The sequence below is a fragment of the Lingula anatina genome, chromosome 4, assembly GCF_051362555.1.
Source record: "Lingula anatina isolate TDL-2025a chromosome 4, LinAna3.0, whole genome shotgun sequence".
NCBI classification, from domain to species: Eukaryota; Metazoa; Brachiopoda; class Lingulata; order Lingulida; family Lingulidae; genus Lingula; species Lingula anatina.
In genome coordinates, this window is record NC_141770.1 from 2217728 (window position 1) to 2289125 (window position 71398).

At 38.3% G+C, this 71398-nt stretch overlaps 8 protein-coding genes, 1 long non-coding RNA gene, 1 other non-coding gene and 1 pseudogene across 10 annotated transcripts; 8 read left to right on the plus strand and 3 right to left on the minus strand.

Moving 5' to 3' along the window:
* Positions 1–2724: 2724 nt before the first annotated feature.
* Positions 2725–6073, plus strand: LOC147762045 (toll-like receptor 1). The gene has a single exon (XM_087010584.1). It carries the CDS (start codon positions 2749–2751, stop codon positions 5401–5403), a length of 2655 nt encoding a protein of 884 aa, XP_086866710.1. The 5' UTR covers positions 2725–2748; the 3' UTR covers positions 5404–6073.
* Positions 6074–13395: 7322 nt separating this feature from the next.
* Positions 13396–13789, minus strand: LOC147762046 (actin, cytoskeletal 3 pseudogene; annotated as a pseudogene).
* A 1812-nt stretch (positions 13790–15601) lies between these two features.
* LOC147762047 (toll-like receptor 2 type-1) lies at positions 15602–18269 on the plus strand. Its single transcript, XM_087010585.1, has one exon. The coding sequence runs from the start codon at positions 15615–15617 to the stop codon at positions 18267–18269; it is 2655 nt and encodes an 884-aa protein (XP_086866711.1). The 5' UTR covers positions 15602–15614.
* Positions 18270–21121: 2852 nt separating this feature from the next.
* On the plus strand, positions 21122–21194 carry Trnam-cau (transfer RNA methionine (anticodon CAU)). Its single transcript has one exon. It is a non-coding gene; the product is annotated as a tRNA-Met (tRNA).
* A 2453-nt stretch (positions 21195–23647) lies between these two features.
* Positions 23648–24035, minus strand: LOC147762049 (actin, cytoskeletal 3-like). Its single transcript, XM_087011669.1, is given in 2 exon segments — positions 23648–23978; positions 23980–24035. Coding segments are annotated over 2 exon segments (387 nt in total).
* Positions 24036–26170: 2135 nt separating this feature from the next.
* LOC106167756 (toll-like receptor 4) lies at positions 26171–29359 on the plus strand. The gene has a single exon (XM_013546617.2). The coding sequence runs from the start codon at positions 26219–26221 to the stop codon at positions 28520–28522; it is 2304 nt and encodes a 767-aa protein (XP_013402071.2). The 5' UTR covers positions 26171–26218; the 3' UTR covers positions 28523–29359.
* A 2256-nt stretch (positions 29360–31615) lies between these two features.
* LOC147762050 (uncharacterized) lies at positions 31616–32786 on the plus strand. The gene is made up of 3 exons (XR_015334178.1): positions 31616–31637; positions 32015–32119; positions 32495–32786. It is a non-coding gene; the product is annotated as an uncharacterized LOC147762050 (long non-coding RNA).
* A 6417-nt stretch (positions 32787–39203) lies between these two features.
* LOC106169034 (cell surface hyaluronidase CEMIP2-like) lies at positions 39204–42954 on the plus strand. The gene is made up of 7 exons (XM_087010586.1): positions 39204–39326; positions 39708–39945; positions 40595–40761; positions 41296–41410; positions 41794–41937; positions 42384–42620; positions 42818–42954. Exons 1-7 carry the CDS (start codon positions 39204–39206, stop codon positions 42952–42954), a joined length of 1161 nt encoding a protein of 386 aa, XP_086866712.1.
* A 2265-nt stretch (positions 42955–45219) lies between these two features.
* Positions 45220–50313, plus strand: LOC106167982 (cell migration-inducing and hyaluronan-binding protein-like). Its single transcript, XM_087010588.1, has 9 exons — positions 45220–45233; positions 45433–45499; positions 46118–46249; positions 46746–46912; positions 47732–47767; positions 47924–48055; positions 48579–48765; positions 49713–49922; positions 50287–50313. Exons 1-9 carry the CDS (start codon positions 45220–45222, stop codon positions 50311–50313), a joined length of 972 nt encoding a protein of 323 aa, XP_086866714.1.
* LOC147762051 (uncharacterized) lies at positions 50280–52528 on the plus strand. The gene is made up of 5 exons (XM_087012137.1): positions 50280–50476; positions 50716–50877; positions 51258–51432; positions 51701–51763; positions 52094–52528. The coding sequence occupies exons 1-5, from the start codon at positions 50328–50330 to the stop codon at positions 52136–52138; spliced, it is 594 nt and encodes a 197-aa protein (XP_086868263.1). The 5' UTR covers positions 50280–50327; the 3' UTR covers positions 52139–52528.
* Positions 52529–54263: 1735 nt separating this feature from the next.
* Positions 54264–57863, minus strand: LOC106167755 (calmodulin-like). Its single transcript, XM_013546615.3, has 4 exons — positions 57341–57863; positions 56282–56457; positions 55423–55486; positions 54264–54981 (listed from the first exon to the last, which is right to left on the minus strand). Exons 1-4 carry the CDS (start codon positions 57432–57434, stop codon positions 54953–54955), a joined length of 363 nt encoding a protein of 120 aa, XP_013402069.2. The 5' UTR covers positions 57435–57863; the 3' UTR covers positions 54264–54952.
* Between the last annotated feature and the right edge of the window lie 13535 nt (positions 57864–71398).

Sequence of the window (71398 nt, forward strand, 5' to 3'; positions counted from 1 at the left end):
TTGTAGTATCTAAATTGGGACGCTGATCAGTGTGGCATTTGATGTATTAACCCAAGTGATTGCAGTAGCTGCACGTGATGTGTTTTGTATCTTCTCTGTCGCAATCAATGTTCCACGTGACTCTGCTGTTGTACAATGGTCTTGACTTCTAGTATTTTAGATTTAAAACTAGAAATAAAGTTTTGCTAATAAATGCACATTGGGTTTGTTTTTGAAGAAAATTTAAATTACATAGCAGAAATGTGAACATGTGTAGCTAGGTGTGTCGGTTTATGTCCACCTGCCTACCTTTTAAGAAGGGCTACATTTTGTAAAATTTAAAATATAAAAAAACAAAAACAGGTATATCATGACGTTCAATATTTCAGGAAATAAAGTTGCTGTCTTCAATACTAAAAAGGCTGACACCTATGTCAATCTTAAATCTAATTTGCAAAATCAACCTTTTTTTGCTCAGTGGTGCGTTTAATGAAAAAAAAAAATTTTTCAAACATATGAACTTGTAAACAATATACCATTTTATTGCCTTGCCTACAACAATGAACAACTTTTTCTTAAAGCCAAAGATGCTTTTTACAGGGAAAGAAATGTGTACACAAATTCAAAATATGAATAAATTTTCACCCTTTCACATCCTTCTTTTAAACAAACAAGACCAGCTCCTTCTCCCCAGAGACATCTGTTTCTTTCCAAATATAAACTGCTTTCTCATTCACTAAGTATGCACGATTCCTTTTAATTATTTTTATTTTCATCTCCAATATTGTTTAGCATCCCGTAGGTGACTCATTTTGATAACATGCCATATGCCAAGTCATGACACTGAATTCGCTGTAAACACTTTATATTTTTTTTTATTTTTCATCTTAAAAATGATCCATCTATGATGATATCATAGATACTATGAACTTATAATGTCGTTTTATAAATGTGATCCACGTCTAGTACTTTTTAAACACGTAAATGGGTGACGAGGGCTACTTTTATATTACCATATCAGCTCTATCTGACATGAATTTCAACTGAGTAGATTCTTGTTTACACACACACACACACACACACACACCTTGGGCCTACGTGTGAGAGACAGAGAGAGAATAGGGGGTGCGTGTGCGTGTGTTTGTATACGTGTGTGAGAGTGTGTATGTGTGTGTGTGTGTGTGTGTGTGTGTGTGAATATGTGTGTGTGTGTGTGTGTGTGTGTGTGCGTGTGTGAGAGAGAGAGAGAGAGAGAGAGAGAGAGTTAGAGTGAGAGTCACCCCCAAAGCTCGGGTTCCCCGGAGTGCTGTCGGAGGACAGTGTTTGCGTCAATGGCTGTCATTTCTGTGCCCATGCACCCTCTAAACCGCCGTCCCATCACCAAGCGACGAGCTGTACGCACATCACTCCACCAACACAGCAGTTTATTATGTATGCTCCTTGTTCATGTACAGTAGCTAAATGCCTTCCGTCTGTGTCATAATACCGCCATGCGGGGCCACTAACGGACAGAAGCTACATGCGACAACTGGTTTTATACATGTTAATTTAAAACAAAAGCAATACATCATTATCAAAGTTAAGGATATTGTCACCCTTCGCCCAAAACTCCTTATTAACTGACTTACATACATTCTTTGGGGTAATAAATAAATCTTCAGTGATCATTGACTCAATTAAGTAATATTTACACTCTCTCTCGTTGGTCCATTTATATATATATATATATATATATATATATATATATATATATATATATATATATATATATATATATATATATATATAATGGGCCAACGAGAGAGAGTATATATATATATATATTCTATTTCGAATGAAATTTTGAATTCCACAGAAAAGATGAAGTGATAACATTTAAAAGAAATCATTTAAATTTCAAACCGGTACTGCGGTGGAGTTGCCATGCAATCCAGGACATTTAACCTACATAACTTCATTAAATTTACACAAATAACTTAAATGTGTTGTCTACAATGTCAACAAACATTGTTTTAACAGTAGTTCTAAAACGGATTTAGTTTTCTTGATCGTTGCCGGTATCTCAGTCAGTAAATATCACTGCCGTAGACGTCGTTCGCTGGAAAATCCTTTAACGCAAAGTCATTGTTTATCTTACCGGAAGAGAACATTTGTAATGTGGGTGGAAATTCAGTTGAATCCGAAACGCAGCGAGTTCAGTTTCATATTATACCCGTGACTAGATTATAGTGCGGTGTGTGCCACATGATAAATGATGATAGGAAATAGAAGTTACTTTAAAAGCATTTGTAACGCTTACGGGAATGACATTTTTGCCTCCAACAAACCATTTTTGAGAGTTTGTTAGGAGATCGACTGGGGTACGCTTTATTAAAGTATTTTTGGCTCGGATATTTTATTTGGAATTACTGATCAAACCAGTTATTGAGCCATGTAATTTCGCAGCGACAGAAAGAAAGATTCGGTATTCTTCATATATCCTTAATAGAACGGTGAGTTTCTGTTGTTTTTTTCTCCTCTGTATGATTTTATTTGGCACACGTACCTTTGCCTTAGTGCATATAAATTCTATAAAAACATAATTTGAGGAATTGTTAATTAATTATTACATCTGGTACACTGCATCTAAAACTTAAAAGAAATGTGGAAAACGTAAGACGTTCACTTAGGCATGTTTGTTTCACTTTCAGCATAACAATGACTAGACTCAGTCTTCACACGAGATACTTACTCATACATACATGTATTTTGGTTTCCCTGAGGGCGGCCATGTCGGGGAAAACCACAGCAATTGCAACTCACAAGTGTGTTATCCACATGGATTATGGACCAAGAAACGATACACTTGTAAACTGCAGGCAACGACATCTACGAGCGATTCCAGCCGAATTCCCGATAACAACAACTACTGCTGATCTCTCATATAATGATTTCAGGCTCATACACGATAAACAGTTTCAGTTCCTGTCCAAACTGAGAAGCTTGCGTCTGAAATCGTGCAATATATCATACCTGAATAAGGACGCGTTTTACGGCCTTGACCTTCTAAAAGTCTTGGATTTAAGCGCCAACCGTCTACGACATCCACCTGAACAAATATTTAAACCGTTGAAATCTCTTAGGAGTATCAATCTGTCGTATAATAAAGATATTTTTGGATTGTCACTTACATCATCTCTTTTCAAAGGTTTGCACCGATTGCGTACCATTGATCTGAGGAAAATTGGATTGCAAAACATTTCAGATGGTGTTTTCGGCACAAGTATGGAGCTCAAAGTGATTCACCTATCATACAACAAATTTCAGCATCTTCCAGAAGCAATATTCACCAACTCTAAAATAAGAAATATCCTTCTAGATCATAACCAAATACACGATTGTCGCATTAATATTTCAACCAGCTTCTTTCGTGAAAGACTTTTCCTGAGTCTGTATTCCAATCGAATTTGGAAGTTATGTAGAGCAGATTTACAACCACTGTCAGTGTTTGGCCATCTCAGTCTGGATTTGGGGCGGAACAACATAACACAGATATGTGACAACACTTTTACAGACATAAAGAGCATCGGGGAACTATCAATTTCCTTTAATCCTCTTTGTAAAACTACACTGCGGCACTCTACTCATCCAGTCAGTGCAGTTAGCTGCAAAGCATTTCAGAATTTTACCTTCAGTTTAAGGAAGAGTAGACTTTCTACCTTAAATGCGCGACGTATAGGACTGTTCTTTGATAATCTAGATCCGATTACATTCTTTCACCTACAAAATGCATCTCTAAGAAAATTAGATATAGGACAGAATCATTTAGGGCGTATGCAACCATTAACTTTTCAATTCCTGACCAATCTTACCGATTTAAAATTAGACAATTGTGGAATCAAGCCCTTTTCACTAGTAGCTGCTTTAAAGCCCCTCACAAACACGGTTAAAAAGATAGATTTTAGTTACAACAATCTGGATACAAATATTCTTGTTGGTACACTTAACGCATGTCCACACTTAGCTGAACTCCGTTTTATAAACAAGTTGGATTCCTTTAAACCGCGTAAGCAAATGCATTATTACGCGGAGGATCACTCAAGTATAAAGAGCTTGGAGTTTAGGCCTAATAAACCAAATGGAATTGAATTTTTTGTCTTCAAAAACTTGTCGTCCTTGGAAAAGCTTACCGTCAATGAACTTAATGGGCTAGCGTATTCCTTCTTCAATTTGAAAAAACTAAAGCTTCAAGATTTACAACAATTACAGATCTTAGACCTGTCCAGAAACAATGCATACTTACATTGTGACATACAGAGCGCAGATTATTTCAAAGGAATGCCGAATCTCCGAGATTTACAAATGCATTATAACAGGCTGTATCTAACCAATGCCCCAACACTCCTCGTTATGTTCCAATCCCTTTACAATGTGACATATTTAGATTTAAGTAGTAACTTGTTATCGGAACTTCCAGTGGGAATGTTTGACTCTATGGTGCGCCTTAAAACTCTACATCTTTCAAGAAACAAACTGCGGACTATTCCCAAGGGACTTTTCAGAAACTTGAATCAACTCCACAGCTTGACGCTCTTCTCTAACTCCATATCCAGCATCCAAGATGGCGCCTTCGATGGCTTATTATCGTTACGTGTACTTAAAATGGGCAATAATAAGTTAATCTGTGACTGCAATATGCGGTGGTTTCAGCAATATTTTCAAAGACTAGACAATAAGGACTCAGAAGAGTTTTGCTTTGGTACTGCCTCAACACACAAAATTAAAATTTTTGATTTCAAACCTGATTGGTGGCAGTGTGATAATAACACGACGAAAGTGGCGGTGAGTGCCGTTGGGGTGGTATTATTCATATGTTTTATAGCTGGTATTATTTACTATGCAAGATGGGACATTAGATTCGCTTTCGTCGTCAGGTTCGGGTGGCGATGCTGTGCGAAGAAACCACAAGATGCTGACGTCAACCTTGTGAAAATATTCGACGCCTTTGTATCTTATAGTTTACTAGATACGGCCTGGGTTGCTGCCGAGCTAATCCCAAATCTGGAAAATGACGAACAATTCAATTTTCGTCTTTGTGTCCATGAGCGCAATTTCCTTCCCGGCAACTCTATTGTAGAAAGTGTTGAAGGCGCCATGGACGGCAGTTACTGTGTCATTTTCTGGATTACTCAAAACTTTCTGGAAAGTGAGGTTTGTGATTTTGAACTGAATTTGGCCAAGACTAAACTCTTTGGAGGGAGCATTCGCTCGGTTATTTTCATATTTGAAGAACGTTTTGATAAAATCCAACTACCGCAGCCAATGGGGATTATGATACGACATTGCCAATGTCTTTACTGGCCAGACCTGCGGCTGCGCAAAAGGGACATTTTCTGGAAAAGACTGAAGCTTGCCTTGTTGGAAAACAGACCAAAAGAAAACTGATTGGTTATTTTTGATGTCAGAACATGGTGCCTTTGCTTTATTTATCTTGTTTCTTTTTATTATAAAACTGTTTTTATACCAAACTGTTGATAACTGCTAGTTTGAAAAAGGTGGTCAGCTTTGTAATATAGAAAAGACATTTGATTTACTTACGTTGCTGACGCACTTTGTAAATTTAAAGTTCTTGTTATTTTAATGCCATGTAATAGATTTAAAGCTCACATCGTATACCTGTCTCTAAACGCTTGGGTTTACTCAATATCAGACAGAGATACCTTCGTTTTTATGGAAAAGAGGCTAAAAATAAGTGTTCAGACACTTTTCTACAACATAATCGGACAGAAATTAATTACTGTGCTCAATTCTGCAAAGGGGCAATCAATGAACATTATAATGTTTAAAACATTACACTGTGCACCGGTAGATGGAGCTACCGACTGCGATAGTAATTAACTGATAATGTATGTGGGACATGCATCGTAGATGAGGACATCTGTTGAGTATTTTAAACGATCACCACTTGGCCTCATATTTTAGCCGGGCAGTGACACTCTCAACAATCCGCAAGCTAGTATATGTACCAGTGCATTGCATTGTATATCCTTCAAAAAGAGCGCTATAACCTTCTGATATTTTCCTAGAAAAGGTGTGTCAAAATTAACGAATAAATAATTACAACGTCTGAATGACTTTATTTATAAATATTATGTGAACGGTTGTAATGCAAATTCTATATAGACCTATGAAATGAAAGTTTTCAGGTTCTTTCTTAAGTGTAATGTAACTATGCGTACATTTTATAGTGTATCAATCTGCAAAAGGGTGCTCATAGACAAGTTTCCCGAAATAAAAGAGCTGTCGCCAGAAAACTGGTCTCAATATTTAATCCAAAAATTTTGTTAATGTTGACTAACGATGAATTGGTATGGGATATTGTACCTGTTTTATAACGAGTGGATACATTAGTAGATATCGTATCGGGATGTTATCTTTATCTTTAAAAAATTTATTGCAAATGAAAGAGTTCCTGGCAGTCATTTATATTCAAATATGGTAATGGGAGAACATCACCAAACTACATGTATTAAGACACCGTGTGCACCCGTGTAACAGGAGTGGTATATAGTCCTAGGAATGGAAGTCCAGGCCTCCACTTTAGATGTATTGTTACATAGCCGTCGGCGTTGGCGTGCAGTTGGTTGAAATAGGCCTAATTATAAATAGACGCGACGCGACCTCAAGCGATCGAACGAAGCAAGTGTGGTGGTGACAGTGTGAAAGTACAGGGTTTGTTTTTATTACACCAGCATGACGTTTTCATGATTTTACTCGATATTATACGTATTTCACCCTAAAAGCTATTATAGCTATTACTTTTAACAAGTGAAGAGTTAATTTTTATTGCAAAAAAAGTCACTGTGGAGTTAGTACACAGTATCTAGGTCGATAGATAAATTGGAAGAGGCCTCTTATAATTCGATATCTATACTAGGACTTGGAACCCTCTGATTGTTGATGGGTTGAGGGGGCGACAGACAGTGTCTTTTGTTCCACTTCCTCATTGATCTTGGTGACATAGGCCGCATTCAGAACAGCGGACTAACTAGTCCACCGTTCAAATATAGCCCACCCACTTGAATACTTCCGTATTAGCGGATTAGACGGCAAGCTATTTTGCCCGCGGAGTAGTTAGCCCGATGTTATGAATGCAGCCATAGTCCCAAAAAGCTAACCTTGACAATCTTACAATACGACTGCCTTTTTTCAGGAAACCAGATAGACTCGTTGGAGGTTTTAAAGTTACATTGTATGCCCGATACCACTATAAGGACTGCTCAATGGCTACACCAAAAATCAGTTTTTAAAGCAGAAAGTTGCTTTTGTTGTGGCACTGACCTTCGACAGTAAGATATTCTTAGCTCAAAGTCCGCGGCAGCCACTTTGCTTCTTGTCTCGTCTGCACGAGATAACGTCAGCGCAAAGCGGGAAAGGCAGCGCCAGACGGCACAGAGCTGTGACGTACGAGACTTGTGACTTCCAAATATGGAGCTCCAGGCGGATACAGCTGTGACGTATGAGACCTGTGACTTCCAAATATGGAAGCGCCTCAGGCAGAATTTTGCCGAACAAGGCCTCCGCTTCACGCTAGTGGCTAGAGCCAGTTTTACTAATATGGGTTACATATGAAATCAAGATCGAGCTTGCAAAACTGAAATCTAGAGCCTAGGGTAAGTGAATATGGCTAAGTAGTTGTTCATCACCCCGCAACGACAAACCTCTAGATTAGTCACTGGTTGTGCCTGTGAATGCGTTAGAGAAGACATACAGACGACAGATTGCGTGTCCGTCTTCTCTGAACATATGCCAGTGTAACGAACCTAAGGGTCCATGAAACAGAGAATCCGTCTTCATTTAGTTATAATGGTAGAGGTAAGCCTGACCTAGGTCAGCCAAAACCATCTAGCTATGAACAACGTTTTTTAACGATTTCCTCCTCTTAGGGACTTGCGTTAAGTAAAACCGTGTCGGTGTGAACCGCATTTGATACCATTGTGCTCTTTAACATCATAGGTGAAGCAAACAATTTCCCACTTACTGATAGTAAAGGCTGGGTCACACTGCGCTTGCAACCTTTTGGCAACCTCTTTGCAACCTCAGTCGCAAGAAGGTTGCCATAGGTTTTAAAGTGGTCGCATTAGGTTGCAAACAGGTCGCCTGCGATCGTTGACACACGAAGGCCATTTTTTTTGCACCGACAACCAGTGCGACTGATAGTAAAAACGATTGGTAACTGAGAGGTTGCCTATAGGTATCCTCTTGGTTGCCAGTAGGTCGCTGTAACCAGACTAAAACCAGTCGCATACCACCTGTAACTGCACGGTCGATTGACGGTCTTTAGTCGCTTAGTTGCAAACAGGTTACTAACCGGTTGCAAGCGGTGGGCAGCAGGTCGCCAGCAGGTTGCAGTTGAAACTTCATGGTCGATTAACGGTCTTTAGTCGCTTGGTCTCTAACAGGTTTCTTACAGCTCGCATGCACTCGAAAACATGTCGCGAGAAGGTTGCAAGCAACCGTGATAAAATAAGCGTAGGATGGTGGCCAATAAATATATAAATATCTTTTTCATTTATATAATGCCATTAAGGCCTTCTAAATATCTTGACAAAAATCGTTATTTCTCAATTAAAACGTAGATTGTATTTGTTGTCATCTTTTTTAATTTATTTACAAGGTTTTCATAAGTACTTTTTTTTCAATAAAATAAATAAATGTATGAGTCCCTATTTAGCTACGGAAGTTGACAATCTATCTGAGCAACAGTGGGCGATATTTCAACAACAGAGCATGGACTTAATTCTAAAAGCACGCAACCAAAAGGCGAAACTCAGTTACAGGCCTACATTTTTGTTTACTCCTCATCACCCTCAAGTAAACACATCTTTTCCTTCTCCATTGAACACTTCGGCTTTAACCATTCTCTCTATCCCAACACCCACTTCTGCTCTTTCTACTCCCGCGTCCACTTCTCAGCATTTGACACCAGGGCACACATGGAGTTTTTATTGATGATTTATCATGTTACTAAATGCAGTCTCATAAAAACAGTGTAATTGATAAAGTCTAAGATAAGAATAGTTTTATAATTAAATATTATCTTATTAAGTGCAACGTTTTGTTTGTAGCATCAATTGGCTTCCAAGTATAAAATTTACTGAGTCAAAATAAATTGAAAGTTTGAAAAATAAAAGTAAAAGGCAATTTAGTTTGTTTAACGTGAAGTGATAGTTATTTTTCTATGCAGTTATCAGTGGAATACAAAAGCGTCAAAACAATTAGTATTATAATTAAATATTTTGTTACTTAGTGTAACATTTAGTTTGTAGCATCAATTGGCTTCCGAGTATAACATTTAATGAGTCGAAATAAATGGATAATTTTGTTTAATGTTTATTGATAATAATTTTTAAATACAGTTATCAGTGGAATACAAAAGTGCCAAAACAATCAATAATGATGATCACAATGTAAACGTAAACTGTTATCTTTTTATCCATTCCTATATCATGGCTAATTTCTGACAACTATTGTTGTCAAATTTACTGGAAACATTTTTTAATGACTAAAGCAGCCGGAAATATCTTACTTTTTTAATTTGCCAAGTCACAATGGAAGAAAAACTAAGGGCCCCTTTACACTGGACGGCGTCCTTTCTGCGTCCAGCAGTCCGGCCCCATTTGAGAGTTAAAATTTTTAAATATTTTACGTGCCGACAACTGGCTGACCATTGAGCATTCATTCTGATAAAAAATTAATGCTCGTGCCTCCTTATTAAGACCACAGCGATGCCAAATTTCATGGTCGCAGAAAGGACGCCGTCCAGTGTAAAGGGGGTATAAGCAAATAGGCGGGCGCAGAGAAAAAAAGTAAATAGCAAAGTTTGATTCATACTTTTTACGATAAATTTAATTTTCAGGCATTTTTATAACAATGAAACAGTGTCACCAATATAAAGAAGGTCAAATAAATACAAATTTTAACTTCCTCCCAGTACTTAGAATTCGTACCACAAGGACGGAAACAAATTGATGACGCGCAGGATCCTTCACTATTTAATGATGTTGTATTGTAAGTGCAACGCTTGGGGCTACAAAGACAAAGGGAAAACCACACAATCGGTCGCAAATCAGTTGCTAAGCAGTCGGCGACCTTTTAGCAACCGGTTGGATACCACAAATAGGCTTTTCGGTCGCCAGGAGGTTTTCGGTGCTGCACCGAAAACCGGCGCGACCGGATAGTAACCCAGCGTTCATTTGGAGACCACGTTGCGAGTTGTTGCAACTTGTCGCCCACCTTTCTGCAACCGGTGACAGTTGCAAGTCGCAAGGAGGTTTTTTGTTCAGTGTGACCGTAACTGCACAGGCCTTGCGACCTCGAAGAGCCCAAGTATTGAAAAAAGAAACTATGCATGCCTATTATTACATTAATTAGGCTGAAAAACATCCAAATATGTGTTTTATTACACCACTGGTTTGAATGCCAATATATAGTACAAAATGCCAATATATAGTACAAATATATTTCTTATTTATTATTGTAAGTTTGACAATACTGGTAGTACAGAAATCGACTGTGACGTTATAACAGAATCTCATAGCAGAATCATACTTTAATATTCAAAATATTAAATCATTTGAAGCTGCTACGGAACGAATCCAATCATTGTATAATAATATTTAAGATATTCCCTCTGTTGTCAGAGGGAAATTTACGAGAAGGTAGCTATCGTCACAACTTATAAAATATATATAGTCTGTGCAACCTTGCTGCTACCAGTTGGCAAGCGATCGCTACAGTCCTGCAACCGGTTTTCAGTCTCCAAGTGGTTGCTGACAGGTTGTTTATCGCTCGCCTAACGGTGTGCGACTGATAACCTCTGACTTGAAGATTGTCTGTACGAGGTTGCAGATACCATACTGTAACCTTGTTGCAACCGGTTAGCAACTGCTTGCCGATCAAAATATGCAAATTAGGTCGCAAAGTGATCGCAAGCGACCACCAGATTTTGTGGTTGCAAAGAGGTTGCCAAAAGGTTGCAAGCGCAGTGTGACCCAGCCTTAAAAGAAATCATCTATCTAGGAGGGTCTGTGCCAGCTTCTCAAACAAGGTCTAGTGGACATGATGGACTTGAAATTTTATGAGAAGACCATGTTCGGGGCCTGGCGTAGCTCGGTATGAAATGCGGGCCCCCGGCTATCAATTGTATTTGCATATATATATATAAGTGTATATCTAAATTGGCCCTCTCCTTGAAAAGGTAGAAAGTTTCCATTTGAACACGTGTGCACTTACCAAGTCTGTCTGGCACCGTAGTAACTCCGCCGTCTTGGACAGAGGCAGACACGTGTGTAACTGTTCGAGTTATAGTTTTTTTCTAATTTTCAGAAATAATTTTCAAAAATTGCATTTTATTACTGTAAGAGGAAACTCGTAGGTATGGTGGGTGGATGTTTCAATCACGGTGCAGTCGGTAGCTTGCACGGCTGCAAAAATAACTCCAAAGCCGTCAGCATCCATAGCAACGGAGAGTCACGAGCTCGAATCCCGAATGACGCACGTCTGTCCGCCACAACAACGACCTGGCCCTTGAATCGGGAAGTCACAGCAATGAATGCCGTCTCTCGTGGGTCCACGCAAATTACACTTTGCATGATAAATAAAAATTATCACAGTGATGCATCTATGAAGATATTTCTTCTTTTTAAGATTTATTTCTTAAAGATATATACTGTGATTTGATATGAACCTTTAAAATGAAAAACGGTATAGTTTACAAGAGGTGATCGATTTGACATTAACTTTTTGCTTGACATTATCATGAACTCTGCATCGTCAATAATACTTCCTTCCTCTTCACCTACAAGTGCTTAAATGATTCTGATGAGGGGAAGCTGACTAAACTCTTCCATTTCCCAGGAAAGCCACATATCAAACTTGAATTGAGTCAATAACTGGCCAGACATGGTGACATGCACGTCATACTGCCCTGTCATCGAAAAGTGCTATTTGTGATAATCAGCAATACTTTTTTTTCAAGAGGCACGTTGCCGCTATTGCTTTGCCCATACACGCATTCTTTTTATGTCCTTTCACTCTTGGACCCCTGCTTATCAAATCTGTTCATATGATCATACAGTACCCGGGGCAATTCCACAGTGGACAATTCAAATGGCAAAGATTACCCTTCTCAAAAGTAAAACCGTCAAGGTGTGAAACGCTTTGGATCTCAGCGTGCTCTATAACGCCACAGGTGAAGTCAAACGTACCCTTAATGTAAAACGAAATGAAAATAAAAGCATTAAAGAAGACAGACACATCTATCCTAAATAAGGCTTCCGGTTGAACAACATAACCGTTCAATAGTGTAGTGGCTATCACACTCGCCTCACACTCGAGAGGTCCTGGTTTAGAACCCCAATTGAACCAGTCTAACCATTACTTTTCACAAAAATCGTAATAAAATGCATTTCGCAGAGTTTACTAAATAGATACGCTGAGCAGTGTGGTATTTAATGTATTTTCGATCAGTTGATTGCAGTAGCTGCACCTTATGTCTGTTAGATATTCACTGTCCCAATCAACACTCCACGTGACTCTGTTGTTATGTAAGACCATGTCATGAAGAAGCGAATTGCAGTTCTGACGTCTAGTATCTTTTGAAAGATTTAAAAATGAAATGTAAGTCTTGGTCATAAATGCACATTGGGTTTGTGTCTGAAGCAAATTAAGATAACATAGTAGAAATGTGAACAGGTGTAGCTAGGTGTATTGGTTTATGTCCACCTGTCTACCTTGGAAGAAGGGCTACGTTTCTTAATTGTAACCACTTCTTTCGGCAGTTTTCTTTGGCAGGTTCGCAAATGAGTACAATAGAGCTTAATTACCAGGGCTCTCGAGGAAGGGAATTGAAAATTGAAAATATACTGACTTGACATTTAATATGAAATATTTCAGTTTCGAAGGTATACCTAGGTAAAAAATACGTTCTTTTTTCAAAAAACTCCGATCTCATATAAGATTTATGAATGTAATAGTGTGCAGTCAGGTGTGTCAATACCAATTAACTGACTTTCATGCCTGTTGCGCTGCTACATTATGTAAATTGCAGTGATTTAATTGGGTACTGCAGATTTATTCTATGGCCAATTTTTCTTGTGCAATCTTTGTGTATGTCTCAATGGAATATTTCAGCACTTATTTTTTTCTCCATTTTTAGAATAAATGGCATAAGAATGAATTGTTTTCGCATAAATATTTCAAACAAATATTTATGAACCTGCAAAGATTCTACGGACACAGAACGCACGAGCGCACGCTTCAACCTTGTGATGACCTTGCAAATGTCTCACGAGAATCCTACCTCCAAAACAATTTTGACCACTCTGTGTGGCAAGATAATCTTATACTCTGCCGAACAATGCCTGTACTTTCTTTCTACATCTGTTTGAAGATGGATGGAGAGGCCAAGATGGAGCCACCGATCAATGCAGAGAATTTACTTGCTGGAGGAGCGCTGATCTTGATCTTCATGGTCGGTGGGGCCAGGGCGCAGATCTCCTTCTGCATGCGGTCGGCAATGCCCGGGTACATATGCATGGTGCTGCTTCCAGACAGCACGGTGTTGGCGTACAAGTCTTTACGGATGTCCACGTCACATTTCATGATAGAGTTGTAGACGGTCTCATGCACGCCGGCCGACTCCATGCCGAGGAACGAAGGCTGGAACATGGCCTCCGGGCACCCAAACCTTTCGTTGCCGATGGTGTCCGTCAGGCAGCTCGTAGCTCTTCTCCGCGGAGCTGGAGGACGCGGCCGTCAGCATATCCTGCTCGAAGAATAAGCCAGTAAACTAACAAAAGCACGTATACCATGACGTTCAATATTTCAGGAATTAAAGTTGTTGTCTTCAACCTTACATCTCATTTACAAAATCAACTTTTTTGCTCGGTGGCACGTTTAATAGAAAACGATTTTTCAAACTTGTAAACAATATACCAATCTATTGCCTTGCGTACAGCAATAAAAAAACTGTTCTTAAAGCAAAAGAGGAATGAAATGTGTACACGCATTCAAAATATGGATGAATTTTCTGCCTTTTACATCCTTCTTTGAACAAACAAGACCAACTCCTTCTCATCAGAGACATCCTTTTTTCTAAATATATACTTTTCCTTTCGTTTTCTCTTTCGCTTAGTATGCACGATTCCTTTTAATTAGTTGTATTTTATTTCCTCTGTTGTTTGGCATCCCGTAAGTGACTCATTTTGATAAAATACCAAGTGCCAAGTCATGCCACTGAATTCGCTGTAAACACTTTAATTTTTTTTTTCGCTTTTCATCTTTAAAATGATCCATCTATAATGAGATCATAGATACAATGAACTTATAATGTTATTTAATTAATTAATTAACGTGATCGGCATTCAGCTCTATCTGAAATGGATTTCAACTTAGGCGACTTTTGTTTATATAAACAATATATACTATTTCGAATGAAATTTTGAATTCAACAGAAAAGATAGATTATAGGATTTAAAATGATTAATCTTAAGTTCAAACCAGTACTGCTGTTGAGTAGCTATGTAGTCCAAGACGTTTTACCTACTTAACTTTATTAAATTTACACAAATAACTAAAATGCGCTGACTACAATGTTAACAAACATTTCTTTAACATTAGTTTTTAAAACGGTTTTAGACATCTTGTTCATGGCTGATATCTCAGTCTGTGTATATCTCTGCGGCAGTCGTGATCTTCTGAAGAATCCTTTTACGTGAGAGCGAAATAATTATGTTATCGAGAGAGAACATGTGGAAACTGATATGTGGGCGGAAATTCAGTTGAATCGGAAACACATAGTATACCCGTGACTCGTGCAGTGCGGTCTATGACTGTGTTCCCATACCTAGATCGATCTAACAGGATCGATCCATCTTCAAGGGGCTTATTGTTAAATTGCTTTCAGCTTAAGCAGCTTAGATGTCTGGCACGCCTACTGAAACTGCTAAACGATAATTAATTACCCCCTAGCAGCTTCTGTGGGCATGCAAGACATCTAAGCCGATTGCAATTTAGCGAGAATCTCCTTCGAGATACATCGATTCACAGCTAGTACGATAGGGCCTGGAAATGGTTCTTATGTCACATGATAAAGGATGTAATGTCTAACTGAATAACATTTTAGCCCCAACAAAACCGTGTTTGACACTATGTGAGGAGATCTACTGCGGTAGGTCTTATTACGTATTTTTATCTGGAATATTTCACTTGAGATTACTGATCAAACCAGATCAAACCAGTTGTTGAGTAACGTAATATACAGTTGTAGCACCGACACAAAGAAAGGGACGCTATTCTTCATAAATCCTTCATAGAGCAGTGAGTAACTGTTGGTTCTCTCTCTTTTATGATTTTACTTGACACACGTACCTTCGCTCCATTGAGTTTAAATTACATAAAAACATTATTTGAAGAATATTTGATTAAAAATTACAACTGAGGTACTTTATATAGAAATATAAAGAAATGTAGGAAACGTATGACGTTCACTTGGGCAAATTTGTTCCACTTTCAGCATAACAATGACTAGAGTCGGTCTTCACACGGGATACTTACTCATACATGCATGCATCTTGGTTTCCACGTGGGCAGCCATGTCGGGGAAAACGTCAGTCATTGCAACCCACAATTGTGTCATCCAAGTGGACCACGGATCAAAAGACGACACAGTAGTGAACTGTGAACAAAAAAATCTACGCATGATTCCAGTTGATCTCCCGATTACTACAACTGTTGCTTATCTTTGGAACAATGACCTCAGGCGCATATATAAAAAGCAGATGCAATCCCTGTCGAAAATGAGAAAGTTGTATCTTGACTCGTGCAATATATCATATCTGGATAAGGACGCATTTTACGGCCTTGGCCTTCTAGAAGTCTTGGATTTGAGTAAAAACCACCTGCATCATCCTCATGACCAAATCTTTAAGTCGCTGAAGTCTCTAATGACTCTTGATCTGTCCTTTAATAGAGACATTTTTGGACCGTCACTTACATCATTTTTCTTCAGAAGTTTGCATCGTTTGCGCAAAATTAATTTGGGAAATGTTGGGTTGCATTACATCGCAGAGGGTGTATTTGACACAAATATTCATCTAAAAGAAGTTCATCTCTTCGCCAACAGATTCCAAAATATTCCAGAGGCTATTTTCTCCAACCCTAGAATCAGTTATATCGATCTATCTAATAATCAAATACACGCTATTTGCGTAAACATCTCAACCAGCTTCTTTCGCGAAAAACTTAACCTGAGGTTGTATAGTAATCGTATATCCAAGTTATGCAGAGCAGATTTACAACCACTGTCAGTGGTTGGCCAGCTCAGCCTGGATTTGGGACGGAACAACATAACACAGATATGTGACAACACTTTTACAGACATAAGGAATATCGGGGGACTTTCCATTTCCTTTAATCCTCTTTGTAAAACTACACTGCGGCACTCTACTCATCCAGTCAGGCCAGTTAGCTGCAAAGCATTTCAGAATTTTACCTACAGTTTAAGGAAGAGTAGACTTTCTACCTTAAATGCGCGACGTATAGGCTTGTTCTTTGATAATCTAGATCCGATTACATTCTTTCACCTACAAAATGCATCTCTAAGAAAATTAGATATAGGACAGAATCATTTAGGGCGTATGCAACCATTAACTTTTCAATTCCTGACCAATCTTACCGATTTAAAATTAGACAATTGTGGAATCAAGCCCTTTTCACTAGTAGCTGCTTTAAAGCCCCCCACAAACACGGTTAAAAAGATAGATTTTAGTTACAACAATCTGGATACAAATATTCTTGTTGGTACACTTAACGCATGTCCACACTTAACTGAACTCCGTTTTATAAACAAGTTGGATTCCTTTAAACCGCGTAAGCAAATGCATTATTACGCTGAGGATCACTCAAGTATAAAGAGCTTGGAGTTTAGGCCTAATAAACCAAATGGAATTGAATCTTTTGTCTTCAAAAACCTGTCGTCCTTGGAAGAGCTTACCGTCAATGAACTTAATGGGGTAGGATATTCCTTCTTCAATTTGAAAAAGCTAAAGCTTCCAGATTTACAACAATTACAGATCTTAGACCTGTCCAGAAACAATGCATACTTACATTGTGACATACAGAGCGCAGATTACTTCAAAGGAATGCCAAATCTTCGAGATTTACAGATGCATTATAACAGGCTGTATCTAACCAATGCCCCAACACTCCGTGTTATGTTCCAATCCCTTTACAATGTGACATATTTAGATTTAAGTAGTAACTTGTTATCGGAACTTCCAGTGGGAATGTTTGACTCTATGGTGCGCCTTAGAACTCTACGTCTTTCAAGAAACAAACTGCAGACTATTCCCAAGGGACTATTCAGAAACTTGAATCAACTTCAAACCTTGCAACTCTCCTCTAATTCCATATCAAACATCCAAGATGGTGCCTTCGATGGCTTAGTATCGTTACGTGTACTGAAAATGGGCAATAATAAGTTAATCTGTGACGGCAATATACGGTGGTTTCAGCAATATTTTCAGAGATTTGACCAGGAGGACTCAGAAAAGTTTTGCTTTGGAACTACTACATCAAAGAGTATTCCAATCACTGAGTTCAAACCTGACTGGTGGCAGTGTGATAACACCACGACGAAGGTTGTGGTCAGTATCCTTGGGGTGGTACTATGCATGTGTTTTATAGCTGGTATTGTTTACTATGCAAGATGGGACATTACATTCGCTTTGGTCGTCAGGTTCGGGTGGCGATGCTGTGCTAAGATTCCACAAGATGCTGACGTCAACCTTGTGAAGATATTCGACGCCTTTGTATCTTATAGTTTACTGGATACGACCTGGGTTGCCGCCGAGCTGATCCCAAATCTGGAAAATGACGAACAATTCAATTTTCGTCTTTGTGTCCATGAGCGCAATTTCCTTCCCGGCAACTCTATTGTAGAAAGTGTTGAAGGAGCCATGGACGGCAGTTACAGTGTCATTTTCTGGATTACTCAAAACTTTCTGGAAAGTGAGGTTTGTGATTTGGAACTGAATTTGGCCAAGACTAAGCTCTTTGAACGAAGGATTCGCTCGGTTATTTTCATATTTGAAGAACGTTTTGATAAAACCCAACTACCGCAGCCAATGGGGATTATGATACGACATTGCCAATGTCTTTACTGGCCAGACCAGCGGCTGCGCAAAAGGGACATTTTCTGGAAAAGACTGAAGCTTGCCTTGTTGGAAAACAGACCAAAAGAAAACTGATTGGTTATTTTCAATGTCAGAACATGTTGCCTTTGCTTTATTCACCTTATTTCTTTTTATTTGAAAACTGTTTTATATCAACCTGTTAATAACTGCTAGTTTGAGAAAGGTGGCCAGCTTTGTAGTATAGAAAAGAAATTTGATTTGCTTACGTTGTTGACGCACTTTGTAAATTTAAAGTGCTTGTTATTTTAATGCCATGTAATAAATTTTGAGCTCACTGTGCTCAACTCTGCAAACGAGCAATCTATGAACATTAATTCTTTTTAAACATTACATTGTGCACCGGTAGATTGAGCTACCGACTGCGATAGTAATTAACTGATAACAGTTTAAGAAAGCATTGGAATTGGGCATTGGAAGTCACAGGAAGAATGCTGTCTCCCGTGGGTCCGCGCAAATTACCTATTGCATGATAAATAGATAAATAAAAAGGATATCACGATGATGCATCTATGAAGATCTTACAACTTTTTTTAGAACATTTTTAAAAGATACATACTGTGCATTGATCTGAGCCAAATTGAACTTTAAATGAATTAACAGCAGTTTGGCAGAGAGATTATTTAAAGATGCATTTGAACTCAGTGTCAGTGGGGTATGAAGTCACAGTTATGCATATAAAACAATTCTACTATATGCAGTTTGTTATACGACTCAATTCAACATGCGAATTAAGGTAACAAGGAATTACGGTAAAAAGGCTCTTAGTGCACGACCAGCTAAAGCAAGCTTAAAAATGCACCTTTTTCAAATTGGTCGTAATACCGGTAGCGCCTACTTTTCTGATCTACTTATCTGCATTGAAACACAGCACAAAATCAAGTAAAAAAAATCGTTTTTAGGGTAATATGAAACAATGAAGTTATACTTTGGAACTCTACGGTGACATTTGGTCGGCTTTTAAGGAAGAAATTGACTTCAAACGCGTTTTTAATTGAACATTACTTACGAGATTACATCTGAGTGGTGCTGGTTTATAGGGGAACGAATTGAAAACGAATCAGCCATTTTCACTGAGTGTATACTACAAAACATTGTCTTCTTTACCTTAACGTTCTCACGAATATAATTTAAGAATAATAAAAAATGCTATACCAAAGATATCAGTGACCGTAGAAAAAGTATGAGGAAATGTGAGTAATATGTTATTGCATTGAAGTTCAAACATTGTACATCACACGACGTGATATATTTTATTTCTTACATATATCATAACCTTTCACAGTATATTGACAGTAAAACACTTTTCGAAACATGTTAGCTTATTGCTGTCGTTTTCTTATTTAGAAATATTTGTATTGAAAAAGTGTATTAAATAAAATTCTCCTACAATGTTTCCAAAATAATAATAATAAGAATAATAACGAGAACCAAACCTCCACCAAGGCAGCAATTATATATTATTAATGATAATTATTATTACTATTGATCCGGATCACCACCAAAAACTAATCACTTCTTAAACCATTTCTGACCTACCCTGAAAATTTCATCAAGATTGGTCCATAACTTTTTGAGTTATGTTGATGACAAACAAACAGACAGGCAGACAGACAAACAGGGGTTAAAACATAACCTCCTTGGCGGAGGTAATAATAATAATGATAATAATAATAATAATAATAATAATAATAATAATAATAATGATAAAGCATACTCTGCCTCGTTCTATGGAGCTCCCAGGAAATAAAAGTTAGTCCACACTTTTTAATTTTTATGGATGACATCCTGCGCGCGCACCGATTGCCTCACCGGTTGTCTCAAACGTCATTATTATATCGGCAATCCTCGGCTAATTCCGCAACTCCATACTGTCATCGTTGACTGCGGAGACATCCGAGTGGTTCCGAGTGCGGAAAATTAGCTTTCTGCGCTAGCGTATTATCACCTAGTGGAAATATGGCCACTTTGCCGTCAAATTCATCTCTAGCATTAATTTCAAAATACACGTCAATTAAAGTCATAAAGAGAACGGGGGCCTTCGTTTTGGATTGGTTTGCCATTGATATTGGACATGGAGATATCAACCTTTTACAATTATACGAAAGGCGGGCCGCGGCCAGCGATCATCGCCCGGAAAATTTCAGTGACATTCTGATGGTTCTGTCCAAAGCAGCACATACAATTTTTTTTTTTTTTTTTTTTGTTTTTTTTTTGTTTTTTTTTTTTTTTTGTAGCGAAAAAAGGGTCGACAAGAGCATCGTGGTATTTGGTGGACTGAAGATCGGACAGGCCATCGGACAGCCATAGTTGGCTGCTAGGTGTGAGTCGAAGTAGACAAAATGGCATCGACCGAAATTAACTTTTTTAGATTTGGTAGTAGGAAGCATAGGCCTATCTTTGCTGCATTTTTAACAATTCTGTGAAGTGTTTACAATGCTTTAATTTTTTGAGAGTACAAATAAAGACACGATGTTTATTTGATATTTGTTTTATTGATTGCTATACCAACAGAATGCATGAAATAACCTTAAATTGATTTGGTAATTTGCAGCATATATATTCATGACTTTTTACCTTTCTAAGAAGTAAGCCCTATTTACAATGCTTTAATATTTTATGAGCATGGACAAAGACATATTGCTAGTTAGATACGTGTTTCTGTGGTAAATTAGTGTTTCTTAAGCAGTTTTTTTCTGTTTTTTTTTTTCGCCAACTCGCACTGATTTTGGGGTCCCCAGAGGATGTCATCCATAAAAATCAAAAAGTGTGGCCTTACACTGGGCCCGTGACAGCATGGTAGCTGCATCATTTATTAGTAAAATTACTAGGGGGCAAAAGGACATATATGTTATGATAGATAAGGCACTAAGAGTGATAAATGAAAATTTCTGTCCAAATATGGATTCGGTTCAAGAGTGTAGTGGTTATCACGCTCGCCTCATACGCGAGAGGTTCTGGGTTTGAACCCCAGTTGAATCATCTTAAACACATTTTTCACAAAAACCATAAAATTCATATTGACAGTGTTAAGTTAATAGGACCAATTGAACCACAGTTGAATCATTTTAAACACATTTTTCACAAAAACCATAAAATTCATATTGACAGTGTTAAGTTAATAGGGCCAATGATAAACGTGGGGAGCATTATATGTTTAAAATCATTTGATTGCAGTAGCTGCACCAGCTGTGTATTGTATCTTCTCCGTCACAATCATATTCCACGTGACTATATGTTGGATCTCAACGTGCTCTATAACGCCACAAGTAAAGCCAAACGTAAAATAAAAGCACTAGGCCCGTAGCCAGCAATTTCAAAGGTTTTTTTTTTTTTTTTTTTTTTTGAAAAAGTGGACCTTTAACCATATAATCCTCATGTACCAAGGTCAAATTTTACCCTGATTGGACCTTTTACCAGCAAAAAGGGGGGTCCTTTCGAACCCCCCGACCCCCCTGGCTACGGGCCTGAGCACCTGAAGTCACATAGATAAGAGCAACGTTTTTATACCTATTCTCTTTTTGTACTGGCTTTAACGGTTTAGTTTAAAACGTCACGGTGTGTGCCGCCTTTAATACCATTGAACTATTTAACGTCATAGATGAAGCAAACTTTTTCCTACTGACCGATAGTAAAAGAAAGTCATCTATCTACAAACGTTCCGTGCCAGCTTCTCAGACAAGGTCTAGTGGACATGATGAACGTCCTAAATTAACATTATATACGGGATAACATCTGAGTGTCGCTGGTCTATTGGAGGAAAGTATCAAAAACAAAGCCATCTTTTTCAATGTATCCTGCAAAATGTTCTCTTTACCTTTACGTTCTCACGAAAATAATATAAGAATAATAATAATATATTCATTATACCAAAGACATCAGTGGGCGCGGACAATGTATGAGGAAATGTGAGTAATATGATATTGCATTAAATGTGACACTTAGTACATCACGCGACGTGATAAATTTCATACAAATATCATAGCTTTTCTTCATATACTGACAGTAGAACACGTCTTCAAACATGTTATTTAGATGTTGTCGTTTTCTTTTGTGGAAATATTTGGGAACAAACATCTATCAAATGAAATTCCACTATTAATTTTTCTGAAACAATGTACATAATAATAATAATAATAATAATAATAATAATAATAATAATAATAATAAGCCACACGACATCATGGTGAGTAAACCCAATGCTGCTAAAAACATAAAATTTAGCTGCACCATTTGTTGGAAAATTATTTTAAAAGATGAAAGAACACAGAGACATTAATTCAAGATAATGCTTCTCTCTACAGCGTATCGGTTTAATAGTGTACTGGCTATCACGTTCGCCTCACATGCGTGAGGTCCTGGGTTAGAATGTACCCCAGTTGAACCAGTCTAATCGTTTTTTTTTTTTTTTTTTTTTTTTTTTTTTTTTTTTTTTTTTTTTTTTTACAAAAATCGTTATAAAATGCATTTCGCAGAGTTTACTAAATTGATACGCTGAGCAGTGTGGTATTTAATGTATTTTCAATCAGTTGATTGCAGTAGCTGCACCTTATGTCTGTTAGATATTCTCTGTCACAATCAACACTCCACGTGACTCTGTTGTTATGTAAGACCATGTCATGAAGAAGCGAACTGCAGTTCTGACGTCTAGTATCTTTTGAAAGTTTTAAAAATGAAATGTAAGTTTTGGTCATAAATGGGTTTGTGTCTGAAGCAAATTTAGATTACATAGTAGAAATGTGAACAGGTGTAGCTAGGTGTATTGGTTTATGTCCACCTGTCTACCTTGGAAGAAGGGCTACGTTTCTTAATTGTAACCACTTCTTTCGGCAGTTTTCTTTGGCAGGTTCGCAAATGAGTAACAATAGAGCTTAATTACCAGGGCTCTCAAGGAAGGGAATTGAAAATTGAAAATATACTGACTTGACATGTAATATGAAATATTTCAGTTTCGAAGGTATACCTAGGTAAAAAATACGTTCTTTTTTCAAAAAACTCCGATCTCATATAAGATTTATGAATGTAATAGTGTGCAGTCAGGTGTGTCACTACCAATTAACTGACTTTCATGCCTGTTGCGCTGCTACATTATGTAATTTGCAGTGATTTAATTGGGTACTGCAGATTTATTCTATGGCTAATTTTTCTTGTGCAATCTTTGTGTATGTCTCAATGGAATATTTCAGCACTTATTTTTTTCTCCATTTTTAGAATAAATGGCATAAGAATGAATTGTTTTCGCATAAATATTTCAAACAAATATTTATGAACCTGCAAAGATTCTACGGACACAGAACCGAAAGGCAAGAGCGCACGCTTCAACCTTGTGATGACCTTGCAAATGTCCCACGAGAATCCTACCTCCAAAACAATTTTGACCACTCTGTGTGGCAAGATAATCTTATACTCTGCCGAACAATGCCTGTTCTTTCTTTCTACATCTGTTTGAAGATGGATGGAGAGGCCAAGATGGAGCCACCGATCAATACAGAGAATTTACTTGCTGGAGGAGCGCTGATCTTGATCTTCATGGTCGGTGGGGCCAGGGCGCAGATCTCCTTCTGCATGCGGTCGGCAATGCCCGGGTACATATGCATGGTGCTGCTTCCAGACAGCACGGTGTTGGCGTACAAGTCTTTACGGATGTCCACGTCACATTTCATGATAGAGTTGTAGACGGTCTCATGCACGCCGGCCGACTCCATGCCGAGGAACGAAGGCTGGAACATGGCCTCCGGGCACCCAAACCTTTCGTTGCCGATGGTGTCCGTCAGGCAGCTCGTAGCTCTTCTCCGCGGAGCTGGAGGACGCGGCCGTCAGCATATCCTGCTCGAAGAATAAGCCAGTAAACTAACAAAAGCACGTATACCATGACGTTCAATATTTCAGGAATTAAAGTTGTTGTCTTCAACCTTACATCTCATTTACAAAATCAACTTTTTTGCTCGGTGGCACGTTTAATAGAAAACGATTTTTCAAACTTGTAAACAATATACCAATTTTTTGCCTTGCGTACAGCATTAAAAAAACTGTTCTTAAAGCAAAAGAGGAATGAAATGTGTACACGCATGCAAAATATGGATGAATGTTCTGCCTTTTACATCCTTCTTTGAACAAACAAGACCAACTCCTTCTCATCAGAGACATCCTTTTTTCTAAATATATACTTTTCCTTTCGTTTTCTCTTTCGCTTAGTATGCACGATTCCTTTTAAGTAGTTGTATTTTATTTCCTCTATTGTTTGGCATCCCGTAAGTGACTCATTTTGATAAAATACCAAGTGCCAAGTCATGCCACTGAATTCGCTGTAAACACTTTAATTTTTTTTTTTCGCTTTTCATCTTTAAAATGATCCATCTATAATGAGATCATAGATACAATGAACTTATAATGTTATTTAATTAATTAATTAACGTGATCGGCGTTCAGCTCTATCTGAAATGGATTTCAACTTAGGCGACTTTTGTTTATATAAACAATATATACTATTTCGAATGAAATTTTGAATTCAACAGAAAAGATAGATTATAGGATTTAAAATGATTAATCTTAAGTTCAAACCAGTACTGCTGTTGAGTAGCTATGTAGTCCAAGACGTTTTACCTACTTAACTTTATTAAATTTACACAAATAACTCAAATGCGCTGACTACAATGTTAACAAACATTTCTTTAACATTAGTTTTTAAAACGGTTTTAGACATCTTGTTCATGGCTGATATCTCAGTCTGTGTATATCTCTGCGGCAGTCGTGATCTTCTGAAGAATCCTTTTACGTGAGAGCGAAATAATTATGTTATCGAGAGAGAACATGTGGAAACTGATATGTGGGCGGAAATTCAGTTGAATCGGAAACACATAGTATACCCGTGACTCGTGCAGTGCGGTCTATGACTGTGTTCCCATACCTAGATCGATCTAACAGGATCGATCCATCTTCAAGGGGCTTATTGTTAAATTGCTTTCAGCTTAAGCAGCTTAGATGTCTGGCACGCCTACTGAAACTGCTAAACGATAATTAATTACCCCCTAGCAGCTTCTGTGGGCATGCAAGACATCTAAGCCGATTGCAATTTAGCGAGAATCTCCTTCGAGATACATCGATTCACAGCTAGTACGATAGGGCCTGGAAATGGTTCTTATGTCACATGATAAAGGATGTAATGTCTAACTGAATAACATTTTAGCCCCAACAAAACCGTGTTTGACACTATGTGAGGAGATCTACTGCGGTAGGTCTTATTACGTATTTTTATCTGGAATATTTCACTTGAGATTACTGATCAAACCAGATCAAACCAGTTGTTGAGTAACGTAATATACAGTTGTAGCACCGACACAAAGAAAGGGACGCTATTCTTCATAAATCCTTCATAGAGCAGTGAGTAACTGTTGGTTCTCTCTCTTTTATGATTTTACTTGACACACGTACCTTCGCTCCATTGAGTTTAAATTACATAAAAACATTATTTGAAGAATATTTGATTAAAAATTACAACTGAGGTACTTTATATAGAAATATAAAGAAATGTAGGAAACGTATGACGTTCACTTGGGCAAATTTGTTCCACTTTCAGCATAACAATGACTAGAGTCGGTCTTCACACGGGATACTTACTCATACATGCATGCATCTTGGTTTCCACGTGGGCAGCCATGTCGGGGAAAACGTCAGTCATTGCAACCCACAATTGTGTCATCCAAGTGGACCACGGATCAAAAGACGACACAGTAGTGAACTGTGAACAAAAAAATCTACGCATAATTCCAGTTGATCTCCCGATTACTACAACTGTTGCTTATCTTTGGAACAATGACCTCAGGCGCATATATAAAAAGCAGATGCAATCCCTGTCGAAAATGAGAAAGTTGTATCTTGACTCGTGCAATATATCATATCTGGATAAGGACGCATTTTACAGCCTTGACCTTCTAGAAGTATTGGATTTAAGTCATAACCACCTGCATCATCCTCATGAACAAATCTTTAAGTCGCTGAAGTCTCTAATGACTCTTGATCTGTCCTTTAATAGAGACATTTTTGGACCGTCACTTACATCATCTTTCTTCAGAAGTCTGCATCGTTTGCACAGCATTTCTTTGGGAAATGTTGGGTTGCATTACATAGCAGAGGGTGTATTTGACACAAACATTGATCTAAAAGAAGTCCATCTCTTCACCAACAGATTTCAGAATATTCCAGAGGCTATTTTCTCCAGCACTAGCGTCAGTTTTATCGATCTATCTCATAATCAAATACACACTATTTGCGTAAACATCTCAACCAACTTCTTTCGCGAAAAACTTTACCTGAGGTTGAGTAATAATCGTATATCTAAGTTATGCAGAGAAGGTTTACAACCACTGTCAGTGTTTGGCCGACTCAGTCTGGATGTGGGACGGAACAACATAACACAGATATGTGACAACACTTTTACAGATATAAGAAGCATCGGGGAACTATCAATTTCCTTTAATCCTCTTTGTAAAACTACACTGCGGCACTCTACTCATCCAGTCAGTGCAGTTAGCTGCAAAGCATTTCAGAATTTTACCTACAGTTTAAGGAAGAGTAGACTTTCTACCTTGAAGGCGCGACGTATAGGATTGTTCTTTGATAATCTAGATCCGATTACATTCTTTCACCTACAAAATGCATCTCTAAGAAAATTAGATATAGGACAGAATCATTTAGGGCGTATGCAACCATTAACTTTTCAATTCCTGACCAATCTTACCGATTTAAAATTAGACAATTGTGGAATCAAGCCCTTTTCACTAGTAGCTGCTTTAAAGCCCCTCACAAACACGGTTAAAAAGATAGATTTTAGTTACAACAATCTGGATACAAATATTCTTGTTGGTACACTTAACGCATGTCCACACTTAGCTGAACTCCGTTTTATAAACAAGTTGGATTCCTTTAAACCGCGTAAGCAAATGCATTATTACGCGGAGGATCACTCAAGTATAAAGAGCTTGGAGTTTAGGCCTAATAAACCAAATGGAATTGAATTTTTTGTCTTCAAAAACTTGTCGTCCTTGGAAAAGCTTACCGTCAATGAACTTAATGGGCTAGCGTATTCCTTCTTCAATTTGAAAAAACTAAAGCTTCAAGATTTACAACAATTACAGATCTTAGACCTGTCCAGAAACAATGCATACTTACATTGTGACATACAGAGCGCAGATTACTTCAAAGGAATGCCGAATCTCCGAGATTTACAAATGCATTATAACAGGCTGTATCTAACCAATGCCCCAACACTCCTCGTTATGTTCCAATCCCTTTACAATGTGACATATTTAGATTTAAGTAGTAACTTGTTATCGGAACTTCCAGTGGGAATGTTTGACTCTATGGTGCGCCTTAAAACTCTACATCTTTCAAGAAACAAACTGCGGACTATTCCCAAGGGACTATTCAGAAACTTGAATCAACTCCACAGCTTGACGCTCTTCTCTAACTCCATATCCAGCATCCAAGATGGCGCCTTCGATGGCTTAGTATCGTTACGTGTACTTAAAATGGGCAATAATAAGTTAATCTGTGACTGCAATATGCGGTGGTTTCAGCAATATTTTCAAAGACTAGACAATAAGGACTCAGAAGAGTTTTGCTTTGGTACTGCTTCAACACACAAAATTAAAATTTTTGATTTCAAACCTGATTGGTGGCAGTGTGATAATAACACGACGAAAGTGGCGGTGAGTGCCGTTGGGGTGGTATTATTCATATGTTTTATAGCTGGTATTATTTACTATGCAAGATGGGACATTAGATTCGCTTTCGTCGTCAGGTTCGGGTGGCGATGCTGTGCGAAGAAACCACAAGATGCTGACGTCAACCTTGTGAAAATATTCGACGCCTTTGTATCTTATAGTTTACTGGATACGGCCTGGGTTGCTGCCGAGCTAATTCCAAATCTGGAAAATGACGAACAATTCAATTTTCGTCTTTGTGTCCATGAGCGCAATTTCCTTCCCGGCAACTCTATTGTAGAAAGTGTTGAAGGCGCCATGGACGGCAGTTACTGTGTCATTTTCTGGATTACTCAAAACTTTCTGGAAAGTGAGGTTTGTGATTTTGAACTGAATTTGGCCAAGACTAAACTCTTTGGAGGGAGCATTCGCTCGGTTATTTTCATATTTGAAGAACGTTTTGATAAAATCCAACTACCGCAGCCAATGGGGATTATGATACGACATTGCCAATGTCTTTACTGGCCAGACCTGCGGCTGCGCAAAAGGGACATTTTCTGGAAAAGACTGAAGCTTGCCTTGTTGGAAAACAGACCAAAAGAAAACTGATTGGTTATTTTTGATGTCAGAACATGGTGCCTTTGCTTTATTTATCTTGTTTCTTTTTATTATAAAACTGTTTTTATACCAAACTGTTGATAACTGCTAGTTTGAAAAAGGTGGTCAGCTTTGTAATATAGAAAAGACATTTGATTTACTTACGTTGCTGACGCATTTTGTAAATTTAAAGTGCTTGTTATTTTAATGCCATGTAATAGCTTTAAAGCTCACATCGTATACCTGTCTCTAAACGCTTGGGTTTACTTAATATCAGACAGAGATACCTTCGTTTTAATGGAAAAGAGGCTAAAAATAAGTGTTCAGACACTTTTCTACAACATAATCGGACAGAAATGAATTACTGTGCTCAATTCTGCAAAGGGGCAATCTATGAACATTATAATTTTAAAACATTACCCTGTGCACCGGTAGATGGAGCTACCGACTGCGACAGTAATTAACTGATAATGTATGTGGGAAATGCATCGTAGATGAGGACATCTGTTGAGTATTTTAAACGAACACCACTTGGCCTCATATTTTAGCCGGGCAGTGACACTCTCAACAATCCGCAAGCTAGTATATGTACCAGTGCATTGCATTGTATATGATTCAAAAAGAGCGCTATAACCTTCTGATATTTTCTTAGAAAAGGTGTGTCAAAATTAACGAATAAATAATTACAACGGCTGAATGACTTTATTTATAATTATTATATGAACGGTTGTAATGCAAATTATATATATACCGATGAAATGAAAGTTTTCAGGTTCTTTCTTAAGTGTAATGTAACTATGTGTACATTTTATAGTGTATCAATCTGCAAAAGGGTGCTCATAGACAAGTTTCCCGAAATAAAAGAGCTGTCGCCAGAAAACTGGTCTCAATATTTAATCCAAAAATTTTGTTAATGTTGACTAATGATGAATTGGTATGGGATATTGTACCTGTTTTATAACGAGTGGATACATTAGTAGATATCGTATCGGGATGTTATCTTTATTTTTAAAAAAACATTTATTGCAAATGAAAGAGTTCCTGGCAGTCATTTATATTCAAATATGGTAATGGGAGAACATCACCAAACTACATGTAGGCCTAGGCTATTAAGACACCGTGTGCACCCGTGTAACAGGAGTGGTAGTCCTAGGAATGGAAGTCCAGGCCTCCACTTAAGATGTATTGTTACATAGCCGTCGGCGTTGGCGTGCAGTTAGTTGAAATAATTATAAATAGACGCGACGCGACCTCAAGCGATAGAACGAAGCAAGTTTGGTGGTGACAGTGTGAAAGTACAGGGTATGTTTTTATTACACCAGCATGACGTTTTCATGATTTTACTGGATATTATACGTATTTCACCCTAAAAACTATTGCAGTTATTACTTTTAACAAGTGAAAAGTTCATTTTCATTGCAAAAAAGTCACCGTGGAGTTAGTACACAGTATCTGGGTCGATAGATAAATTGGAAGAGGCCTTTTATAATTCGACATCTATACCAGGCCCCCGTTTCACAAAGAATCTTAAATCCGTAGTCGACTAGCTCGAGCTGGGTGGCCTAGCTAGGTCGACTTAGCTGAAGTCGACTATGAGTGTTTCACAAAGAATCTAACGTCTTAGCTTGGCGTGCTTACCGTAGTGGACGGAAGTCGTATTCTAAGATGGGCTAGGGGATTTTGCCAATAGAGGGCTTCGTGTGAAAACTAGTTATTTTTCATACCACTTGGTGCGCTGTATTCCCATTCACAAAATGATGACGTAGACATATTAAGCTGAAAATAGCGGTAAACTTGATATGACAGCAATGAAGGTCGCTCTTTAAATTTATTATGTTTACGCGTTTGAATAATACATATTATAACTTTAAAGCTGTCAAGATGTTTCCAAGATCTTTAAAAGAAAATGAATGCTTTGGTCATATGAGGTAGAAACATCATCATTTAAATTGTTCTTTTTACAGGTGTTTCATTCCATGTGAGCCTTCAGGCTTCATGTAATGTCCAGGATTGTATATGATGGAGACATGACTTATTTTTCTAAGGTTACCCATGTTTAAAAAAAAACATTATTCTCAATACTTTTCTTTTTCTACATTTTCTTTTTTTTCATACAGGTATAGGTTTGATGGCATTTAGTTAGTATAATTGTTTTCTATCCCAAATTGCAATAAATAGATTAATTTGAATTAATTCCACTTGCTTCTGATTTTAATTTTTTCTCTGTCAGTGATATAAAAAGACCTGAGAATGTTATATGTGTCAGAGTTTGCATTAGATGAGGACATGTATTATGCTGTCTTGGTAAGTATTCAATCCATTAGGCCTATATGGGACTCTCCTAGATTTAAATTTTGTATTTGGGTTGTTTTTACTAAATTAAATGCAGGCAGTTAATTATCTCTTCAATAACTGTAACTCTGCTATAAGGTATGCTTGACATAAGGCAGTAACAAATCTATATAATTTTAAATTATCCTGTTTAAATAAAAAAAATCGCTACATTTATTTGTGTATTAAAAGGGGCCGTAGCAATAGTCCGAAGGTTCAATAGTCCGAAGGTTCATTGGTCCGAATATTCACTATAGAACCTTCAGACCAATGAATCCTTGATTAAAAAATCGATGAAAATGTTACCACTTTTCAGACCAATGAACATTCGGACCAATGAACCTTCGGACTATCGAGACGCCCCCTATTAAAACAAGTTAAAAGACATAATTTGGAGAATTTTAGTACTCTGTATTAGATCTGACACTTGACTTATTCCCATCCCAACACCAAATATTGTATTTTGTGAAACATGAAGACACATTGAACTGACTAGGGCTTATTATTTTTTTAGTTGTGTCTATTGCAGGGGCGGACCCAGAGTTATTTCCTGACAGTCTTCCAAATTATCTTTGTTGATCCATCCTCCATTTTTTGACCGTCTTCCGACAGAAATAATTAGATACCTGTCAATGTAAACTTTAAAATCTGACCGTCTTCCGGAAGACCCAGAAGACGCCCTAAATCCGCCCCTGTATTGTACTTAGTATTGTGGAAGAAAGGAGGGTAAATTCACCTATGTCAATTCCCTTTGAGAGACTGGCCAAGAATAGATTGTCGGCTGTGGTGTATACATGTGAGTTATGTTACCTAGGAAGCACACATTTCAGTCTAAGTTCTAAACTTGTACACCTCTAAAGAGTCCCCAAGAGAAACATTTGTAGGCCAATGAAAATAATTTTTAGATTTTATTACTTAGATCCCGAGCAAGGGTTAAACATTATTCAATATGACCAGACCATGTACATAAACACAGAGCAAAAATATAAACACCCAATGTGAATTTATTAACATTTTACGAACAGCACAGACAGTTACCCATAAATTATTGAACATCAAAATTAACTTTGTATAGACATATTTGTATATATACATTAAACCATTGTGTAGGGATTTTCCTTTTTTCCTAGTGTATCAATAGAAATTTTGTTATCATTATTAATTTTTATTCAGGCAGTGGAGCACCTGTTGGAATATGGATTGGGCAAAACACCAAAGATCTGCCAGCCAGACTTTTTAATAGGCTAAATGTGGCCATTCTGGTTTTAAGAAATATTGGTATGAATATGGAATTTATTTTTGTTAAAAAATGATAATGATAATTATGATATTTATGTATAAGTAAGAGTTGGATGATAGATTTAAAATACAAAAAATTTCTAACGTAATGTGTATTCATATTTATTTTCAAGACATGCATTAATATTTAAATTTATGAATTTAATTCATTTGATTGCTGTCAAGTTTACTATGCCCAGAGAAAGCCTTTAAGGATCTTACAGTTTTTGACACTTAAAATTCCTGGATTCTTGTAGCTTCCAAAATAGATGGGGTCATGTTTTCCCACCTGTCTGTTTGGAAATATCACTGTGTTGTCCCTTTGGTTTGATGTTTAATGCTAATAACTAATAGTATCTTTTTCTTGATTTTCAGTTGTTGCAGACAAAAGGCACTTCAAAATAATACCAATGGGCATAAGAGCAGGTTAATTTTGTCATAATGCAACACTTGTGACAGTTTTTTTTAAATTATACAAGTGCAAAAGGGAATCTTATATGGCCCAGTGATTATAACTGTGACATGTCTTTATTTAAAACAAAAATGATAATGGATCCAGTATAATTCTGGAAGAGGCCACTACTACCAAATCCTGGAAATAATGTTACTATTATATACTGTCAAATACTTACATCAAATATTATATATAAAGAATATTGGATCAAACTTTTGCATTAACTGTAGGGGTTCCATTACATATATATATATATATATATATATATATATATATATATATATATATATATATATATATATATATATATATATATATATATATATATATATAATTATTATTATTACTATTTCTATAAGGTGCAGATGGGATGCTGTTGGTATTTCTTTGAAAATGGTGTCTGGGTGATGGACTTGTTAAAGAGTCATGTGCACTGGCATCTGAATTAAGAGTATAATACTGTACTGTATTTATGTCCTTATTTTTATATATATCTGAATGAAACACTGCAAGTGAAGTAGAAGGGCCAGTTAATCTTAAGTTATGCCAGAGCCCTCTAAGTTAATTTTATGAAAAAAAAAATGATATACTGGAATACAGTTAAATTGTCATTTAAAATAAAATAAAATTTGGATGGTTCACAACATTTTTTATCCACTTCCAAACCCAAGGTCTCTTTATTACCTGCAGTAAACACACCACATGCAGTTTATCTAAGAGAAATCAATATACATGTGCAACAGTAACATAAAATGATTAACCTACTGATTGTTGTAAAATATTAATTAAAAGATGAGGCTCTCCTCTTATCTTATTTTAAATGATGTACTGTGTATTATTAAAGACAAGTGTGAATGAATTTTATTTTAAGAAAAGATCACATTAGATGATAAAATGTTGACCAAATATTTATATAATTTTGTTTATTTACACGAAAAAGTAACTTACCCAAGAGAACAAATAAGTTTGGATTTCCCTTAACTCTTAAGAGATTATCAGAGGTTAGTCATCTGTGAAGGTCACATGGTTAAGTGGCAAGCACAGATTCCAGAATAATTGCAAGAACCACCATTTTGGTGGTAAAATAGAATTTATATTTCTCTGAGTTGTTTACAATGTATTCAATGTGAAATATGAATCTCCTATATAAATGTGTGTGTTTGTGTAAATAAGTATGTATGTAAGTATGTATGTAATGTATTCCATAATTGAGATTTATTTAAACTACCTTTTATCAACTGCATCTTTTTCTTTATTTCTTTTTTTTCAAACCACTTTTTTCTGTGGGTGACATGGTAATGCTAAAAGTTTTATGAGAATAAATATATTTTTGGTGTTTTTGGTATTACACTTTTTTAGTTTTTGCCATTTTTTAATAACCAACGGCATTGCTTAAAAATGGGCATTTATGTGCAAAATTCTTGACCCAATGTTTCACAGGTTTAAGTTCGGTGGATTATATATCATGCACAGCTCAGTAAATAAATCGTGATGAATAAAATATTCACTTCTACAACTTCAGTTAAAATATTCCTAACAGGAAAAAGAAACAAAAATTGAATTTACTAAAGAATGAAGGAGTGTTTAAACAAAAAATATCCACAATCCATCCACAAATGTCTTTCATATCGAAACTGTAAATTTATTTATTTTTTCTTTGAACATTTGTCTTGGTAAGAATGGATCAATTAATATGTTAAATTATACTTTGTTGGTGGCAATAAGTTGGAAGAATAAGTTATTTCTTTATATACAGCATTTTCTTTTATGCTTCCTGGGCAAGCATTAAATTCACAAATCGGGGGGCAAGAAGCAATTTACAGGTTAACATTATAAACTTTATATAGGACAAATCAAGCCACACCCGGCTCCCACTTTTCTCGACACAGGATTGATACTACTACTTAGAAATAATCCATGCATGTCAGGGGTGGATCCAGGATTATTTGAAGGGGGATCCGGCTTTTCTTTGGCATGACAGGCTGCAGATGCAAAGCTTACCCTCGTCCCCCCTCAATAGGCCGAACAGTGCCATTTGGTACAATTTAGAACTATGATTCAAAATTCTAATTTTAACGGAGACCATTGGTGTGATTTTTTACAGTGTAATTAATCTGTTTAATTTCAAGTATCCTTAGATTATCTATGCTCTTAGATGTAACTGACAATTTCAGCTGCAAAAGAGTAACTTTAAGGGGGCGGGGGGGGGGTACTAATTACCCCCAACAATTCTCAATTGGTAGTTTATATAGTATACCCGTTAATATAACATACATGTAGGCCTGATAATTATGCGGATTGTTTTACCCATTTATAAATAATATAATACACGTTTTATATTATTCATAACGATGTGAGTCTCCCGCCACCTGCTTCATTTGCCAAAGTCGACACCCTGAAACATGTTATCTGTATTAAACATTCATTTGAAAATAATCACGTGAAAATGCTTGTAAATAATAATTAAAGTGACGTTATTTACATAGTGCATAAATATGTTCCTTCCAACGCTGTTTCAACTCATTTGAGTTATTCTGTTCTCACATTACATGTACAATTCCTTAAAACGACACACACAAGAAAACACGTAAACATAATATATTTTAATTGTGACTTGCTGTTAAGTACGTTTATCCCTATTTTCTATTTTACTTGAGCTTAATAGGGTCATACGTCTACGTCATCATTTTGTGAATGGGAATACAGCGCACCAAGTGGTATGTAAAATAACTAGTATTCACACGAAGCCCTCTATTGGCAAAATCCTCTAGCCCATCTTAGAATACGACTTCCGTAGTGGACGCGCACGAGAAACTCTTCAAGAAAAGGAGGTGTAAAATTGCAAAAGTTTCACAAGACATGACGTTTCATGACCTCTTTCGGCCGAGAACGATCGTTTATCAACAATAAAAATCAGCCAAAACACAAACAAAGTTTGTTTTTGAACTTTATTGATTAGTTTAACTTCAATACAACTTCAAAGTAACAGTTCAACATAAGCTTGTCGTGGAACACTACTGAGGGACGTCTAGCGGTCAAAAACATAAACAAACACGCGATCGGCTGGGTAAAGTGGAATTTTATTTTTTATTTTAATATTCCATAAATGTCAGTGCTATTCAAGGATATTATAACACAATATCTTGAAGGAGGTATGTTCTTTCCAAATTTTTGTTGTTTATGCTCTCATTTACCGAGTTTTAGTTGAGCTTGCCGACTTAAGTCTCCTCCCGAGGAGGCTTGACATCGTCGACTTACAGCTAAGAAAAAAACGACGTAAGCGACCTTTTAGATTCTTTGTGAAACGGGACTTAGTGACGTAACGACTTAATTACATTGGTAACCAAGCCCTAAGTCAGGGGAACCGACTTAAGTTTTTTTGTGAAACGGGGGCCAGGACTTGGAACCCTCTGATTGTTGGTGGGCTGAGGGGGCGACAGACAGTGTCTTTTGTTCCACTTCCTCATTGATCTTGGTGACATAGGTCGCATTCAGAACAGCGGATTAACTAGTCCACCGGTCAAATATGGCCGACCTACTTGAATACGTCAATATTAGCGGATTAGACGGCAAGCTATTTTGCCCGCAGACTAGTTGGTCCGATGTTCTGAATGCAGTCATAGTCCCATGCATTACTGAGTCAACAAGCTAACCCTGACAATCTTACAATACGACTGCCTTTTTTCAGGAAACCAGATAGACTCGGAGGTTTTAAAGTTACATTGTATGCCCGATACCACTATAAGGACTGCTCAATGGCTACACCAAAAATCAGTTTTTAAAGCAGAAAGTTGCTTTTGTTGTGGCACTGACCTTCGACAGTAAGATAGGCTATTCTCAGTTCAAAGTCCGCTGCAGCCACTTTGCTTCTTGTCTCGTCTGCACGAGATAACGTCAGCGCAAGGCTGGAAAGGCAGCGCCAGGCGGCACAGAGCTGTGACGTACGAGACTTGTGACTTCCAAATATGGAGCTCCAGGCGGATACAGCTGTAACGTATGAGACCAGTGACTTCCAAATATAGAAGCGCCCCAGGCAAAATTTTGCCGAACGAGCCCTCCGCTTGACGCTAGTGGGTAGAGCCAGTTTTGTTGATATGGGTTATAAATGAAATCAAGACCGAGCTTGAAAAACTGAAATCTAGAGCCTAGGGTACGTGAATATGGCTAAGTAGTTGTTGTATCACCCCGCTCCGACAAAACTCTAGATTATAGTCACTGGGTGAGCCTGTGAATGCGTTAGAGAAGACATACAGACGACAGATTGCGTGTCCATCTTCTCTGAACATATGCCAGTGTAACGAACCTAAGGGTCCATGAAACAAAGAATCCGTCTTCATTTAGTTATAATGGTAGAGGTAAGCCTGACCTAAGTGGGTCAAAACCATCTAGCTATGATCAACGTTTTTTAACGATTCCCTCCTCTGAGGGACTTGCGTTAAGTAAAACCGTGTCGGTGTGAACCGCATTTGATACCATTGTGCTCTTGAAAATCAAAGGTGAAGCAAACAATTTCCCACTCAGTGATAGTAAAAGAAATTATCTATCTAGGAGGGCTCTGTGCCAGCTTCTCAAACAAGGTCTAGTATTCAAGGCTCTGAATTCAGAGTCTGGTGGCATAGACGCATAACGTTGGAGTCATAGGAACGGAGAGACCAACCCACATTAGTTAGAGAGGCGGTGTGTCCCACTTTGATTACGTCGCGAATGAATTATGTATTTCCTACTCTTTATGTACTTATTGACACCACCCGGTAACTGTTCTTATTGAAATAACTAGTACGCTTTTGTAAAATAACAGTTATAATGATCACAATGGTTTAGTTTTCTAATAAACACCTATATTATCTGTTTAAGAGATAGATTAAAGTTTTTAACTAATTAATTGATCATTATGTCCAAAAGAAAACATTATTTCAACAAGACCTAATGCCGCCCTAGTAGTTAATTATTTCATCACGATGAGTTTTACTTACACCTTTTTAACCACCTAGTTTACCAGTTCCTCAGTTTTATGAAAAAGAAAAAAAAAATAAATAAGAATGAAAAACATCAAATATTGCTGTCTTAGTTAGATGCCACTTGAGGAGCAGGTTTAAATAACAGTAGATTGCGTAATAACAAGAGTTTTGCAAGAAAGACCGTTGTTCCGTTTTCACTTCAACTCCATGATGCTGGCTGCAATCACTTAAGCTCTGTAATTTTGTAAATGTCTGATAAATATCGGTCATTAACTCTTGGTGACTTCCATTATTTTATAATTTGTCTGGCTCGCATTTACTTAGTAAACATGATCTATGTTAATGGCCTTTTCCTGTTCGAGAAGCTACTAAAATTAAGATTGACTTCACTTAAGGATTATCGAGTACCGCTTTCACCAAATATTCTTTTATACTTTAAGTCATGGAAGAAGCTTTTTGAGTAATACAAAGAATTAACGCAGTGGGCGGAAGGCTGGGGCGAGCTAATTTATTTAAATTAAATCGACACGTTTTGTTTTTAGAGTTAGTCTTTAGAGATTTTAGATATATCAATGGTGGACTAATTGAACTGTTCTACTTATCTTTAACTGTGCGGCCAGTCTTCGACGTCAGTGGGTAAACCACGCAGGGCAAATTGAGGGGTCTTCGAAAGTTTTTCACCAGCATTAATCAGAGATAGAATTAGCTAAATATCAATAAGCAATAAGCAAAAGGATGATATTAAGTAAATGAATGGTTAATTTCCCGTCTTCACTCAATTTATCTATTTAACCTCGATAAAGAGCACCAAGAAAAGGGAGTGCCAATAGATCGATCTAGTGAGGGTTTCTGAAATTTTGGAAAACACCAAATAATTGTTAACACGTTATGGCCATGATAGGATTGTTCTGTTGGAAGCTGGCTGGGAAAAGGCTTCAATTTACGACAAATGTTATCTAAAAATATTACAAGTGTGGCTGGCAATGAACCACAGCACCTATCCTACGAACGATTACTTATTATTTTCTGTTTCAAAACATCTACGTCATTCACCAAAAGAGCAGTCTCGTACTATTTTAATACAAAATTTTTGGAAATGAATATATAGTTTAAAAAACTACAGTTTAAAAAACTATATCCATTTCCAACAATCCTTGTTCAACTATGGACCAAAACTAACTTGACAGAAAAACTCGAATTTCATCAATCAGACTGCTTCATATCCTAAATCATGCTGTCAGACTGACAATTTTGAACATTAAGTACATTAACATTTAATCTGTATGTGTCTTTTGACAAGTAGATCCTCCCAATCATGCTGATGAATTATAAACTCAGTTTTTGCCTTTCCTTGTCGTTAATGTACATCAGTTAGAAAAATAAATCTGACAGTTATGTACCTTTTAGTTTCAATTTACAGATGTTGCCCTGGACAGTTATGACGGGATCGTGCTGGTTGTTTATCGTGCTGTGCAAATTGTTCCATTCTGTAATGAAACATTGGTACTAATTGCCGGTATTAGAGTTTCGGTTAAGTGACGCGGGTAGACATTTAACTTGGACAAAATACGGGCGGATAGAAGTGGAATCATATAAATCAGAAGGAACCCAAGCGTGACTTACGTTAAAAAGGTTGAAGTCTTGCAGCTGCAAGAAGAAATAAGGTTGTAAGATGGGGATAGTTTTTAAAACTATCGCCCTTCTCTGGGTTGGACTTCCCTTGATCTCGCCTTGCCCGTGGAAAGCCGAGACTCTGAAACGCTGGAGCGAACCGTCCTCCTGGCCCGATGGAAAGGTAGGGTCCACCTAAATTTTGCGAAACATAATTTTCAAAAATAAAGACTATTGGCGGTTAAAAATGCATATGGACTGACTGTGAAGTAAAAACAAATACATTTTAAACGTGTAATTATGCTGGCTGGCGAGGGAAATGCGATTTTCCCACAGAACAGATTCATTTTAATTATGTTTCTTTATGTCACAAATTAAAATGCCTGAACCCACACTGTGATTCAAACGTTAAATGTCAGAAACTTAACCCGCTGGTTACTGTCCAAGGCCATCCCAGTTCTTTAAAAAATTCCATCTCCCTGAAAACCTGACTTCCAGCAACATGGAGACTGCCCCGCGACCGTTTTACACATCACTTTTTCAACAAATGCTTGATTTCTTACAGGTTCCCGAGGAAAGTTCCAGCGTCGTCATCAGCAACGACCTGCATATTCTCCTGGACGTCTCCCCGCCGTGTCTGCATTCCATTTCCATCAACCACGGCGGAAAGCTCGTTTGGGGAGTCGAGAGCGACTTTGAAATCCTAACCGATTACATTTTAGTGGGTGAAAACGGGACGCTTGAAATCGGTAGTAGCACTTGTCGCTTTCCTAGGAACAGAAAGGCTATCATTACTTTAACAGGTATGTAAAATCGAGGATGACTTATTCATTTTTGCTAAGTGAGCTTATAGAGCATAAAGAGGCAAGTTAGGTCCATTTGCGCATGGGAGGTTAAAGAGGCGATATTACAATATATGCATTTCGCAAAACCATTTAGAAGTGTGAAATTGTCGAATAACTACAAGATTAGTTTCGAGATTATTGTTCGTTACATCATCAAATAACCAGTATAAAGGCAAAGTATTGACTTAATTTGCGGTAATATTCATTATTTGGAATTAAAAAAAGGAAAAACCACCACGGCAGAAATGCTACAGAGTCCAGGAAACACTATATTTCAAAAAGCAGTTTTAGGTTTGTTTAACTTTGTGTGAAAAGACTGCATAAAGAGATCAAATAATTCTTTTTCGAAATTTCAACAAGTTATGGTAAAACAAAATGAACATACTAAATACACGTAGCTTAAAAAACGCAGTAACATCAACATATTTTAAGGCGACATACCAGTAAGTTTACCGTTTGTAAGTGCAAATGTTGCAGGCACTGTTTGATGCCGAGGAGGGGGGTATACAACAGACTCTGAGATGGGAAGTTGTCTATATTCCTGCCAAGCATATATAATTCTTCATCCTTGCTTATAAATTAAGTTATAGTTGGCTTCTTTTCTCAGGCAAAAGAGATGATTACGAAAGTATTCCTGGCTTTGGCCAGAAGTTCCTGGGTGTACAAGGCGGGTCCTTAGAAATCCACGGAGCTAATAAACTGCCCTGGACCAAACTGAGCGAAACGGCCCGCAAGATCCGAGCAGGGGACGATGGTCTTGTTTGGAGCCATGACGTGAGTGGCTCTGAGCGCATTCGGAACAGCGGACGAACAGATCCGCGGATCAAATATGGCCGACCCACTAAAAAGCTTTCCGCTTAATTCTTTATTACATACTGAATAGATTCGGCCATATATGATCCGCGGATCTGTTAGTCCGCTGTTCTGAATGCGCTTTTTCTATTTGAATGGTCGTTTTCTGTCGAGTAATCCGAGTAATGGTGACTAAACTAACCAAAACAAGGCGCGGTTTAAAGTGCACAGTTAATATTATCAGGCCAGTACCCAGGGAGTTCGGGGGGAGGGGGGTGGCAAACGAACTGCCCTCTTTGCCGGGAAAAAGTCCATTCTTGGTAAAATTTGGTCACGGAGATTTCTTGGTAAAAGTTCCACTTTTTAGTAAAAGAAACATCACTACTCCCTTAAATTGCTTGTTATGTGCCTGATTATCGTGTCTAACCTTACAACAGGTACTGCAACAAATATTGATTATCCGCACATAATCCAGAGTTTAGAAGCTATATAAATATCAATATTTTTTGTTCACAGACCAGTGAAAATTGGGGCATCATTGAGGATGGTCTTTACATGTATGCCTTTGATTCTACCGGGAATCCCAGCGTCTTCCAGTCTCCCTCGGATCCCATTAACACCGTGAGTGACGGTAAGGAAAGCTGAACTTTATATTCGTTTTAATGCGTTAACAATTTGAGCTAGGTGAACGAGACATTTGATTTGTATCTAATGACACAACGACAACCAACCGATTAATGCAATTTATCTCTCTCTCTATCTCTCTCTCTCTCTCTCTCTCTCAATATAATAATGTGGCGCCATGGAGGCGCTGACATCCTACATCAAGTTTTTCCACGCTTTGTTGTTATGTTCCAGACTGCCAGTGTATGGAGAAGCTATTATCTGTCTATTCTCTAATGTTATCTTTCCATATAGTAATGTATACAAGTCAGTGACCAGGGATGTGTGCAAAATAAAAAAAGTGAAAGAGGATAATTGTTTATGTTCCTCATAATTTAATTTCCCTTACAGTTCTCGCTGACGGCCAGGTAGTCATGGCAGCCATGCGAGGTTCGAAAGACATACCGGAAATGTACGATTTCCTGGAAAGTCTCGGAGCCAGTAAAGTCAGAAATTTACAACCTGGGTACGCTTGGGCGATGGTGGCTGTCAAAGGTAATTAAACTGTTCGAAATTTATCTGTAAACTATCCGAGTTGGAATTATTGAATATGCCAACTTACTTAAGACTCTTTGTTTTTCGTTTTATATTGTGTTTAAGTCGCCATTCGCATTTTTTGCAACCATGTCTGTCCTAACAACAGGAGGGGTGGGGCAAAGCTGATTTTTCTTTTCTGACTGGTTATTGGCACTCCCCCAGTCAACCCAAATTGAAACACATCTTACTGCTTCCTACGCGCATGAAGAGGCAAAAATTGATCGTCGGTAATATTGGAGCCGAGCGGCGTTGAGGATGCCAACACTGATGTCTTTAATTTTTTAATGAATGTATCAATGTATTTTTTGGTTTGTTTGTTATTGCTTCTACTTTTATTATTATTATTATTATTATTATTATTATTATTATTATTATTATTATTATTGTTATCTTGTATGCCGCAGGAAGTCCTGAGCTGGTCCAGGAGGAGCTGGTCGTCACCAACGGTCACATTAACACGGCCACCGGGCCACTCACCCTGAACTACGGGGAGAAATATTACACCGTGGAGAGCGCCACCGAAGTCAAGCACGAAATCGCGTTGAAGACTCAGCAGCGGTCGTTCGTCCGCTTCATGGTGATGGACGCTCTTATCCAGCCGGTACTGAACGTTATAGATGATGTGTCGTTATGGAAACCAGGTCAGTGGGGGCTTGTTAGTATTATTATTATTATTATTATTATTATTATTATTATTATTATTAATACTTTCAAGATGATGATGTTTTTCATCCAGTAAGAAAAATTACAATGAACTCTGAAAATAATTGAGGATCACTACAAATATCATGAATACTCTTTTTTCATATTTATTATTATAACATTTTTTTATATCCAGGTGACGTGGTGGTGGTGTCGTCTACAGATTACGACTGGGTGCAGGCAGAGGAGAGGACGGTGGTGGACTGTAGCGACTGCTCTAAATACCAAGTCAAGTTAGATCGTACGTATTTCACATTCGAAATTAAAGGCTAGTTGAATGATGACATTAATTCCTCACTGAAATTATCGTTCATGAGAGAAAAAGTGTAGAGACTTAGCTAGAGGCATGTTTGTTAATATCTAGTGAAAATCTGTGGCTCTGGTGGAGAGTAATCAATTGACACCAATTCTGTAACTTCGCTCATCACGCTATAGGATTATTTACCGGGGCTCCGAATATGAAAATGTTCTTTTGTAAATCCGTCGTTTAATTTGATCACCCACCCTGGTAGAACATATTGCAATCTGCAAGAAAATCAGGAGATACCGTTTTAAATAATCATAAAAAATCATATATATCTCAGATCAATACCAATTAACCTAAACCCTTGCATTGTGTAAGGATTAAACGAGCTGAATGTTAGCAGCTAAACTTTTCTGCAATGCGATTTTTCAATTTCTGCATTAAATACACATATTCACAACTTTTTTTCTTTTTTTATTATTATTCAGGACCTCTGTTCTACGACCACTGGGGGGAGATCACGAACAACGTTGACATGCGCGCTGAAGTGTCACTTCTCACCAGGAACGTTCTGATACGGGGACAGATGGAACTGGAGTGTTACGGCGACAACGTGTGTGACAACTTTCAAATGGATACCTTTGGCGGACAATTGAAGGTTATGATGATTACTATTAATTAACAAATTGAGTATTGATTATCATTTCTTTTTTCTTTTTTTTTTCTTCTTAATTTTTTAATAACGTACCAGGTGGGATTTAAATGTATTCTATCAGTGTTTAACGAGGAAAATTAAATTTGGCACGAAAATCGCCACAAAGGATATCTTTTATTCTTGGGTATGGTTCAGGATTAAATATCGTTTCGTTTAGTAATTTTTTGATTAACAAGTGAAAGCACAATAAGATACAATGATGAAATCAATAAATGGATTGCTAGATACATGAATAAATAGATAAAGAAATTCATCTTTCAGTTCACCAAGGACTTCATTACTGGTAATGTTGAAGGAGCAGAATTCTATAACATGGGGCAGCAAGCCGTTTTAGGTAGGTTGCGTTGACCATCGAAAACCTACATGTATGGTAGCGCATCACAGGTGGGCCCGTTAATTACCTTTAAATATTCAGGCATGGTGAGGGAGTCGAGGCGTGAAGCTACCCCCTAGTCATCCCCCGCCACCCTACCTGTCACTTATACTTTATGTCCCGTAGCCAAACAGGGTTCGAAGGGAAGGGTTCAGACAAATCACCATTTTGCCCGTAAAAGGTCCGCTCTAGGTTAATCTTGATCTAAGTACACGAGGGTTTAACGGTAACAAATTCATTTTTTTTCAGGAAAACAACTCTAAGACCCCCCCTTGGAAACGGCTGGCTTAATAAGTTCTATTCAAGGTTAATAAGAGTCATCTCTGCTTAAATAGCACCTGAATGATAGGTGAGACAGAGAGAGAGAGAGAGAGAGGGGGGAAATAACAACGCCTTCAATATTCTCCATTCTAAGCAGTTATTTTCGTTCCCAGGCGCCTATCCTATCCACTTCCACCTGTGCCTGGACCGTGACCTGCCTGGGATGGAACCGCCTGTCATCCGGCAGAACTCGATCCACCACGCCTGGTCCCGCTGCGTCACTGTCCACGGCACTCACGGAGTACAGGTGGGTTATAACGGGCCACGCCTTACACAGGGTTTTCACAAATCGCTTCAGGATATAAGACGCGCTTGTTGCAGCCATTGTTAGATAATTCCTCAGTGGATTTAGGAAAGGCATTGGGTTTCAAAGAGGTGGATGCAAACTTTTATCTTTATTTTACATAAATTTATTATTTATTTTTTATTCATTTATTTATTCATTTTCAGAACGAAGTTTCCCAGAGTTTAATTTTAGTCCCTTTTATCCACTTAGGAGAATCGCTTCACATAATTTTATTATCATTATAATTTTTTTTAACATACTATGTACAACTTCAACCCACTGGGTTGCAATCTTAATAAATTATTATTATTATTATTATTATTATTATTATTATTATTATTATAATTGCTGTATATAACTACATACAACAGAATGATAAAGAAGTAAATCAACAAACAGATTTATTGATTTATTTCCAATAGGTTATTGACAACGTAGGTTACCTGACCTTTGGACATTGTTTTTATCTCGAGGACGGGGGTGAAAAAAGAACTGTCTTTGATGGCAACATTGGACTTGGAACGTTGAAGGGAAAACTTCGGCCCGCTGACGAGAGGTATAACTGTCTTATTTATCTTTTTTTAATATGATCGTTGTTTATGATTTTACTCCCGTTTGTTTGTCCGTTATCAGAGATAAATAAGTCGTGCATGTAGCCGACTTGAAAAAAATGCAAATAGGGCGTATAAAGAGTAGTATATAACGTCGCGCGTTGCTTATATCATTTACAGTGTAGTTCATTTGCTCTTCGATACATTTGATGACATTCATTTTTAGAACAAACAAACTAAGATTCATATTCTCTGCTTCAGTCCCGGTACTTTCTGGATCACCAATCCCCTGACCTATATCCGTAATAACGTGGCTGCGGGTTCTGAGGTGAGATTTAGACTGGGTTCCCATACCTACATAGATCGATCTAACAGGAACGATCCATCTCCGATAGGTTTCTCGCTAAATTGCTTTCAGCTTAAGCGGCTTCTATGTTTGGCACGCCTATTGCTAAATGATAACTAATTACACCCTAGCATCTTCAGCAGGCGTCACAGACATCTTAGCCTCTTAAGTTGATCGCAATTTAGCGAGAATCGAGATAGATCGATCGACAGTTAGTATGATAGAGTCTGGGAATGGTCCCTTGCACACGGATCCGTTTGGGCGTCCACTGGCTGCCGAACGATTCATCTACCGAATGTCCACTTTTCAAAAATGTTTTGAATACTACGGTCATGATGTAATGAATCAGATATCTGCGCAATTTGACATATTAGTTTTTTTATAAAACGCACATAATTTTTTGTGTATAAGTAAAGGTAATGTTTAGAAAAAGGACACTGCTCATTGCCGTTGATACTTTTGTACAGTCCCGCCGAAAAGTAAGCATGAAACCCTTTGGTAAGCTTTTTTTCTGGCGGAACTGTATCACAAGCTTTGTTGTAGACGGACTGGGGCTGACGCCATGGTTTGTATTAGTATCGTATGATTTTTATATTACAGGATATTGGTTTCTGGTTTATCTATCCGATAGAACCTAAACCTCCCTCCAAAGATTATAACATGATGGCGCCATTAGAGGCAAAACGAACAGCCATTCTGGAGTTGAAAAACAACGTGGCTCACTCAAATATAGTAAGTTAATGCTTTACGTTTTGGGGAAGCAAAACGAACAGCCGTTCTGGAGTTGACCAATAATGTCGGCTCACTCAAATAAGAAAGCTGATATCAAAGTGATAGTCTTGATTTATACAATTTTATTGTACTAAGATAATAAAACTTTATTTTTAATTTTAGACCTTGCTTTGAAACGGAGATCAGGATGTTTTGACCTTATCACGTGGTCTTTTTCAGATCAGTTTCGAGATCCAGTATTAGAATTTATTTTTCATTTTACATGGGGGGGGGGGGGCAATAAGCCTTTGAGTTTAATGTATAAAATGAATACGTTATAGATAAGTGTACTCGATTAAACCGAGAAAAAATTCACAAACTCGTTGTCATCTTAACATTTTTGCTTATGACCGTTGCTTTTGCCTCAAGAATATCTTTGCAACACGAATAGATATGTGCAAGAAACATTGGAAAAACAGATATTATATAACATCTGGCGCCATATATTTTTCTATAGAAAGGATTTTTCTCCGATAATACTTTGGGAGAGGACGAGGATATTCTCACCACTCAGAAGGAATGGAAACCGTCCACCGTCTTCACGGCCTCCCACCTTACCGCCTACAAGAGCAAGGAGAGAAACTCTTGGTTCAGAGGGAGCCCCATAACCTTCACCCAATGCTCGTGAGTGGTCTTCAGGAGGCTCTCTCATATTTCAGAAACACCATTTCTTCCCTTGCGATTTTGATAAAAAGTGTCAAACGAAATCTTCTCACAATATGAGTGAAAATATGAAATAAATCGGGAGCAAACTAACTGGTTTTCGAAAGGTACCGTCCCGAAAAACATCAGGGAGTTCGTATACAAGTTGTAAGTGGGTACTTTACGACGTAAAATTCCAAGCATCACCGAGCGTTCTTCGCTAAACGAGACGTTTGGTTGATTCGTAGTGCTTCGATCAAAATAAAAAAGGCTTTCTTTAAAAGATGAATGACATATGAGAGAGCCTTCTTAAATCATTTTCTTTCTTTTTTCTGTATTGTTGTTGTGCGATAGACAGCGTAAGTACATGATAATTAATTAACTGGAAAGAAATCGAAAGCAACGTTCCCTTTATTTTGGCTGGCACGGAAAAGTGACTTCCGCAAAGGCCAAATATTTCTTACAATATTCTATACTTTCATACCTACATACATACATACTTTCTTGTTTGTGCTTTAAAATAGCATACGCCGCATATAAAAAGTAACACGTCCGACGAGCCTCGACATGCATGTAGCTGCTACAAGGAAACGGGTAGGGGGTTACAGATGGCCAATTCTACCTTCGCCATAAGCAACATACATGTATTTATCGCAATCTTCTTCACTTCTTAAATATCTTATTTCACCATGGGGGAAAAAGGCGTCAGTTATTTCCTAGAGAACTGAGCGCCACCGCTGCTATTTAAGAAAATGTCCAAAATATTACTTTTTTAAAATATTGTTTATTTTACATTTTCAGTTTCTCAGACAGCCCTGTTGGACACACGTTCCCAATGTGAGTACTTTAATGCCTGATTTGTTTTTCTTCTGATAATTATCTCTTTGAAGCCAATCCACGGTTGCCTGAAAGACGAAGGCTTAACCTAAAAAAATAGTTAACCAAAGAGTCTGCTAACGACAACATGTTAACACAAATCACTGGTTGTTTCAGTGGGGGTTATAATGAAGATATATTCACCAACAGCGTTATATTTGGGCAGTCGGAGAACATAGGCGAACCAGAGATGTACAAAGAAAACAACGTATGGAAAAAACATCCGCGGTCAATGCCGACATCTAACCCGTGAGTTGGGGATTATGTGTTGAGCTTTAACTCTAACGTTTAGATACAACTGGGTTTGATAACATGGGAATCCATATTTTAATTAAATTCAATTTTATTTCATTATTTTTTTTATTTTGTTTTATCTTCTATGCGTATGAGTGTAGTATACACTTAACGTGTTTTTCCCTGTTGAATTAAACTTTATTATTAAAATTATTATAATAATAATTATTATGATTATTGTGCAACCCAATGCTCTGATATACAATTACCATTTGTTTTTAAGACATTTTTTTTTTACCAAATAATCCATTCAAATATGCACTGTATTTACCGTTTTATTAAAGAAAAACAGACAGTAATACAACGCATATAAATTTTTAATGATCCACGCTATAGTACTAATATAAATATATAATATTACTTTTCCATCTGAGCTGTAATTTTTTCGTCATTAATAACCATGCTCACTACCTCTGCTGAATACCATAATCATTCTATATCATTTCATATCACCGGTTTATGTTTCAAATTTTGACAGTGCAACTGGATTTAACGGTCTAGTCATCTACGATTCAGTTAATATCGTAAGGGACACCTTTTTCGGGGGCTATAAAACTGACGAGTACCGTCCTGCCGGTGCCATTGGTTTCCTCCGGAAGTCTGCGGCCTTTAACAGAGTTTGGAACAACTTCCAGGGGATAAAGTTTGACAAAAACGACCCCGAGGTACATTAACGTAATTTTCTAACGACATGATATTTTACCTGTAATTTAACAAAGTGGAGTAGGATGCAATTTTAAAGATAGTCAAAATTTAGACTGAACTTCATTTGTTTTGTTTTGTTTTTGAATATTTTTTTCTGTAGGAATAATACCAACAATGATGTTGCTTTATCAGATTCATTTTTCACTTAGATAACTATTTCTCTTCGGTACCAACTCAAGATAAGATTGATAAACTGTCCTTTGCCATGTGCAGCTTGATTACCGATATATTCCCAATCCACGCACATGTAGTATGACTTCTAGCAGTGTCTTATCTTCTAACTACAGTGACTTTATAAATAATATAACAGGAATTTTTGCACCGTTTTACTCAAACCTCTCAGCTACACCTGCAGTGAAAAGAGTGGCATTTTGTTAGGAAAATGAGTCCGTTTGTCATTACTCTGCAAGGTGTCTTTCGCCCTATATGTGGATACTTACACCCCATTCTCATAGATTAGATCGACCTACATTGGATCGACCTAACTCCCTGGGGGTTCACGCTAAATAGCTGTCAGCCGGGCGGACACGAAAGTTAATTACCCCTTATAGCTTGTAGTAGGCGGGGACGGACACTTAAGGCGGATTATCTGACAGTAATCTAGTGAGACTCCCCGCGGTGATAGATCGATCTAAAAGTTGTGAGAACAGAGCCTTACCCCAATACTTCCGGCTATCTCTAACCTGATTTAACATATGGGACCTTGGCCTTCCTTTACTGGGACTTATATCCCTGTCACAACTCTCTACCATAACCTGTGCTTATTATGTGGGACCCCGGACTTCCATTCTTTGGACTACCATTCTTGCCACTGCTATTAACCCTAACCTGTACAAATTATGTTTTCATTCCTAGGGCAGGCCTTTCCTCTAAAACACCACATTAATAAGCTTGAGTTGCATTACAGGGAGTGAACCACGTGTATGATGGCGACGAGGGGATATACAGTTATACCAACCTGAACGGTGATAAAGTGGTCCACTTTTACGATCTGGATGGGTCTGTGACCGGTGAGGTCATGGCGTCTGTGGTCAAGCCGCGTCAATTTTACACTACGGCTAACTGCTATAACAGGACGAACTGGAACATGGCGGTCTGCCCGGAGAGATATGGAAAAGTAATTTTGAGATATCTGAGATATCTCGTTTACTTTTTTTTATTTTTATTTATTTATTTATTTATTTATTTATTTATTGGCGCCTTTTTCGTCCGAGATTAATGTAGCGGTATAAAAGGATCACATTCTACGGTGCACAGGTATTTGTCATTTTTTAAACATAATGCTACAGGTAGCGCACGTTGCTGACTTACCGACTCTGTTGAATAACTCCCGGGAAGATTTTGTACAATATAGGAAGAGACTAACTGCTGCCATTTTGTTTTGGAAAAGTGTGCCCCCCCCCCCTCTCCCCCCCTCCAACCACCCCCGGGGATCTCCCCATGAATCATTCCTTATTCATCGTTGTAGATTCGAGTTAAAGAAAGGAAACACGGAGGCACCACGTTGAAAGATGACGTCTACATGATGAGAGACGACTTCCATGAGTTCAAGGAGTCCATGGATGGAAATAAGGTGGTCAGTTTCCTGATGATCGATAGATACAACTACACGATGCAGTTTGGAGGTCTGGCGCCAACTTTTTTGAAGATGGATCTAGACGGTTTTGACACGTAAGAGCCAATGGTCTTGCACAGTGCCCGGCTTTTGAAATTGAAGTTACCTTTATAAAACTTAGCTTTCATTTATTGTGAATGTACACGTCTACATGTATTCTCTTTTAATTATAATAGAGCTTCAGTTTATACTAGAAAAATATATGGGTTTTCGCCGTTAATTTTCATGTAATGCAGTATTAATGGGTGGATATTGATGGTATACTTTTTATTTTGAAAAAAATTCTTGAGTGCAGCAGTGAACGTGTTCGGCTTGGGATATGCTTCCCGAAAGAATCAACAGGCTTCTCCGTTAAGTTAACTGGAATGGGTACTCATACAGTGGTGACTGACTATGACGTGTTTGAGCAGACCTCCCTGACCACTCCCCTGGTGGCTTACTGGGATAGTTCCACAGGGTAAGACTGGGTTCCCATACCTAAATCGATCTAGCAGGATCGATCCATCTCCGAGGGGTTTCCCGCTTAATTGCTTTCAGCCTACTGACACGCATACTGAAGCTGGTCATGTTTGATCCGCGGATCTGTTAGTCCGCGGATCAAAGTTTTTTGTAAATGCGACCTATGATTCAATGTCAGTGTTTCCTCGGTATCATTACATTATGCGCGCCACGACTTTATTACTTTGGTAACCAAGCTCTTAGTCAGGGAACACAACTTACGTTTTTTGTTTTTTGTTGTTTTTTTTGTTTGTTTTTTTTATGTGTGTGAAACGAAGGCCTTGTGTTTAACACTAAGTGAGCCCTCAAAACTAACGATGATTTCTTCTCATGTTCCAGGTTGCTGTCCGTCATACTAACTGGTCGGTTTGCCAGAGCCGAAGGAGACTTTTACGTCTGCCCAAGAAAGAAGTGTTCTTTCCTGGAGATCTCGCGGACCGCGGTTGCAGGAGAGGGACCTGTCGACTGCCAGTCTGACGCTTACGTCACTGGCCCGTATGCCGCCGCCATGCCGGTAGGTCACTTCCCGCTTAGAAGCCTCGTTTTGGAAATTCAGTCAATATAGGCAATTGATTACTGAGTAAGAGGCATTTTGCGCCCTCCAAATGCAATGCTTAAGATAAAATACATTTCCTGGCTTATTTGAAATAAATTATTTTAAGTGACTGTGAAAGCAACGTACTCTGAAACACATAGGAAGAGATAAAGTTACAAAGTTACATGTACACAGCCGTTAATTATATTTACCGACAATTTTCTACAGCATCATTTTTATTACTCAGGAGGCCGACTCAAGACAGTTTTTTTACAAGGACCTGAACTTTGGGACCACTCTCCCGACTTCTGTAAGCACAGTTCTCATAATTTACCGCTTATAGATGAGTTTTTGTATATATTATGTTTGTAAGTGATTCAAGTCACAGTTTCGAGACAGTAGGCTTCGTGTTCCTTATTTTGCAAAATCACCATATACATACCAACAGGTTTAAATCGTATATAGGGATATTTTACATGCATTTTTTAAGTACCGTATTTTTTTTATTCTATTTTTATTTTATTTTATTTATTTTTATCTACTGCTTAATTTTTTATATCTATTCATTTTATTTATTTATTTATTTATTTATATATCAGTTAGACAATCTAAAGTTAACACCCTTCTTTCCACCTTCCAGTGGGGTGCTGGCGCTACCAAGCCCTTCGCCAGCAGAACCAAGTAGACCATCACGACCACCCGGAAAGAATCGACAAGGAAGACTGTTTGAATTAATCTGTCCCACGGTAACTCATAAACTCAGATATGCCATGAGAACAAATGTATGAGTTTCAAAAACTCACATACTGATCCTAGCGACAACGCTTTAAATCTTGATAAGATTTTTTCTTTTTCATTTTCCTTCAAGGAACTATATACATGTAGTAACCGCTGGCATGAACATTCTACTGAAAATATGAATTATAGACGATACCGGTGTAAAGCTTTAAGCTATCGTATAAGTAACACTGTGACCATGAGGTAAGTGGATTGAGATGCCATTGAAGCATTTAGCTTTGATGATTTATACAAATGTACTGAGAGCCGTAGTTTCATTAAAACATATATACATTTGCAAAGCAGAACAATCGTACTTTGTTTGGCGTTCTTTTTCTAGGCACTCTATATAATGTAGCTATCCCTTTTCTCTGGTATGGTTTGTACCCGAATTATACAAACACGAAACTCGTTGAGTGAAGTGGTTTACCGATATGACTTGGGTACGTCGGGGGCAGGGGTGCTTTTCGTCTTTAACCATCGCGAAACCCCCTTTTTCTCGAATATTAAACAAATAGAAAATAAATAAAAACAGATATGGTGTTATTGCAAAAGAGGAAAGTGTAATATACAGGACACCAAATCCAATGCAGACGGCGATGTTTTAAAGTTTAGCACTACTATCGCAATCGTTGTGTTTTGTTTACCAGGTAAATTCTGCAAGGCGATTGAAACTACTGCCATCGTTTCCCTTTATTGTCATCTTCCTTTGAAACATAAAAAGCTAAGCTGGTTGAGTCACATTAGTAAACGGAAAAACGTTTTTGTGATTTACAGTAGAAAAAGATGGGAAAGAGAGAGAGGGAGAGAGAGGGCGGAGAGAGGAGGGAGAGATTGTGTCAACAACAGAAAATACCCTTATGAATTATTTATTTTCAAAGAAAGAGAGATAGAGAGATTAAAAATGGCATAATTACGAAATAGAAAGAAAAATTAATATATAATAATAATAATAATAATAATAATAATAATAATATTTATTTCTTAAAACCGCACTACACTAGCGTCTCAGTGCTGTTTACAGGTAAAATTATCAGGATTACAACTAATTATATATATAATAAAAGCTAAGGTAAAAAACAATTAAAATAATTAAAGCTGGTTAAAATAGTAATGGTCTGAACAATAAAACTTTTTTTCTGATAAAATGAGAAAATATTAATTAAAATACTGTGCAAATAAGAATGTTTTTAAATCTTTTTTAAAAACCTCAACACTGTCAATAGTCCGAATGTGTGAGGGTAATTGATTCCATAAAATTGGTGCTGAAATTGAAAATGCCCTGTGGCCGTATGTTTTGGTTGTTTTTTTATTATCATTTCTGATAAAACAAGGAGTGGAGGTGGATCTGGTAGATCTGGTGAGACTGGGTGTACTTGGATGTAGCATCGAGTTAAAATATGAGGGGCATTCACCTCTGGTGAATTTAAAAACAAACAACAGTAATTTAAAAACAATTCTCTGTCGTACAGGAAGCCAATGTAGTTCGAATAAAATGGGTGAAATGTTTGATCTGAGAGGGATTTTGGTCAGTAGTGGTGCTGCAGCATTTTGGACCGATTGCAATTTTTCAATTTGATAGGTAGGAAGACCATACAGTAGACTGTTTCCGTAGTCAAAATGTGAGGTTATAAAGGCATGGACACCACATTCAATGAAGGCGGCGATGTTTCAATGTAATTCACAACTATCGCAATCGTTGTGTATTGTTTACCAGGTAAATTCTGCAAGAAATTGGGAACTACTGTTACCGTGTCCCTTAATCCTTTGAAACGTGGAATGCGTAAAAGCGTAGCACGGTGTGTTGTGAACGACTTTTTGATTTACTGTAGAGAGAGAGAGAGAGAGAGAGAGAGAGATTGTGTCATGAAACAGTGTCTTTTATGGTTTATTTCAAAGTGAGAGAGAGAGGGAAAGAAAGAGAGAGAGATTGTGTCAACAACAAAAATAATCAAGTTAATTAATTAATTTATTTCAAATATCACACTTCTTAAAGAGCATATTTACAAATATGGGAAATGGCACTTGCTTTTGGTTGGGTGTTCTACACACCAGAATCACCGATTACGATTTTTATTCTGTGCATTAGCCGTTAACAAAAACACTGAAAAACGTGCACTGCAACATAATGTAACGTTGAATTTTAACTCAGTGCAATATGTATATCTTCCTTGTTTTTGAACTTCTAAAATGAAGCCTGTGAATACCGAAAAAGACCGAAGATGGTCGACAATTACATGTAGTGTCCTATGCTATCACTTTGTGTTGAGAAAAAAATAATAATTAAGCAACGTTAAAGTTATATCTTCATGAAAGCGTGTGCACAAAATGTTAATTTAAAATGAATTTTGTAAGATTTTTCTTCGGGCAAAACATGTCAAATTAACAGAAGATTTAATATCGACGCTTTGGTGCCTTAAGACGGGTCGGACTTGCACCGTCGTTGACTCTTGTTTCTTTACTGGCGTTTTACGACACGTCGTTTTTTTTTTTGTTTTTTTTCGGCAAACTTTTTTAATTCACAGACACTCTTGGTGCATGATCTACAGAATCGGGCCGGTAATGTAGTCTTGATGTAAATAAGAACCCAAGTTTTTATTGCATAAAGTCGTTTCTCCTGCCTGGCTCAGTAGGGGGCCTTTCCGTCGCGTTTTATCGTTGCGCAACTCCAACGCCACGCCAGTTCCCAGAATCACAGATGATAGTCAGATATTGGGTTTACTTATTTCGCCGTCAGAATCCTTTTAAACTCTGAAATTAAGAAGGCAAAATGTGAATATTATGTATACTTCAAAAAAGCCGTATTTGCATAATTGCAACAGGTGGTCTACCAATACGACACAGAGGTCTTTTACAAGTGATATTCTTAGATGACTTTAAAGTTAAGCCGCCGCGCTGACGTCAACGGGGACAGGAAAACTAGCAAGGAGCTTATTCTTATGTTGGGAAATTATATACATAAGGGATAGTAAGATGAATAGAGAAAGACTACCGAAAGAGGATGAGGGTCTCTTCAGGTATTTTCTAAGTATTTTCGGTGTTTCTCATAAGATATACAATTCATTGTATTCATCACGATATGTTGCTACTGGTAGGGTTTCGTCCTCCGGCTTCAAACTCTTATCACGAAATATTGACGTTACCTCAGTAGATAAGGGAATTATAGAAAGCGTCTTGTGCAACATTATTTACCTGTAAAATTTACTGTGCCGTCACCGTCAACGTCAGCTTCTTGGATCATTTCACGAACCTCAGCCTGGAATAACAAGAATAATGAGGATAAATTTTAAGAATGAATTGATCTCTAATTTACACTGCATATCATTTAAAATATACATTTCTTTATGTCGATGTCGGGAGATTTTTATGTTATTTAGGCTGTCGTTAATTGATATTCCCAAATGAAGCATCAGGACCAAAATACAGTCAGATTATTTCTCACCAATTATAATGTCAATGCCGAATCTCTACATTCATAACAAATATGGCTTCAAATGCTAGTGACGTTTTAAGTAGTATTTCCACTCCCGAAATACATACCACATATTTTACGAACGATATTCAGGACCGTGACTAGAATTTTGATTTAGGGTGTTTTCAAAAAAAACTTGGACTTTTTGTATAATATAGGAGTTTTGAGACTATTTAGTTTTCCATCTAAGGTTTCAATCTAAAATTTAGTAACGAAAAATCGTTTTTATACTAGCCACAGTTAGTTAGTGCACACGGAATATTGGTTTGATCCAAAATGACGGCCTCCCCGGCAAACCGTCGACCCGGCTAAAGAGCTGCTATTGTTGCAAGACGTGCTGGCTTTTTCCCGTCAGATATCTGAACTAAGTATTCTCAGTTGTATTTCTAGTTTCGCCATTTGTTTGCCATTAAACAGATTGCCCATATCGTGAATGGGGCATTTATTACTCTCTGATATCGATTCAAGTGTGCAATATTAACTTTGCTCTACATTTTCACTATGCTGCTGGCGTTTCAAGGCTGAAAACAGACGCTGTGTACAGCGCTCGACTTAACAGTTCACTTACATGTAACTCACCTTTGTTATGACTTCTCCTATTTTTGTTAAGACGTCGTAAAGTTCGTCTGCGTCTATGTGCCCGTCACCGTTTTGGTCGAAAACGTGAAACACGTCCAACAATTCTTTCTCCGGATCCCTGCTTTTGTTTTTCGACATCATACTTAAAAATTCGTCGAATTCTATCGTTCTGCTTCCTGTGAAAAAAAAGATGAAAAGGAAACTATTAGAAGGTTTGTAAAAATGATAGATTTTTAACGATAAATATATTGAAAGTAACCCCTAGCGGATTGTATTTTAACCTAGGCATCTGCCCTGTATATCCCCCTGCCTCGTTAAGTACAGTCAGTATATTGCACGTCAGTAAACGCCAGCATGATTGTCTTGTGATCGTCTGCAGAATAACATTTCAAACCCAATGATACTGAGTGACGCATTTTGCCGTAATTTAGTTGATCTAACGAAGAATATAAGATATGAAAACGGAATCTATTTTTGTCTCGCACCTTCAGTCTGGCATTTCATCATACCGTTGAGCTATGCGTATAGATGCAATAACGTTAAATAAGAAGATAAATATGTAATTGTGCTTGGGTAGGTTTATCGACGATTAAACAAAAGAAGATCGCTATAATTTCAGTTCTATGGTGCGTGGCGCGGTTTCCGATACGTTTTAACAATGTGAAAATCGTGACCGTTTTAGATACCTCGTGCGGAAATTCATAAAACAATGCACGGTGCGTGTTTAACTTCGTGTTTGATATTAAATGACTATTTATTTAATCACGACATTGCTTGATACACCATCGTTTCGTGGGCGTCAAGCAATAAACACACGCTCATGGTTGTTTCAGTGGATTGTATCAGCAAACCAAACTAAATATTGCCTGTAAAAAACTCGTTGACATGATCCTTTTGGCTTAATATTCAACCTAACAACTAACCTAACAATTTTTTAAATATATATCTTAATAAATGTTTTAATGGGAAAACCGAGAACAAATAACCCCCACCGATAACGCTTCGAGCCACGCGCACGCGCACTTTTTTCTTTGTCTCAGCACTTTCGCCAGAACATACCTGGTTTAAGGCACTGCCGCTCTCTCCAGCATTTAAAACTAAACTGTCCATGTATCGGCATGATTGTCGCTGAGGTCGTCATAACGCACTCCATTTCTCCAGATGTATTTAATGTCAATGTACTAGTACTTGGTAAATATCTTGCCTCCACTTGAAGCGCCACAGAGAAAATGTGACAATGTCTAAAAGCGACTAAGTCCACTACGGCCAATGTGTAGCTTAACAGTAACTGAACGCCTAAGCTGCAACTAAAAGTTCCTGGTTCTGATCAGTGGCAACTGTGATCTGAGGGAGACTGGCTGGGCAGGAGTTTATATACCGTAGGAAGCATGCGCAGAAGGAGGAGATAGCTGTCTGTAAATATTCAGAGAGGCAGCCTCGCTGCTTGTGTATTCAGTGGCAAAGACGGAACACTTGCCTTCAGATTATTGGCTCCGATGCTCTGCAATTGACGTAGGCGTCTCGCGAGACTCCTGACAGAACCATGGTTACACGATAATCGACTTGCTCAAATCACTTTCCGTCGTACACCGCAATACTGCAAATTAATGTCACCAGATAATTTGATTTTGACATCGGCGTGATTGTCATCCAGGTTCTAGGCCACTGCCACTGGAGAGACTGCAAGAACACTTGTAGACATTACCCGAAGGTTTGCCTCAGGAGGAAAAACTCTCAAAAGGATAAGAGAACTTCATCTTAAAGAGACTTTTAGCAGAGAATCTGATCGGAAATGTGTCGTCTCCTTCTGAGAAGAGACTGTCTGCGTATATAACACGTATAAACAGAAACTGCAACAATATATGTACAGTTTCTAAAGATACAATTTGTGCCAAGTAAGTATAGCCAAACAATCTCATTCTCCTTGCTGTTTTGACCTATGCGGATTCCAATTAACAGATACAGAAATAAACACAGTGACTGTTTGTTAATTATACACACTCAGCTGTTTGTTTATTGAACACAACCCACTATACTGGTGGCCTTGGTCCCCACAAGTGCAAGCAATGTTATCTGGATTAAGATTGTCAACAAAATCATTGGGCTTGATTAGAAATCAGGTCGGGCATACATGATTATCATGTCCTCCCATGCTGTTAATTGCAAACAGATCTCTTGGAAGTAAAAAAAAAAAAAAAACAGAAAGATGATACACGTACTATTTCAACCGTCAATCATAAGAGCAAGAAACCCAGTCGCAGATTTCTTTTTGAAAAGTTAACCCCCCCCACTCCTCCCAGTAAAAACTGGCATTCTACGTACTGCCCGATTAGTGCAAAGCATCGAGATACTTGAGACATTTTTCATGACTGCGTCCCACCACAAAGACATCGTATAAACTTTACGTATACGTAACGCCGCAGAGCAGTGGCAGTCCAAAAAATCTTCGTAAGGGGATGACGACTAAGAAATATAGACAAAAAACTAATAAAATTATGAGACGATAGAGAAAAAAGGAATAAAATGTCAAAACATGTCACATTTTCACCTACTTTAGTCTATTGTGCAAGACTAAATGTAATTGATTTTAACGCCTTTCAGTCTCTGTTGTGAAATGTTCGTGTTCCGATTTAGTCATCGATTTTTATTCTTGTATATTTGAATAGCTAAACATGTCTTAAAATGCTTGCATTCTTCTTTTGAATTTTGTAAACCAATTATTTGCATTGGTATACCCTGTACATTATAAGGGATACTTGTTTCCTTGTTAATGTGCTATTAATCAATTCCCTTTTAGTTGCTGATCATGATATAAAACCATATACAAGACAACAAAATAAATTCGTAATATTTCCAAATAAGTAATGTAATAGAGTAAGATAAACGCTCCACGACGGCCAATCCACAGGGAGTTTCAGGGTCTCTTTCTTCCCTTGGTTTCGGTTGTAAGAAACGACGGGGCGTCTTTGTGCGGGTCAATTACCCTAAAGACCTACATGTAAGGAACTTCTTGTGCAACAAGGTATTTTTGTTTGTGGAAAAACAATTTAATTGGGGGGAAACAGGAAACGGGAAATACGTCACAGAGATTATATAATTGTGGCTTTTCCATTGGACACCATTGTGGTGATGTTGGTTTTCACTCAATTGGTACTAGCCGACATGTGGCCAAGGTGGGTAAAATCTCGATTTCTTTATGGTGTTTGCGAGACTGTGCAACCAAGAGGCCTATCTCCTGGTTTCACGTCGCGACAGCAAGTAGAACGAACCGCAGCAAATATTGAACTGACGGGACATTTTCCAGCTAATAAAAATAATTTTACCACAAACATGAAAACGGTAGGTTGAATCATTTATTTCTGGATCGACAGCATACGGGTATTAAGTAACAAGCAGTGGCAAGCATTTTCGATTTCTAGCCCAAACAATCATTGAAGGCCACTTTCTTGTAGAGACGAAAAAACAATCAAACCTTGAAACAAAATTGCTCAAAGCCAGCAAATCACTGGTTCTATGATGCTAGTTTTGCTCAATTTTCTTCCATTTTCTTCAGAGCTACTAGACTATAAAGGTTTTCCTGTCTGTTGCGGTTAACCACACCTAGCCGTGCTATTTGACGACAGGAAGAACTATAATGAATAAAATTACAGAAATCAAGCCCCAGAAAATACGAAACATCCACCAAGAAACAATATTTTCTTCAAATACAATTTTCGCGATCTTTTTAAATGTTTGTTCATCATCAAGCTGCAGAACTCGGCTGCTCATAATAAGAACATTGGGGTGACCTTGGGAAAAATCACAACGATTTCATAGTTATTAATTGGGAGATATGTGTAATTTAACCAATTTTCTAAAAAACACAAATAATAACCGACCTTGTTCAGCTGTTAACATTATCAACGCTGGCAAACCACAAAAACACGAAAAGAGCCCAGGAAATAAATGCAAGATTCGGGAACATGATTAGACCACTTGGCTTGGATAAAGATTGATAGGGATAATCCTTAAATTTAATTCACTTTTAAATTCTGTACAACAGAGGAGAGGGTGGGGTACACACAGTGTAACAAACTTCAATTTCAAGTGACTCAACCAGTCCAGCCCAGCCCTAAACTCCGTGATTTTGCGATATTTTGCGTTATTTTGATTTGAAGAATTTGAAGTTAGGCGGGAGCAGGCCACACACACACACACACACACACACACACACACACACACAAATTAATTGACTAAAATTTCACCAGCATTTCAGACGAGATGATTTCTGATAGAGAGAGACAACAAGAGAGAGAAAGATGGAGGATGGTTTATCTAGCTGAGAGCAGGTCAATGTGATCTAGCTGTAAAGCCGTCGCCATGACGCGGTCAGATGAAGTGTTTGGCAAATAATCTTTGTGGTTACCGTCAATTTTATAAGAATTGTTAGACAGCATTGACATCAGAGTGTGTGCTACTTACAATTCGTGATTTCTATTCAAGGACATTTCCTTCAAAACAACCGCAAAGGCATACTGGAGTAAAAGCACCCACGGCAAGCAATCTTGATCAAGACAACCTTTCCAAGGTGTCGTCTGCTCACAATGAACATCCTAAATGTCTAAATTGACTAAAATTACCCCAGCATTTCAGATAAGATGTTTTCTATATATTAATGATTTTGTTTTGATTGCTTTGGTCTGGTTTGACACGGCACTACACTAAAAGAGTTGATTTCCTGTTCAAGGAATAAATATGAAAAAGATAAGATTACCTACACGGTGCCTTAGTGCAGAGCGTGCCCACTTTGAGTGGGAAACAACGGGGCGGTTCCTTTTTTACTATTTGAGTGAACATTTTGAATTAATTGTAAAAACAATAACCAAAATTAGCTATTTTATCTGTGCAATAACAATATAAACCCCACGCTTGCCGCGTATAGCTTATTTTCGGGTCTAGCTCTTAAGCCGAAAGTGTGATCTTTGCCAAGAGGTCATTATAACAACTGAAAGCAAACTTTAGACGCCTTCTCGTGACATTGGATGTTTTCTTTTTCAAAAAAAAAAAAACATTTGCATGAAGTGATCACGCGCAGGTAGCTGACTCTGAGACTTGCTTCTCCTATTGTATTTGTATTTGTCGAGATAAAAAGGACGACACTGTCACGAAGACAATAAATCTGATCCATCATGAAGAGGGATATCGTCTTCCATCCTGACAGGACAAGCATGCTACTTGTCATCTTTAATATCCAGAGTGCTGCAGCCTGTACAAATGTCACGGAATTCTTTTACAAAGTGTTGATCATGAAACATGTCGCCAGAGAGCGATTCTATAAATAAGTCTGAGTTCAATTGTTCCCCACCTTTAGCAAATAACCCCCAAATCGCTCTCAAATTGAGATTGTGCACCTTTCCATTCAACAAATCGGTTTACTTCTTTTAAGTCCAATGTCATTAATGTCGCAATAGTTTTTAAAGAGCCCGGACGCTACAGTCGTTTGGGGTTCTCAGTTGATTTAATCTCGCAGGTTGATGGAAGTTATTCGTTTATTGTCTTCGTTATTTCTTTTATTTATTTATTCTATTTATTTATTTTATTTACATTTGTATTGAAAAGCAAAACATATTTGGACAGGCAAACTTATATCTAAAAGAAACGACGGAGTGAGGGAGCGAAGAAGGGATGAGGGAAGAAGAGATACAGAATAGAGTATGAGTATTCCATGCCATTAAGTCAAAAACAAAATCTTGGTCTAACGGGAAGCTTTTAACAAAACTCTGGATATCCAGGGAATTATTTAATCACTAAACCACATCCCCGTAAGGTTTTTATTAATGCAGCACGTTTGATTGTATGATAAATTAAAGCTATGTTATGAGTCAATACAGTCGGAGAATGGGGGAGAGACAGATTCCTGAAACTGTCTCTGGCATTGCCTTCACGTGTCCCAGGTATCTTGAACACAAGCAAAGTGGACAGAACACATTAGACTACATGGCAATAACGCACAGATGGACTTCTACACTGTATCAGGTCTTGAGTAGTAACTATTAGGAAAAACTTGCCAAAATTTCTGATACATGTACTAGTCTCTGCATAAACTGGTCTTAAATTAAGAAAGAATTAAGTGGCAAATTAGGAGCCGTGAAATGGAGGAAGTGCTATCACACTGCTTAACCGTCTACTACTGTTACATGTGCGTTTGTAAATCTTCTCAATTCACAGGCTTTGGTTTTACAGGTTCTTGGTACACGTACATACACAAGGCATTTCAAGTCCGAATAGGTGTGTGAGTGTGTGTGTGTGTGAGAGAGAGAGAGGGAGAGAGAGAGAGAGAGGGAGAGGGAGAGAGAAAGAAAGAGAGAGAGAGAGAGAGAGAGAAAGAGAGAGAGAGCGCACCATATTATCTCAGCTTATCCCACCTTCAAACCGCCTACAAGTGCTTACCAGGAAGCTTTCAACAAAAACTATGCCGCCAACTACTATTAACCATAAAATATGTATATATTAAGATTGAAGCCTCTTTAATACAAAATATCAGCATTAGTGAATTCCTGTATGTTTTGTCTATAAAGCACAACAACTCGGATGATACAGATTAAACGTAGTATTGTTTTGAGTCAGTGATCACCAGTGTAGAATGACTGGACGAAGTATGGGGCAATTGCTATCTAACTATTCGTGTAAAATCTAATCATCTTAAAGCATTTTCTCTGAAGAATTATATCTCTTCCTCGTGGCTAATGCCTACCGCTTACTCATTCCCCCTGCTTGATGGGTACATGTACCTAGTTCTCTTTGAAGGTCGCATTCGGAACAGATGATCTTTGGATCAAATATGGCGGACTCTACATGAAAGAAAGACCGTCTAATCATTTAATGGTCTCCCCGTCTCCACATGGATTAAGTTTTTTGCTTCAAGGTTTAATTGCTAGGCCCGTGCAGGGCAGGTGTTTGGAGGCTGAGAGACCATCAAGGATTTGGCGGTCTTCTTTTCATGTATGGTCCGCCATTTTTGATCTGCGGACCAGTTGATCCGAGGATCAATTGTTGTGAATGCGACTTTTAAAAGGTGACCACATTCCCCATTATTAAAACCCCCAAAGGTGGTGGTGGTGGTGGTGGTGGAGGTGGTGGTGGTGGTGGGGCTGGGGCTGGGGGTGGTGGTGGTGGTGGTGGTGGTGGTGGTGGGGCTGGGGGTGGTGGTGGTGGTGGTGGTGGTGGTGGTGGTGGGGCTGGGGGTGGTGGTGGTGGTGGGGGGGGGTTGGGGTGGTGGTGGGGCGGGGGTGGTGGTGGGGCGGGGGGGGTGGTGGTGGTGGTGGGTGGTGGTGGTGGGGGTGGGGGTGGGGGTGGGGCGGGGGGTGGTGGTGGTGGTGGGGGTGGGGGTGGTGGTGGGGCGATGGGTGGTGGTGGTGGTGGGGGTGGGGTGGGGTGGACGGAAACAGTGACAGAAAAGGTCTGCCCTAAATCAAACTGTGACTTTTTTCTATACCATATCTTTTCAAGTGTTGTGAAAATGTCCCCTTTGCAGAAGAAACCCTCGTTTTGAAAATTACATGTTTACCGGCGACCCTTTAACTGTTGTGATTGTGCCTCCCAAAGTGTACTTGGATGTTTGGCAAAGAAGGAAGATAAAAATATGATACACATAAATAGAAAATTGATAAGATTTGTAAGAGGAAAAATGTAATTCGGAAGTCATTGTGTTTTCGTGTTTGACGTGGATGTGACTTTGGTCTCTTCTCGGTTTCTAGTATCTTACATTGCATGACGGAAAATACGAAGAATACGTCTTCTTGTGATAAAGCAAAGCTTACTGTTTGCCTAAATGTCGGAACCAATTTCATTTCTCAATCAAATCAGTGCTGCAAATGCTTCTTCGAATGAAAAACGTTTTTAAGTGTTTTGAAATGAACGGGTCGGGAAAACATAATTACTGGTACACAATGAGGTTTTCGAAGAAACCAAATAAGACCATAAACATCTCCCATGAGAAAAAGATATGCACTTTAATCAAATGAATCCCACGAAACATGAACCAACAGACTCAATTATACCACAATTACAAGCTGGTAACTGCTGTTATACTGTGGCTGACCGAATGTACAGAATAATGTACAGACAATTTAATGAAACGCGAGGTTTCATGTTGTTCATGTGGCACACAAGATATTTCAACCAACTAGATGATGGTAATAATGATAATAGCAATAATAATAATAATAATAATAAACAATAGCAATAACGTAGCAGTTAATTAATTTCTTAAAACCGCGTGAGCATTGCTATGGGCGCTGTTTACAAATGCATAATTATCCTCAAACCACAAATATTAATCTAGAATATTATAAAAAGGGGATAAAAGCTAAAAGAGACCTATTGTATATTGGCCTGGCCATTCATGCAGCATTCTTAGCAAAAACAATTGTAACCATCTAAAATGCCTTTAAGAGAGACATTAATGTTGTTGACAAATAAAATTGTAACAGCAATTTAGAAATCCCATTGTGCATATGTTTATATCACCAAATTATATAAAAATGTAAAGGTCAACACACCTTAAGTTCTTGTTGAACGTCTCCTTTTCTTCAGCGACAGATGTTTACAAATACTGCAACCCGTAGAAAATTAATCTTAGGAACTGACCTTTTATTGATTTACCTAACACCCAACTGTTAATAAAATATTTGCCGCCATTATTCACTCGGGGGGGGGGGGGGATGGCGAAGGATATCATTCAATTCAATTTATTTCTGTACTGCTTCATATATAATCATGGCATAATATAATATAATATAATATAATATAATAAAAACAATACAATTGGTGCAATACCATTCTCTAATTAGTCATTGGATTGCCAGTTTGTGAATATCTCAATATATGTGTAACTTACTGGAAAAACGCGAGCTGTAGAGTAATTTGGCTGTGGCTTATCGAAACGTGCTAACGGTTCTAACTTTTTATGTTGACAGCCGTTTTGTTCGTTCCTCAGAGGAAAGTTCCTGGAACTTCGCGTGGTAGCTTCAGTGAGTAGAGGCAGTTAATGAGCAGTGACCCTGCTCCGTAATGGCGCATGTTGACATCTCTTGTTCTAATTATAAACCGACGTTTTTCTCCATTACCTTTGACAGCGATCGATATCATTAGACAAGCCACGTCCGGATTTTCTTCATCAAAATAATCTTATGAAATAATTGAGAAGCAGTTTAGGTGTTTTGATCATCTTGTAACCTTAAGGACTTCTGTCTTCTTTGATTAATTACTGTCTAGAAAAACACAACGCATTGTAAAAGTACAGTGAGTGTAAACAGGCTTACAGTGTACTGTACATAACAATAGACCGTCAGTGGAAGTAACATGGAGAAAAAAGTATACAGAATACGAGTGATTTTGTCTTTACTTATGTCGGCCAGTTCATCGAACGGGAAGAGGGGAGGCATACATATAATGAAATAAAACGACATAATTCGTAGGACAACAAAAAAGATGACGTTTTCTTTCAATTGTCCCCCAGGATTTCGCAGTGGCCTTTTGGTGACATCAAACATTGGCGTCGATCACTGTTAAATGTCCATGCACTTTGAGTTTTCCTGTAATTTTTTGTAATTTCTTTTATCAGTAAGGCATACGTTATCCACAGCAGTTGAGAAAAGTATTTTGTATTTTCATAAAGCAAATTTCCGAGTTCTTAATTTGTAATTACCTCCGCAAAGAAGGTTATATGTTTTCACCCCTGTTTGTCTGTTTGTTTGTCTGTTTGTCTGTCATCAACATAACTCAAAAAGTAAGGGACCGATTTTGATGAAATTTTCAGGAACTCTCAGAGGTGGGCCAAGGAAGAGATGAGTAGTTTTTGGTGGTGTTCCGGATCAATAATCAATCAATAATCAATAATAAAAAACTAAGTTATGGACCGATTGTGATGAAATTTTCAGGAACTGTCAGAAGTGGGCCAAGGAACAGATGGTTAGTTTTTGGTGGTGATCCGGATCAATAATCAATCAATAATCAATAAAAGAAATTTAAAAATTGCTGCCTGCCCCCTCGGAGTGCTTTTCTAGTTCTTTTTGAAATCACAAGTGGTATTCATACACCTCCTTTACAAGATTGACTCAAAAAGTGAAATTTTATAACTCAAAAACCGATTCATAGATCGTAAATTGGCCCACGGTTTTATGTGTAATATACATTGGCAATAAGAAAAGAAAAGAAAAGTGCTATAAACCCAAGAAAATTTCCAAGAATCGTGCTGCACAGGAACGTGTGACCTTAAGTCCTATGCCTGTGGGGTGGGAACGCCACTAGATATCGTCTGCACGTGCAGTTTTACCTGTCATGCCGATCTGATGACGATGTTTTGAAGATACTGATATCTCTGACGATGAGGTCTTGGGGATGAGTGTTTTGGTAGGCGTCTTATTAACACCCAAATATACAGATCTGCAGGCAACTAATTCACATTAAGTGTTCATTATCATCTCATTATGCTATCTCTCACTAAATCAAGCAATGACTCGCTATTAATGAGTTATAAACATTCGAACAAATGCCTCTATAATTATGCCCTGTGGCTCATACACACCTTCTAGTAAAAGTTACGTGGGTACAAGCCGCACACCTTCGAGCAACTTTTCAGCTCACTACAACTTAATTGGACAGCGCTTATTCCTCAAAGTTATCACAATATATTTTTTCTACATTTACAACTCGGACCCCGTACTTTCGTGAATTCTTTTCGTGCAGCGTCTTTGCGGGCGTAGGCGGTGGCTGTACGAAATCGTATAATAAAATAATATTAAGAATTACATCATAATAGCATAGCAATAATTTGGGCCCTGATTTTATAGCACGAAGTTTTGTAAAGGGCCATTCGCAACGTAACTTTCGTTCTACATGGATCTGTCAAACTGTGCAGGGACTCACGCTGAACACAACCAGATAAAGAGATTAACATGCCTCCCCCTAGCGTTGAAAAGAATACAGAAAAAGATGTTAATTATACGAGTACGTTGGAAATATCAGGAGGCCTTTTTTAATATGTTACTCTGATTGCATTCAGCGACAGTACCCTCGGAGTTGGATCGATCTACAAGTACGTGGATCGATAGTTCCATTGGGAATGAGCCCTAGAAACGACTTCTATTTAGAATGGTGTACAGTAAAGGTTAGGTAGATAGATAGATAGTAATTTTCTTATTCATTTACCAATTGCGAGCAGAATACTATATTCAAATGGAAACACTAATAAAACAAAAAGCACATTTCACATGCAACTAACTTTCGGCCTTTCCGTCTCCGACAACATCAAACATTAATAAACATGTACCATGAACGGTACCAGTATATGTACGTTTGAAAAATGTCTTGGTTATGGCAGTATGTTCCACAAAGTATATGTTTGCTATTAACCTTGATAACGGTCAGACAATGGCAACGACAAACTCTTGTCGCTCTTGGAGATACAACTGTATATTATAATAACATAGCAGATAACTGGTGCTTGATTTCAAAGCATGACGTTTTGTTAGTTGACGTGCTGGATTTGACTTTTTTTTCCTGTTTTCATCCATTTGTCACTATAACATACACGAGTGAGTTCAAATCATACCATGATATAATCTGATATAAGCTCCTATGAGGCAATTTCATGGTGCGTTTACGTTGAAGATAGGACGGCCAGGCTCGATACAACCTATCTGTATTGGCCGTCTGATTAAAGCTCACCAAAAGCAGCAACATACCCCCCCCCCCCGTCCTTATCTAGCACTACCAGTAGTCGCATTCCTTCTTACCACACCTCAGAGATCTGAAAGATGTTTTACCAGACTGCCCTGACATTGGCTTGTTAATCGGTGGTGATGTACCTGACATCATGGTCCAGACAGACATCAGACGTGGTCCTCCGGGAACTCCCATAGCTATAAAGACTGTTCTTGGTTGGTCACTTCTTGGAAGATTGGCAGACCCGACTACGAAACAGCACCGTCTTCACGTCCTCCACGCTAGTTTCAAGTCCATTGACAGAGGGGATGCTGATCAATTTGAGAAATTTTTCACGACAGAATCATTTGGTTGCAAGTTTGAAGGCAATGCAGCAACTTCCGTAGATGACAGACATGCCCAGAGCCAGCTTGACCAGAAAACCAGCTATAAATCTGGACGATACTCGGTTCCAATGCTGTGGAAAAACGAAGATACAGTTTTACCCTCAAACTACGTAATGGCTCTCAAGCGTTATCAGTTCCTGTGCCGCAAGTTGAGAACCAATCCAGAGCGATTCCGTAGCTACTCTGACACAGAAAGATGACAGGCAGTGAAGTCCATACACAGAGCCCTAACACCTGGTATTTGCCGCATCATGACGTTTACACTTCGAATAAGACCAGAGTCGTTCAAGACTGTGCAGCCAGATATGCAGGGACGTCGCTGAACGACAAGTTACTTACAGGTCCAGACCTCCTCACCCTGAGCTTCAGAGCTAACTTGACACTAACCTTTTCACTGTAGCCTATCTCCATCGTGTCAAGTAACCTCTGACCAGATTCGAGTGCCCCCGCCGCCCGCCAATCAAATTTAAAGCCCGCACTCAATGACTCATTGAACGATCTAGCCAATGAACGCGAACGAGTCAAAGCGCGCTTTGTTCAAATCCGGACCAATCAAAGATAAGGCTGAATATCAGGGACTTGCCGTAACCTGTGGGCAGCACGCAAAATACATCATCCCTCAGTAGATAATGATGCAGGGCATCATACTGCTCTGGTTTCAATTCCGATATACTCCATGCTTTCTTTGTGTACGGTTATGCACTCGGAACCACTCGGAACTACTCGGATGTCTCCGCACTCGACAATTACTATGTTGTTAGTATGGAGCTTGCGGAATCAGCCGAGGATTGCCGATTGACTATCAACCAATCAGCGTTTTCACCAAACTTTGGTGAAAAATTTTGAAACATGGATTCGATTGGCTTATATAAAATAGGTCAAACTATTTTCGTCAGAGGTTACTTGACACGATGGAGATAGGCTACAGTGAAAAGGTTAGTGTCAAGTTAGCTCTGAAGCTCAGGGTGGACCTCCTCAACAGTTTGACAGCAGTTCTACTGAACTTCCGACGGGGATCCATTGGTTTATCTGCAGACATTGAGTCCATGTTTCACAGAGTGCTGTGTTTGAAAACTGACAGAGACTGTTTACGTTTCCTGTGGTCTGATGATCTACGCATTGAACAGCCTGACACGTATCAGATGTGCGTTCATCCATTTGGTGCCAAGTCGTCTCCCACGTGTGCCAACTATGCTTTGTGCTGTACAGCAACTGACAACACCGACACGTTTTCTTCCCTAGCAGTTGAAACTACACTGCGGAACTTCTACATGGATGATTTATGTACCAATCAACCATCTGTGGACCAACCAACCATATCCTTATCCCATGAATTGGTGGATCTACTGAGCATTGGTGGATTTCGTTTGACGAAGTGGGTATCCAACTCCAGAGATGTATTGTCCTCCCTCCCTGCATCAGAAGTTGCTATCAAGAACTTTGACCTCTCTATGGATGCCTTGCCTTCCCAGCGGGTACTCGGCTTCATATGGGACACTAATGATTAATTATATATTTAATTTTTGACACTGTCGCTTCCAGTTAGTCGTGTTACTGCGAGGGGGTATGTCAGCGACAGTTACTCAACTCCCCTACTTAATGAACTCTGCCAATAGTGAACGCATTCAACACCGTAACTGAGCAGTTTTTGCGTCCAGCTGCTATATAAGCTGGACGTTTTCTACAGCGGTATGCAGTGCGGCATCGACACACTCCGACGACCACAGCTTGTAGCAACGACAGGCGGCTCAACAGCAGCGGTTCTCTCCAGCGCCTCGCACCGGCCCACGACTCCGCGGTCACCCCGGCGGCTCGACAGCAGCGGTTCTCTCCTGCGCCTCTCACCGGCCTACGACTCCGCGGTCACCCCGGCGGCTCGACAGCAGCGGTTCTCTCCAGCGCCTCGCACCGGCCTACGACTCCGCGGTCACCCAGGCGGCTCGACAGCGGTCTACTCCTGCTGCAATCATCGGCCCAAGACTCGACGGTCACCCCGGCAGCTCGATATCGGTCTACTCGACTCCTGCGCCACTCACTGCCCACGACCCAGCAGTCATCCCGGCGGCTTACGACAGTAGTACCTCTCGATAGCAGTCCAACCGACAGCGATCCATTTCGATTTGGTTTAATTTTATTTTCATTCAATTTTTGTAACCATTTATTCGCTATTAAATTATTTATTTATTTATTTACTTCGTTCTTGTTGCTTCTATCACCGTCTCGTCCTCAACAGACAACATTGGAAATGTGGATAGACATATACCTGATGCTATATACGGTTAGAAGACTTTTCGAGAATGGTCGAGAAGACTCGGTTTATCTTTAATTGGTACGCACCATTAAAGTCTGCATGTGAGCTGTTGACATTGTCGATAGATGACAAAGTTATTTCTTTGAGCAGCAGCTTCTCTCATGACAAGTAATGAAAAACAATGGCGATGTAGGAGGCAATACACGTCGTTTGGCATGGATTTCTTTATGACAGTTCTCAAAATAGCCGAGCTCTGAAAGGCAAAACTCGTAAACACGATTAACGTCGGTGCGAGTCTCGGAACAAACAGGTTTTCAGTTGCAAGGGTTATTCTTCTTTTGTTTGTACTGTGCAATTGTATTATTGGCCGAGTATGTCCACTTGCTTTCCTGCCATTCCACATACATACGTGCGTATGTGCCTGCACGCATGCCTGTGTGTCCGCGCGTCTGCCCTTCCTTATCTCTCTGTACTTGTTCCCCTACAGGGTATGTGTCTGTATACCCGTCTCCCGCCCACCTTCCTGTGCGGAGGAAAGGGTGCATGTGCATTTGTATGTATTGTTACATGTACATATTAAGACGCGCCATTCTCGCAAAAGATAAGTCTGCAGAATGCATAATCCAGCTTGCTGATTCTATTTCAACTCTCATGTTATTTTTTAAGCCCCCCCCCCCCCTTTATTGTTCCAAACGTCCATGTTTACTTTTTACTTAAGAATGACTTTTCATTGATTTTCTGGTAAGGGGACTTGTGATGAAATAAAATACAGTT

Bases quoted from the DNA above. Each gene is read 5' to 3' on its own strand.
- LOC147762047 (XM_087010585.1), top strand. From the start codon at position 15,615: ATGTCGGGGAAAACGTCAGTCATTGCAACCCACAATTGTGTCATCCAA.
- LOC147762051 (XM_087012137.1), top strand. From the start codon at position 50,328: ATGATGAGAGACGACTTCCATGAGTTCAAGGAGTCCATGGATGGAAAT. The intron at 50,477-50,715 runs GTAAGAGCCAAT...TCTTGAGTGCAG, and splicing joins GATCTAGACGGTTTTGACAC to CAGTGAACGTGTTCGGCTTG. The intron at 51,433-51,700 runs GTAGGTCACTTC...TTTATTACTCAG, and splicing joins CGTATGCCGCCGCCATGCCG to GAGGCCGACTCAAGACAGTT.
- LOC106167982 (XM_087010588.1), top strand. The intron at 45,500-46,117 runs GTGAGATTTAGA...TTTATATTACAG, and splicing joins ACGTGGCTGCGGGTTCTGAG to GATATTGGTTTCTGGTTTAT. The intron at 49,923-50,286 runs GTAATTTTGAGA...TTCGAGTTAAAG, and splicing joins GCCCGGAGAGATATGGAAAA to AAAGGAAACACGGAGGCACC.
- LOC106167756 (XM_013546617.2), top strand. From the start codon at position 26,219: ATGACTCTTGATCTGTCCTTTAATAGAGACATTTTTGGACCGTCACTT.
- LOC106167755 (XM_013546615.3), bottom strand. From the start codon at position 57,434: ATGGAGTGCGTTATGACGACCTCAGCGACAATCATGCCGATACATGGA. The intron at 56,458-57,340 runs GTATGTTCTGGC...TTTTTTTCACAG, and splicing joins GCGGCAGTGCCTTAAACCAG to GAAGCAGAACGATAGAATTC. The intron at 55,487-56,281 runs GTGAGTTACATG...TTGTTATTCCAG, and splicing joins TAGGAGAAGTCATAACAAAG to GCTGAGGTTCGTGAAATGAT.
- LOC106169034 (XM_087010586.1), top strand. From the start codon at position 39,204: ATGGGGATAGTTTTTAAAACTATCGCCCTTCTCTGGGTTGGACTTCCC. The intron at 40,762-41,295 runs GTGAGTGGCTCT...TTTTGTTCACAG, and splicing joins GTCTTGTTTGGAGCCATGAC to ACCAGTGAAAATTGGGGCAT. The intron at 41,411-41,793 runs GTAAGGAAAGCT...TTTCCCTTACAG, and splicing joins CATTAACACCGTGAGTGACG to TTCTCGCTGACGGCCAGGTA.
- LOC147762045 (XM_087010584.1), top strand. From the start codon at position 2,749: ATGTCGGGGAAAACCACAGCAATTGCAACTCACAAGTGTGTTATCCAC.